We start from the raw sequence: 72089 nt of genomic DNA on the forward strand, positions 1-72089 counted from the left end.
CCCAGTGCTAGATGATAGTTTCAGCTTCTTCCTGAAACTGCTCCATCTCATCATGCCTCATGTGAACATTCTCTACAGCCAGCTACAAAAAGTAAAACACTACATGACATTATAATGTTGCTTTTTTTCATTTGTGTAAATACACTGGTGTGATACCTTAGTACATGTTTGCTTGCTTTTTGGTATGTCTATTTTGGAGTCATAGCCCCCCCTGGAGAAAACTGCACCAGCCACCATTGCCAACCACCATAGTCTATCAAAATTCTGTGGGAAACAGTCTGCGCCCCACACCAAATCTGGAAGATGCTTCAACAGGAGAGGACTCTGACAACTGCAAGCTCTGCCTCTAGGAACTACAAACTATTATTTTTGTCCATCTGCAAAATCTGTTCCCAGGTGTAGATGCTGTTATGCTAAAATACCCTGCTCCATTGGCCAATATGGCAATCGGGCCACTGAATTGAAATTTTATTTACAATCCTTCTCCTTACTTTCAAAGCTCTTAATGGTCAGGCTCCATCATATCTTAAAGAGCTCATAGTACCTTATGTACCTACTAGAACACTTCGCTCCCAGCATGCAGGCTTGCACCATCTCCCAGAGTGGGTTCGGGGGGCAGACACCCTCTCTACATTTAAGAGTAGGCTTAAAACTTGGTTCTGCCTGAGGTTTTTTTATGTTAAAATTGAGTTTTTTCTTGCCACTGTCGCCAAGTGCTTGTTCATGTCTCAGGTCTCTTTAAATCTGAAGAGTATGGTTCAAATGGACTGTACATATATAGTGCTTTACATTACATCTCATCCACTGATGGCAGGGGCTACATGCAGGGTGCCAACCTGTACATTCTCATTCACAAGCAATTTGTCCACAAATTGTCCACATCGACATGTGGACAGCAGGAGCCGGGAATCAAACCACCAATCTTCCAATTGGAGGACGACCACTCTACCTCCTGAGCCACAGCTGCCATGCTTAGACCTGCTAAAGATTGATTGATTGACAACTACTTTAAAAGGAAACAACATAATCAATGTAATCCCATCTCTGAATTGCGGTTAAAAGATGTGCAGGCGAGATTTGTGCAGTAGGCTTTTTAAGATCAAAGCAAGAAAGGGGTTTCCCTTATGTCCCCATGTTTTCTCCAAGTAATTTACAAATTCACATATTTATTTTATTCAGTTATTTTATCGCACTGGGCATTAATGTGACCATATCTTCATTTTTTTAAAATTTCTAGATTGAGTGAAACCGAATCTGTAACTGTTCCTTGTTCATCCATTTGTTCTTGACACTGAGAGCCATCACTCATCTTAAGAGCTGTGACATCTCCTGTCTCAGTGTGATGGGTGATCTCTCTTCTCGCTCTAATGACTATCATCTTTAATTCACAGTCTCAATTAACAACTTACTGCAGGTCAATGATTAACAATTAGCTGATGAAGACCCTGACCAGGAATGTTCAAATGAATGCTTTTCTTTTTTAAAGGAGGATGTTTAAAGCAAGAAATCTTCACATCATATCTGTATATGAAATTTAAAGAAAATATTTATTTTTGCAAAATTGTAATGCTGAGTGTATATATAAAAAATCATAATGTAGGACTGGATTGAAATCCCTGGACTTTATTCACCTATTTACTCAGACACTAAAGGTAGCAATATGGATTATGGTAATAATGTGAAAAAAACAATCTTTTTTTTGACTGAATAGGGCAGATTGCTGCACACTTAGAGCCTGGTTCTACCTGTTAAAAGTGAATTTTTGTTTGGCACTGTCGCCAAGTACGGTCTCTTTAAATTAGATTAGTGTACAGTCTTGACATGGTCTATGTGTAAAGTGCCTTGAGATTACTTTTGTTGTGATTTGGCGCTATATAAATACAAATTGATTAAAGACTGATTGATTGACCTGTTATCCTGCACATTTGTACTGTATTTGAGTTGTTACCCATGCAATTTACTAACAATTTAAACCCATCAAGTATAGTAAATGATGGCCAGTGAACTTGATAGTATCTGAAGAATTGAAACACATACACAGAAAGACAGACAAATGCATACATACAACAGAGCATAAAATGAACCCTCCATCCTCCCCACCCCCACACACACCCACACACAGTTAATAGCAGCTAAGAAATCACATTTGGTAAATTGCGTAGTGGCACTAACCTTTTCATGAGTAATTAAATGAGTGAGGAGAGGAGTCCAGTCTTAATGAAGTCAGCAATTTATATGAAAACATGTACACGCACACACACATTTACTAACAGACAGAGTTAGCTAGAGAAGATCAGCTTATAACATCTTTAAAATGTACATTCTATTTTGTTGTTGATAATAAAACTGCCATTTTAACTGGTGTTTCAGATCCTGCCTGTATTCTCATGCCTCTGTGCTACTGACAGCTGTGGCAAGGGGAATTATGTTTTTTCAAGTTGTCCATTTGTATGTATGTCCATCCGTTCCATTCTCCTGAAAATGAATTTCCAGAAATGCCTTGAGTGAATTTCTTCAAATTTGGCACTAACGTCTACTCGGACTCAAGATAGAAGAGATCAAATTTTGGTGGTCAAAGTTTCAAGGTCACTGTACTGATTATTTGGTGCTGATCCACCAGTTGATCTCACATTCCATCTTAGCCTGACTTGTGAACAAGTCTCAGAGACACATGAAATCCTTCATTTCAGGCAGAAGCTGACTTCCAAACCAAACCAAACTAAAACCAAACCAAACAATCTATTGTTTTACAGCAGAGTGACATGGCCTCAGACTTTGCTCCTGATTCTCATTCTAGCTACTTCACACTCAGGTGCAAACTGTTCCAGTGCTCGCTGGTGGTCATAGGTCAATGAAACCAGAGGAACTACATCATCGAGAACACATCTATTGAAAATGTGCTTGACATACTTGTAAAAATATTATCACATCTCTTGCATTGGTTAAAACAGGGTGACATGTAGCAATGGCCCTGCTCAAGGTGTTGGGTCAGCTCTGTCTCAGTGTCTTTATTGGTTGGATAGATAGATAGATAGATAGTCATAGTTGACAGCAGCTTGCTCAAGTCCCTCAGAGACTCCAGCTCAACGCCAACAACAGAGCCAGCCTTCGTCACCAGCCTGTCCAGTCGCCCAGCGCCCCTCTTCCTAGTGCTGCCTCCCCAGCACACCACAGCATAGAAGACACTGGCCATGACAGACTGGTAAAACATCAGGAGGAGTTTGCTACAGATATCGAAGGACCTCAGCCTCCTGAGGAAATAGAGTCGGCCCTGCCCCTTCTTGTAGACTGCATCTGTGTTTGCTGACCAGTCTGGTTTATTGTCCAGATGCAGCCCCAGCTATTTGTAGGTCCTGACTACCTCCACAGGTAGCAGAGGGGGGCTGGACCTACTAAAGTCCACAAAAATCTTGGTCTTGGTGGCATTCAGCTGCAGGTGGTTTGTTCTGCACCACTTCCCAAAGTCCTCCACCAGGCTCCTATACTCACCTTCCTGTCCATCCTTAATACACCCCACTCTTGCAGTTTCATCAGAAAACATCTGCATGTGGCATGGCTCAGAGTTGTACTTGAAGAAGTGTAGAGGGTGAACAGTACAGGGGAGAGCACAGTTCCCTGTGGCGCACCTGTGCTACTGATTACAGTCTCAGATGTGCAATCCCTTAGTCTGGCAAACTGAGGTCTTCCTGTGAGATAGTCTTTAATCCAGGACATCAGGTGTGGATCCACGCCCATCTGCAACAGTTTGTCTCTCAGTAGAAGGGGTTGGATGATGTGGAAAGGCATAGGAAAAATCAAAGAACATAATTCTCAAAGCACCGCACCCTTTATCCAGGTGAGAGTACGCCCTGTGTAGCAGATCAAGGATGGTATCCTCCACGCCCAAATTCTCCTGGTAGGCAAACTGCTGTGGGTCAAGTGCATGGCGGACCTGGGGTCTTAAGAGATGGCGCAGTAGTTGTTCCAAGGTCTTAATTAGAGGTGATGTGAGGAGCAACTGCTACTGCTGTCTCTGCCACAACCACCACCGCAGCAAAACCCCCAACACCTCCTCCACCAACTTCTGCCTCCATCCTCCATCCATCCTCTTCTTATTATTAAGGAGGTCCTTGACATCACCAGTAATGCAAAGTTTGTTACTTGAAAGCAGTGTACAGTTTTTATGGGAACCACAATATTCATACAGAAGTTGAGGTAGTCAATAATGCAGTGCGTGACCCCCTCAGTGTCCTCACCATGTGGATCCTGAAAAGTTGAGTGATACACTTGTCCCACCCAGCCTCTCTTCAAGCAAATATATTCAGAATCACATATATGTCTCAGTAAGGAAAATAGTATCTTGGTGCGTTTAATAGGATGGTTAAGTCCTTTCACATTCCAGTTGGTGAACGGAATTGACTGGCAAAAGCTTTTTCTGCATCTAAGCTTATCAATATGACACTTTCTCTTTTCTTTTGTATATGCTCTATTACAGGGGTGGGCAAACTACGGCCCGTGGGCCACATCCGGCCCGTTGGTCTTTTTAATCCGGCCCGCCGAAGATTGGTACAGAATTAAGGTTTGATGTGAATGATTGCATTTATTTAATTTTGACTTGTAATGACAGGCATTTCAACACCAGGGGGCGACCGTTTTGTGTTCAAAAAGACGTCCGGCTCTATACAAGTCAATGGAGAATTCACCAACTTCTCACTTGATTTCTAACCTCAGTAAACGTTTTCAAAATGTGTTTATGGTCTCAATCGCTAGTTTAAAGCCTTCTTCAATGCAGTCTGCTGTTCATTTGTGAAATGTTGGCCTCCCTGATTTTATATTTGACGATAAAGCAGGCTACGTGGCTACGTTGTGATTGACAGGTTGATTGACCAATGTCCTTGAGATCCAGCCCTCTCAACCAATCGCAGCCTCCCCGCTCTGCCGTTGGTCCCGCCCATACGTCTATCCATGACTCCGCCTCATGCCCATATAAGTAGAATCCGTGTTCATTTTTTCCCGGCATGCACCTGAAATTTTCAAGATGGCGCTGCCTAGATTCAATACTATTGGCTTCCGAGCAGCAGTCCACAAACCAATGGATGACGTCACGGATGTTTTATGATTTCCAGTTATCGTTCTTTTACTGGTCAGATCAGAACCCATCTACAGCAATGTCAAAGAAAAGAAAAGTCGACAGTGAGTGCCGGGTTTTTAAGAAAGAATGGACGCCTAAATACTTCTTTACTGAAGTCCGGTCCAAGGCTGTGTGTCTTATTTGCCAAGAAACCGTAGCGGTTTTAAAAGAATACAACATCAGCCGTCACTTTTCCACCAAGCATGCTAATTTCGCTAGCAACCTTTCACCACAAGAACGTACAGCTACCGCTGACAGGTTGGTAGCTAGCTTGCAGGCTCAGCAAAACACCTTTATTCGAGCAACTTCCATCCAAGAAGCAAGCACGAAGACAAGTTACTTACTGGCATTCAAACTAGCAAAGGCCAGCAAGCCTTTCTCCGAAGGGGAGTTTCTTAAAGAGTGCATGGTAGAGACAGCAAGTATTTTATGTCCTGAGAGCAACAACAAATTTGAAAAAGTGAGCTTATCACGCAGGACAGTGACTCGCCGTATTGAAGTAATTGACGAACACTTAACTAGCAAGCTAAACAAAAAAGCGGAGTCATTTACATTATATTCTTTGGCACTGGACGAAAGCAATGATATAAAGGACATTGCTCAGCTTTTATTTTTTATCAGAGGGATTGATGAGAATTTCAAGATAACGGAGGAGTTTTTGGATATGGAATCCCTGAAAGGAAAAACACGTGGAGAGGATTTATTTAACAGCGTGTCAGCGGTCATACTGAAGCACAAGTTACCTTGGAGTACGCTCGCCAACGTTACCACAGATGGATCACCAAATCTGACAGGAAAAAACGTTGGGATGCTCAAGAGAATTCAGGACAGGGTGAGAGAGGACAACCCTGAGCAGGAGGTAATTTTCCTACACTGCATAATTCACCAAGAGGCACTGTGTAAATCCTTGTTGCAGCTTGACCACGTAGTGAAGCCCGTTGTGAAACTCGTGAACTTTATTCGAGCAAGGGGACTTCACCATCGTCAATTTATTCATTTTCTTGAAGAAACTGATGCTGATCACACGGACTTACTTTACCATTCTAATGTCCGCTGGCTAAGTTTGGGAAAAGTATGCCAACGTGTGTGGGAGCTCAAACAGGATAGCTAACAAGGAGCTACTTGACAATACTGACAATTTTCCTGAGCTGAATGACACAGATTGGCTTTGTGATTTAGCTTTTACTGTGGACATACTGACACACATGAACGAGCTGAATGTGAAGCTACAAGGAAAAAAACAGTTTGTTCAAGCAAGCAAACGTCAGAGCCTTCAAAACCAAGCTGGTTTTATTTTCGAAGCAAATGTCAGACAAGTCATTTGCTCATTTCCCCACACTGGCTACGTTAAAAGAGGCCCCGCACCATGTGAAAAAATATGGGAAATCACTGGATGACCTGCATGAGGAATTCTGCCGTCGGTTTCGTGATTTTGGAAAAATTGACAGGGCACTTCAGCTGGTGTCATGTCCCTTCTCACACGACCCGGAAACGGTGCCACAGGAGTTGCAGTTGGAACTGATTTATCTCCAATGTGACATGGTGTTAAAGGACAAGTTCAACGCCCTGAAACTGGATGAGTTTTATGCTTCATTAAGTGCAGCCAAATTTTCAAACATTAAGAATATGGCACAGAGGATGCTGGTGTTGTTTGGCTCTACATATGTGTGTGAACAGACTTTTAGTGTGATGAACACCAACAAAGCACCCCACAGATCCCAGATGAGTGATGAACACCTCAGATCTGTTCTGAGAATTGCCACAACAGAATCACCACCAGACTTCGATGCACTAGCTAAAATGGGTGATCAACAACACTGTTCTCACTAAAAAAGTATGTTAATACTTCAATGCTTTTTTCTGTTTATGTTTGATATGTACTGTTAACAAATGCAGTTTTTTTTATATGTATTGTATCTTGTGCTGACCTGGCCCGTCTGTCAAATTTTAAAAGTCAATGTGGCCCCCAAGACAAAAAGTTTGCCCACCCCTGCTCTATTATATGTAATGTCCGTCTTATATTATCCTGGGTCTGCCTTCCTTTTATGAAGCCAGACTGGTCCTCATCAATTAGATCCACCATGAATGTTTCAAATCTCTTAGCTAAAATTGACGTGTATATCTTATAATCACAGTTTAGTATTGATATTGGTCTGTAATTTTTACAATATTCTTTGTTTTTCCCTTCCTTGGGGATAACGGTGATGATGGCTTCTTTCCAAGAGGGAGGAATTATTCCTTTTTTTAGCGTTTGATTAAATGATGCTAATAATAAAGGCTGTAATTCCTTTTTAAAAGTTCGATACCATTCAATTGGGAAACCATCACTACCTGGGGCTTTATTTGACTTCAATTTCTTAATGGCTTGTTCTAACTCTTCTTCTGTAATCTCTGAACATAATAGAGCATTTTGTGCTTCCCCTATTTTTGGCAGATCTAATGAATCTAAAAATGTTTTTATTGTCCCGTCATCTGCAGCTAAAGGTTGGGAATAAAGCTTTTTATAGTACCCTTCAAATACATTTTCAATCTCTTCTGGAGTGTACACTAATGAATTTGTTGTAGGTTCTCTGATTCCATGAATTGTGTTGAGTTGTTGTTTGTTTCTTAGGCGCCTGGCTAATGATTTAGTTGCTTTTGGTCCTCCTTCATAATAAGTTAGTTTTAGGAACCTAAGTTTTTTTCTACCTCCTTCCCAAGTATTTCATCAATTTTTTTCCTTGCTTCTTTTATTTGATTATACTTCTCTGGGTCATTTGTGTGCAGTTACTCCATTTTTTTTAGATCCTCAACCTTTTCCTGAAAATCCTTAATCCTTCTTTTTTTAATATAAGAGGCATAGGATATTAGTTTTCCCCTCATTACGGCTTTCATAGCATCCCACAAAATAGTGGGGTATACCTCTTCGTTATCATTCTCCTTTCTGTATGTGTCTATGTCCCCTTTTAAATTGCCTATCAGTGTTGTGTCATTTAACAAGCCCAGATTCAGTCTCCAGCTTGTGCTCTTGTTTCTTCTATTTAAATTTAATGTCAGATATAGGGTACAGTGATCTGAGAGGTCTGCCACTCCTATCTTACAATCTACAACTCTAAACCTATCCTCTGAGTTCATGAAGAAATAATCAATTCTCGTGTACACTAGATGGGGAGCAGAGTAGTATGTGTAATCTCTCTCTAATCGATGAGTCTCTCTCCAAACATCTATTATTCCTACTTCTGTTAATGTTGTATTTAGGTAACGAGACAAATGTATTTTGCTACTTTTTGTTGTACTGGTTGTATCCAAGTTATGATTCAATACAAGGTTCCAGTCCCCTCCACAAATCAGTATCCCTTCTGTTTCAAGGGACATAATGTCAAATAAGGTTTTATAGAAGTGTTTTTCGGATTCAGGTGGTGCATATATATTAATTAATATAACCATTTGGTCTTCCAGTCTCCCCTTCACCACAATGTATCTACCTTATTTATCCTTTACCTCTTTCAGGCTCTCAAATCTTACTTTATTAGAGATTAAAATTGCTACCTCTCTTTTACTAGCTCCTTTAAATGAGCTATACTACAGTAGTAGCCGCTTCAAAGTTCCCCTCCAAGCTGAATGCCAGCTGAATGGCAGCTGACTCCCAGCCAAGTTCCAGCAGCTGGAGAGACCCCCTCCTTCTCCTGGGCGTGTCTATCTTTTCCTGTAAACCCACCTATTCATTGTAATACAGGGTTTGACCAGGAGATAGCGCTTCTGTCACAAACTAGCCAGGTCAGTGGTCATCCGAAATTCATCAAATCAAATCAAAAAATTAAATAACCTACTGACTACTGATTATTTTGTGATTTGTTTTGAATCTAACACAAAAAACGAAAAAAAAGCGCCTTTTCGTATTTTACTTTTAGGCTCAGAAAAATAATAGTACGAAATGACAAAAACGGACCACAGGACTGTATTTGATTATGTGCAATTATACAGCGCATTTGTGCCAGCCAACCCCGGTCTATTCAGTGCTTTATGCCAGGTAATCCCAGCCATCTTATTAGCATTATCATTGCTCAACCTTTTGTTTGGGCTTAATGGGCCATTTGGTTCCATTGTCACACAAATCACGCACAGAGATTCAGAATCAGAATAGTGTTCATGGACGTCGGAACTATTTTCTGAGAGGGGTCACTGTTAGCTTTCATAATAGTCAAATCTCTCCTGCGTTTGGATTGAGCATAGCTCAGCGGGTAGAGCGCCCGCCCCATGTGTTGAGGCTATAGTCCTCGTTGCAGGTGACCCCGGTTCAAATCCCAAACTGAGCAGTCTTATCCTGCGTGTCATTCCCCCTCCCTCTGCCTCCTATTTCCTCTCTATCTCCACTGTCCTGTACATTAAAGGCAAAAAAGACTGCGCAAGGCTGAGAAAGAGCGCTCTGATGCCGCGACAGATATGAGCCAGACAGAGTTTAATGAGCATTAATTATATGAAAAAGATTAATATAAGTCAGACAAATTGAGTTTAAATTCAGATTCGTTATTATTATTACAATAACTAGTTAATTAACTATTGGTGTAAAACTGAAAACTCAACCACATACAGTAGCATATGTGCTGGATATAGTGGGGGCACAAACAGTGTCTTGATCTTGATTTTCGGTGGGGGAAGTGTCCAGCTCGAAGGTGATGGGTTGAGGGGGATGGTTACAGTGCTGTCCCATTGTCTTTCAAAGCGAATGCCCCCCGTCCCCCGCTGGCCCGCACTCACATTACCTCAAAACCCAAGTGTACTCAAGCACAGTTGCCTCCGACACATACGTTGCGCGAAAACACAACACGTGCTGCGCCGGTAACACACAACACAGCCGATCAATTAACACAACGCATTATGATTAAAAAGTACAAGCATGTTCTTCTGAGTCATGGCTGAGTCATGCAGTAGCCTATTACACATACTTGTGTAAAAAAGACGCACTGATTTCATTCACGCTCACAGCCTCTCCAGCAGCAGCTGAACAGACTTAGTTTAACTGAATGACTTGGAAGTCGCCAAATGACTTGCTTTAACGAATTTCGTTAGTTTATATAATGCAGATTTGTAAAATATGACTTTTATGAGGGTCACAGTCACAGACTGTAGAAACTTAGCATTTCATAATTGTGGTAGCAGCAGTGCAGCAGATGTAATGAAGTCCACGCAGCACGCTGGATGTAAACTCATATTAAGCCTATAGCCTATTCATTATAATGTTGATGGACATAAATTGAGTTCTTTTGCCTTAATAATGATAAAATAATACGTAAAAAAATGATCGGATTGGGAACCCATATAATATTAACACTACGTATTAAATAGCGCGTCCTGTTTTAAATCACTAGACTGGGTTTGTCTCATGGGCTGTTTCTTGGTTTGACAGTGATCAGTGATCAGTCAGAGGAATTATTAAGTGTCTGCGAGTGTTTCCTGTGACACACGGTGTCCTGTCAGATGTACGGCAGCTTCAATTGCATCCGTACTTTCTAATGGATTAACTATATTGTACCCTTCATTAGGCGACTTTATACAGAAGAATAGAAGTAAAACAAGTAATATTAGTGTGTATAATATTTAGCCTAGTATTTTAATCAGATTTAATCACAGGGTTGTAATGTGATAAATCCAGTTAATTTTTTTAATCGTTGGACAGCCTAGTCTTTTCTATGAGCAGTGGGTCTAAACCCACAGCTCCTCCCCGTGGACAAATGAAGCATTGCAGCTGGTTTTCATTCAGGCAGCTTAGGGGCGTTTCCAGTCGCGGCCTCATTGACCACGTCATCACTGGGGGGATCGCATTATCCCCCTGCTTCCATTATCGGCCAGCCAAGGACCGGTCAAGGACCAGTCAAGGAGCCATCAAGGAAACACGGGAACTTTGAAATGGCTTCATCTGTAAGTATTCCTAAACCCCAGCTTCTTTAGTTTCTGATGTTCCTGACAAGACAGGTGAGTTTCTTGCAGATAGATTACTTGTGTTTTCTCCTTTTTAAACTTTGTAAGGACTTTACCCCTTTTTATTGGATTATTCAACCCATTCACGTTCAGAGAGGCTATTTTCAGTCGGTCAATTTGCTTCTCTCCCATCACAACAACACTCCCAACACTAACATTAGAACCAATAAGAACATACTTCCAATACCACATGGGTCCAATTGCTGGTCCCAATGTCCCATTGGTAGGAGAGGGGAAAAACCTCCCAATAAGGGGGGGCCCCTCAGAAGAGGAAGGTGACGACTCCTTCATGAGTCCTCCTTTCCTTTTCAAGAAGTCCAACTATAACCAGGCACGGACTGGTAATCTGGCAAATGCCCGGTGGGCCGACGTGCTATTTGGGCCGGTGCAGGGACGGACTGGGCGGTCTGGCAATTAGGCAGATGCCAGAACGGCCGCGCAGAGGTCTAGACCGGCCGAGCACGCCAAATAGATCACAGCGGCCCCTAGTGGCACTGACGTGGCCCACTCTCTCTTGCATGCTGAACAAGTTCCCAACGCGCTTCTAGGTTTCATATCTCTTATGATTTTGCATGCAGTACTTGACACTGTTGACCTGATTGGTATTTATACCACACATACCTGTATACATCATAGTCATGGTGTATTTCAAGTTTTACATCAGCCTGCTTTACTTTTGAAGGGAAATTTCTTGTTATGATTTAAAAAAATGTTCATGGTTTGAAATAAAACAAATCTACTGGTATTTTGTATTTGATTGTTTGAGAAAATTAAAATGAAGCAATGCCTTCTGGGAATTTCATGGCAGTGTAGTAAATCGCGTAAAAAAGTGTAGTAAATCGCGTCTGCGCATTTGTGTGTTGGAAGTTGGACTAATGGTGGTCAAGTCATTCAGTAGATTGGTTGTGGTGGTGATTATACGATTAACTGGTTAGAAAAAATGAATAGAGGCACTAAGCGACAGAAAGGGGGAGCGGAGAAAAAGAGAGACAAGATCAAGAAAGCGCTGCTGTTTGAGGGTGAAAAATGCGCCAAATTGGATTAATGTTTTTGTTGCGGAAAAGAGCAGGCTCCTTCGCAATTTGTTAACTGCATGACGGTAAGACAAATGTTTTTATTATGGAGCGGCTGGCTCTAACAATCTATTCATAATGGTTTATTTGTGCATTGATATGACAATTTTCTTATGCAGTTGTTGAAAGTATGGGAGTTTATCTGCACCATCTTTGGGGCTATCAAAAATGCTTCTCTTTCCGTGCGTTGGGTCTGCATCTGCGAGTTGGGCCGCTTGTGGGTGCAAATGCCAGGGCCGTTTTTTTTATCCCAGTCCGTCACTGACTATAACCATCACGTTTTCCTGCCAGTCGTGCTTTTAACAACCGTAACTTGTACTGGGAGGTAGAGTGCAGACTTTAATTTAATATGCTGTGTCCAGATAAAGCCCAATTAAATAAAATTATCCCGAGACCTATCCAAGTGGTCTTTAAATAAAAATCATCAGAAAAACGGGTAAATAATAACAGTCTTATAACATGTCCATAAACTAAAGTTTAACCTCTGCACAGCATATCTTGCCTTTTTGTCTGCAACTCTCGTTTTCTATTGTCCTTTACGTTATATGTCCTACTTACATCTACCTCCCGTTTATCTTCGTTGTTTTATCTCCGAAACTCCTGAAGCTTCTCTCTTGCCCTCTGCCTTTCTGCCAAGGGAGGGTGTTTTGAATCTGGTTCACCGCCGAGTCTTCCTCCACGTTGCCTCTCATCTGGATGGTGATTCCTCTCTTCTCCATCTCTCTCGCTGCCTCCCGTGCACTGTTGTAGACTTTACGACCGTCTGACCAGTGTATTTTAATCCTCGTCAGTGGCGTCTGGAACTTGATTTCACTTTCTTTAAGCGCCTTTTTAATATCTGCATAGGATTTACGCTTTTGCACCACTTCGTTCGCGTAGTTGTGGTCGAAAAAAATTGGCTTGTCACCTATTTTAATCCTCTTCTGCCATGCTTTCTTAAGTAGCATTTCTTCCGTGTCGAAAGTTGACGATTATGGATTGCGGCACTGCTTCAGGTCCCGGTTTTCTCATCGTTGCTCTGTGTTCGCGCTGAATCAACAGGTGCATGTCCTCCGGTAGTGCCAACTCTCTTCTCAGCAGGCTCTCCACATAGCGGGGTACCGAGTCCCCTTCTGCCCCTTCCGGAACTCCAAAAATGCGCACATTGTTTCTTCGTGACCTTCCTTCCAAATCAGTCAACTTTTCTCTTAGTTTTTCCTGTTCTTTCATTGCTTGCTGCAGGGCTTCTTTAGCCACGATGTTCCACTCCTCAAGTTCCTCAATACGTGTTTGCACCTCCGTGATACTCTGCGTGTGCTCCTTTATCTCTTCGCTGTTTGCTAGGGCTGGGAATCGATCCGATTCGATTCGATCTATTTACAGACATAATGCAAATAAATACTGTCCCATAGACAAAACAGCTCCATGTGTTTGTGATTGTGTACGTGTAAGAGGGACACAGAGAGAGAAGAGTCAAGAATCAAGTATTTATTTTAGACAAAAATCCAAGTATTATTTGAAATTTCAGTAACATATCCATGGCATTAAAACAATGAACAGAACTAAACAACAATGACCAAATAAAATATAAATAAATTAAAATTAAGTGGCCCTCTATATTGGAAAACTACAAGAACCCCCGTACCCAGTCTTTGACAACCAGATACTTGTGAAATGCCATTTACAGGTTGTTCATGTAACAGATAGCTCGATTGAAAAAAAAAAAAAGAAAGTCTATTCTTTATACAACATCACACAGAAGGAGACACAGGTGACTGTACCACATAAACCAACCTACACGCCTGCACACTTTACAATCCTACAATCAGGAACAACTTTTCTGTACTGCAGTATTCTCCAATGCAGCCATACTGGACAATCACCTTTTTTATGCTTAGGCGTGAGAGAGAGAGAGAGAGAGAGAGAGAGAGAGGTGCAGATAAGTGGTTGCAGAGATTCGTGGTATTGCCACTATATTTTACCTCTGTCTGACACAGTTTGCACACTGCTTTTGTTCTGTCTAGTTCGTCTTTGTCCTCGTAACGTCTGAATCCGAAGTGTTGCCAAACATCAGCCTTCATTCCAGAAGGTGATTTTAGTGGTGCCGCTTCAGCCATCTCGCTATCTTAAGCTTCGGTTTCGTTTAGCCGGCACTCACTTTTTATAGGTGCGCCTTGCACGTCAAAGAAAATAGTGCCTTTAGTCACCTGGAAAAGATCGATCCAGACATTTTTGGATCGATATCGTGCTTTTTCAGCGTGAATCGATATCGGATCGCGGATCGATTTTTTGACCACAGCCCTACTGTTTGCAGACATTTGTTTGTCCATTTGTGCTTTAAAGGCGTTGAATTCTTGCAGGAAGTCGGCTTTGAACTCCTCCTTAAAAGTGGTTAGCTCGCTCACCATTTCTTTCCTGAGCTCTCGTATCTCCTTAGTTATGCTGGTTAGCCCCTCGTGTAGTGACTCGGTGTTAGCTGTTAGCATCTCTTCAGCGTCTGCGTTTTCCGACATAATGGGCTCCTCTCGTCCTTTGTTTCGGAGTTTTCGGGTCTGTCCGTTACAGTTTCTGTTTCCCCGCCTCATCCCACAGTTTAATTATTTTTGAATTGCCTTTCTTCCTGTTCGTGGGGATAAATTGGCCTCGACTGGCAGGAGCACAGTTTTAAGCTGCCATCTCTAGCGCCGCTCACCGGAAGCAATCCCATGAACACTATTCTGATTCTGAATCTCTGATCGCGATTTGTGTGACAATGGAATCAAACGGCTCATTAAGCCCAAACAAAAAGTTGAGCAATGATAATGCTAATGAGGTGGCTGGGCTTTACCTGGCTTAAAGCATGCACTGAATAGACCGGGGTTGGCTGGTACAAGTGTGCTGTATAATTGCTTCCTGTGGTCAGTTTTTGTCATTTCGTATTATTTATCTGAGCCTAAAATTAAAATATGAAAAGGCTTTTTTGGTGTTAGTTTCAAAACAAATAACAAAATAATCAGTAGTCAGTAGGTTATTTAATTTTTTTATTTGATCCGATGAATTTCGGATGACCTGTCAGTAAAAAATCATAAAACATCAGAATGTGGGCTAGTTTGTGACAGAAGCGCCATCTCCTGGTCAAACCCTGTATTACAATAAATAGGTGGGTTTACAGGAAAAGATAGACACGCCCAGGAGAAGGAGGGGGTCACTCCAGCTGCTGGAACTTTGAAGTGGCTACTACTGTAAATTGTACTTGTGTATTCTTCTTTATGTTTTTTTTTTTTTTTTTTTTAACATAACATTAGAACCTAAGCGTCCAGTACACTGATTTAAAGATCAAGTTTAATTGGTCTTTTGATCTGATATTCAGATCACTTCAGTACAGGCAACTCTGTGGAAACATCACTGGTCTCACCTGCTCATGTCCATGGCAGAGCTAGATAAAGATCTGACTTACTGTCTGTGGCCTTCTTCAGAATCTGCTTAATGGTTATGCACTCCCTTTTCAGCCTTGCCATTTGCCTGTGCATGCTGGGGAGCAAAGATGGACTTGACATGAGTAATAAAACTGTTGCATTTGCATTTGTGAGCAGTGCAATTTCTGGGAAGTTTGAATAGTAATCAACAAATAACAAATAATCTCTCCCATTACAATGAAACAAATCTACTTTCTTCCAGGGTGCAGTAGGAAGATCAAGAATCATCATGGTTTACCTTGCCTGTTTGCTCTGGTACTTTTTACATGTCTTTTTACACATTTTCCAATCATGTTTTCATGTTTCTATCCCCAGAGGCCTGTACTACGAAGCTGGATTTTCTCTTATCGAGGTAACTTAAGGGTTAACCCGGGGTTTTCCGTACTACGAAGCTGGTTCACTTCTTACCGGGGTAAATCACCATGGTAACTTATGCTGAACGGCTAACCTGCTCCGGAGCAGGTTATGTTCTGGATAAGAGATCAATGAGTATAAAAGCACCACCTCCTGACCAATCAGCTCTCTTAGAAAATGACCTGCCCATTCTTAAAAGATCCTGTCAACATTGGTGTGGATCATGAGAGGAGCGCTTAGGAGAGAAAGAGTTTTTAATGATGCAATTTTTTAATTGGCCAAAATATATATTTGTAAAATAATCATTGAGGCACGTGGGGGATATTATTCTGTAGGTTTGACATCCTGAGATCAAAGTGTCAGGGAGCATAATAACTTTATTTATTTATTGTAATTGTAAAAAACTGACGAAAAGATATATTTGTAAAATAATCCTTGAGGCACATGAGGGATATTACCCAGCAAACAAATTTTGGTTCTCAAAATGTTTTGAGAACGTTTTTTTTTAATGTTGCAACACAACGTAGTATACTGGTATAAACGGCAAGTTTTTCTGACGTAACCAGAAGGTTATTTTGATGTTCCCAGAACATTTTGAGAAGGTTATTAGAACGTTTTAAGAAGGTTACCAGAATGTTTTCCCTCAAACGTTCGTTCTAAGTTAAAACGGCAAGTTTTCCTGATGTTACCAGAAGGTTATTATGATGTCCCCCGAAAGTTTTGGGATGGTTAACTGAATGTTTTAAGAAGGTTACCAGAACGTTCCCTGCATGTTAAAACAGCAAGTTTTCCTGACGTTCCCAAAATGTTTAATTCCCAGCTCCTCCTTTCTACATGTCGATGTGTCCTTGGGCAAGACACTTAACCCCCATTGCTCCCAATTGGTGTATGAGTGTGCATGTGAGTGTTGGTCATCAAGGTGCCCCTGCTCATCAATGTGTGAATGCGGTGAATGACCTGTAAGGCAAGGCAAGGCAGTTTTATTTATATAGCACATTTCATACACAATGGCAACTCAATGTGCTTTACATAAAACAGAAAAACATGTAATTTGAGAAACTTAAAACATACAATTAACCCCCACCCCCCATAATAAAAACAAAGTACAGAAAAATAGAAAGACATGAAATGATTGCAGCATAAAATAATAAATTAGCTTTAAAATCATTAAAAGGACATAGAGTGCAAATGAAAGATTAAAATGTAAAGTGCTGTAGTGTAAAGCACTTTGAGGAGTCAGAAAGGCGCTATATAAATGCAAGTCAATTAGTTGTCAAACTAAGAACTTTTCATTAAATAATGTCTAACATTGAATTCTGGTTACATCCGTCAGTTTCTAAATGTGATAGATCAGGGATTAATTGTTAACATTATTAGAGCTGCAACGATTAATCGAATAAGGAGGTCAACTTGTGATTATTAAACAATTTATTTTCAAAAAACAAAATAGGTGTGGCATACCAAACCATACAAAAATGCTAACTAAGTAAAAAAAAAAAAAAGAACTGCAGGGAAACAAAACCTGCTCTTCAGCAGCCAGCAGCAGAAATCACGTGCATTTTAGTTGGAGTAATCAAGCTGTGTTTCTTGGCTTTCTGCTTGGTCTGCTACTTGACCCCCCTGTAAAATAGAAAAAATCATGTTAGATAATCTTTTATTCCAACAAACGTCACACTGTCATACAAAAAAAAGACATTCTCAAAATATTTTAAGACCTCATCGTCACTTCAAGCGGTAATCAGCAACACGACTTTTATTATTCATTAACTTTGGAAACATCACGCATTTAGTGATTTTTGTGGATTTCCTTGGTCTTTAAATATAATTCAACTGAAAAATGAATTAAAAATAAACATTAAAAAAAAGATCAACAAGGCTCGCTTTCCATCATCTTAAACCTCTAAAACCTACTCCAGAAACACCAAAATTTCCTCTAGGACCCATAAGACTTCCTCCAGGACCCCCAAAACTTCCTCAAAAACATCTCTAATCTCCTATAGAACCTCTAAAACCTTCTCCAGAACCTCTGAAACTGCTAACTATGGTTAAGTTTCTAGTGCACAATGTAGTAAAACATGGCTTTGTGTGTTTTATTTTTTTTCTGTATGGCCCCTCTGTGGCTCCGTAGTACACAAACATAAAACAAGAGAAGAAAGGAAATCTATGTAATAGGAATAGATTAATAGTGAAATATTGATATTACGGGAAAATTGACCTGACACCTCGTACATGAAAAATGATATCAACTGAATCTTTTTCTTTTACACCAGCCAAATAGTATGATATATATATACTGAGCTTAAGTGTTAGTTTTTACTTCAAAGCTTTAAAAGGTGTGTCATCTATAAAGCAAAACAGCAAGCCAAACACGCATCAATTTATGTACCTGAAGACCTGGAGTTTAGGACAGTATTTTCAAATTAATACAAATGTACGCAACACAAACACACACGCGCACAGACACACACACGTGCACACACAGAAACACACACACCTGCTTCTTTCCTCGATGGGGTGCAAATTTCAGGGTTGTGGCAATTGCATCCTCCACGTCTGTGCTTTACTTTAAAGTTCTTCTGGCAAGCACCAAAATAAACAAACAATTAGGTAAAAGGCCAACGTTAAAACAGTATGAGGTGAATAATCTACAGAGAGAGAGTGTGTATGTGTGTGGGTGCACGAATATGTGAGTTTGAGGCTGACTGCCTGTTTTTCAGGAATCCCGTGGGTTACAAGATTCCAGTAGGGTTTGAACTGGATGGGAATCCGGTGACTATTAAGCAATTAATGTCCACAATTTAATTTTATAATGGCACAGTCCTGAACCTTCTACAAAAAGCATGTGACAGTGTGGTTTACTGGGCACCTCCAGTTGTTTGGGAGCCCTTTGCACTTACTTATTATCAACTGGCAGATGTTGAGGGCCTGAAAGGCCTCTTTATTTTTGCGGCCTTTCAGGGAAAAACCTGCCCATACTTCATTTGTGGCCACTTTTCGCATCATCATCCGTACCGCCGCACCCAGGGAACTTCCTCCAAGGGCCCTCAGGTAATGGAGCTGTAAATAATAATGATAATGATAAAAAAAAAGGAAAACACATACAAATGACTGTTATATCAGTCTGGCTCCAACATACTAAAATATTTTGAAGGGAAGGAGGAACTGTATCATTTTTGTTTGCAAATCCACATCTTCCAGGGTGGTACAAAGGTCCTTTAATGCCTCCATGGAAGTGCATGGCTTTCTCAAGATGACATCATCAGGATCTGCCGCTGTCCTCGAACGCATGCTCCAGAGCAGCTGCAGGATCTCATTTTGATTTTCAATTATTTGATCCAGCTTGATGAGTATAGCTGAAATGTTGATAAAAGTACAAACAGAGAGGAAACATTTTCAACTCCCACAAGTTACAACCACCTCGTTACAACCACCTCCTGCACCATAATTATTGACCCACCCTCATCCCGAATTTCAACCACTCTCATCTGCTCTCCCTAATTCGTGGTGTATGGTTGAGTGAGTAAAACCCTCCAATGGTTAGCTTACTTGGAGTGGTCCCAGGATTTCTTTGGGTTGAGGGTACTGTAATACAAATCAAATTGTTGTTGGTTAATTAGCTTTACATTTTTTGAAAATGCTTCAAAAGTTTAAGATTAAATTGAAACTTGCACCTCAATTAACACAACAGTAAACAGTAAATATACGTTAAAACATAAGTAAACAAATGAACATACTTGTATTTGAAATGTATTTATAAATTACAATTTCTTGGAATACATTTTTCAAGACATATTCAGTTGGTAATTGTGATAACTGTAGGCCATTGTACTTAATCATTTGCAATTTTTTTTTAAAGTAATGACAAATTCAAATGTTGTGTTGTGAACAAGGGCCCAGTGGTTTAGAGGTTTGTCCATTCAGTTTTGAGAGTATCATTTCTGTTTCAAGAAATTATCCAAAGCAATCTAGAAAAACTGTTAAAACAGAGTTGCATTTCTTTCTGGCAAAATTTTACATTTTGTTTCAATCCTTTTACCAATCTATGTTCTGCTTACTTGATTCAGCCGATGACGCTACATCTCCCCGTCTGACCATGACTGGAGTGTTCAGTCTAAAACTAAAACAAATAATGTTTAGTATCTATGTAATACACAGGATAATATGATGGTTAAGCCACAATTCAACACAAATCATAAGCTAATCATCATAATCCATGCAGTCAGATCAAGACAACCCAAAGAAATGTCATTTCCTTTATGTTAATAAATAAAATTTAAAAAACTACAACTACATAATGTTGGCTGCACTTAATTGCATTTTAAATGAGTGCTATACTAAGCTTAACTGTGCTGTTCAATAAACTAGGATACCTGGGTAATACCTAAAAATAAACTAAAAAGCTCTAGGTGATTGGGGAAATGTAATTGAGAAAAAATATATTTGGTTTGGGGGGTTGACATTGTGATTTGAGTTACATATACAAGGTTCGTACACATTTTTCAAGGTCAAATACAAGCACTTTAAAGTCTAATTTTCAAATGTTTCCAACACCTAAATTACATATTTCCAAGACATGATCAGTCACGTCAGACCAGCCGGTGGCCCATCTACCCATAAAGATAAAATATTAAATATTGTGACTCTCCCCTTAAAATTGTATTACTTTTCCCCTCAATTTTACAGCTTTTTTCCCTCAAATTTTGACTTTTCCCCCTCAAAATTTTACAACTCTTCCCCTCAAAATTGTATCACTATTTTCTACAAATATTTTCTAGAAATTCGCTATTTGTCATATTTGCATTGAATTTTGTATTTCATGAAAAAAATCAAAACATTTTAAGGAAAAAGTTTTCACTATTTCACATATTTCACTAAAAATAATCTGGCCCACTCAAAAATATAGTTGATTAGCCCTGTGTTATGCTATAAACATCTAAAATTATGTTTCATAATAGCAAAAAGTTTAAAATGAAAGCAGGAAAATAGTCTGATCCCAATTTTGTGAAAGAGTTATAAATTATAATTTCAAGCACTTACACTAAAATTCAAGCACTTTTCAGAACACAATTCATTTAATTTCACTAATTTGCATTGTGACTTACCCACTGGCATCACTTGGCCTTGTTGAAGTTGTAGGAGGGGTCCCTGTTCAACATGGTTTTGATTACTGTCAATACATTTTACTGTCTTATTGCTATCTTTATCAATTTGTCTGCAGTCAGTTTCGTTGTGGCTTTAAAACACTACAGTACATGTACAGTAGAATTGCCAAATCAGTGAATACAGTTTACGTCACCTTTTAGATGTCCAAAAGTAAAAAAAAAAATTAATAACATTTACCTGGAATGAAGTCCTCATCCGAGGCTGCGATTAAATCAAATGGTAATTAGTAACCTTTTACTTTTGAGACATGAATTAATCGCATTCCTCTATACCTTAAATACAGTGTCAGAAGATTTTCAATAGATTACCTTCTGAGTCGGTCTCCCACCTAATCTCTTTCTCAGCTTGTTTTTCTTGTTTGTCTTTACTGGAGCCTTAGTGCAACAGAAAAAAGAGAAATTAAGATTGTTATGTTACATGATGGTTTTCAATGATTACAAGAATTAACGATCAATTATCGAATAATCGATAAGGAAGCAGTGTGCGTATAATGCAAACTGCCTTACTTTCCGTTCAAGTTTAGTTTCAGTAAGTTAATAATATCCTGAACATTTAGTTGTGACTGTGTTTGACCCACCTGCCGGTCTCTGTGCATCAACCGAGCGGCTGCAGCAGTGCAGTGTGTGTGCCGGTATCAGTGAAAACATGGACAGGAGTTTCATTGATTAGGGTTTTCTCTCAATAAACAAGCGGAACGCATTCAATAATGAAGCATGTACACAGTGCTCTGAAAACAGCGCTGACTGGATAGACTGATGTATTGTTTTAATTGAATAATTACTTAAGGTGGCGGAGCACAGAGAGCGTCACGGGAGCCGCCGCGTCAGTTAACGACTATCGAAGATTTTAAAAAATGTAGTCGAGCAAGATCCTTACCAATCAATTATTGATCTTCGAAAATTGATGCCCATCCCTAATTGAAACACTCTCTCTACTTCTCTTTGTCAAGTTATCTGTTAAAGACTGTGTAAAGTGAATTGGCATAATAACTGTAGAGGTATAAATACATTCAGCGCACACTACTACTACTACAGTCTACAGTTAGCCGAGTTAGCAGCCGAGCTAGCGGCAGAAAGCTCTCAGACCTAGCGTCCATGTTTCTGGTAGAGGTGGTGACTTTGATTGACAGGTGACACTTGGTAGGGGGCGGGGTTTCAGCATAACAATATGAGATATAATAATATGAAAAGATAATTACAAAGCATAATTACAAAGCCAAATCAGAAAAAGTTGGGATGGTATGGAAAATGCAAATTAAAAAAATCTGATTTCTAAATTTACTTTGACCTGTTTTTCACTGCAAATAGTATGAATACAATATTTTTCATGTTTCATGTTTTCATGTCTTTTGTGGAGGGGTTTTAACTAAAACATTTGTAGCTGGTTACATGTTAATATACTGCCCACATTTTATTAGATTTGGCTTTGTGCATCTTAATTTGCTAGAATGTGTATTAGGCTACATATTGGATTTTTAATAATTTACCTGTGTTTTTTAAAACCTTGACCCTGTATTGTGTCCAGTTTTTATCAGGGTTTTCCCCACTGATGATCCGTTTTCTAATGCTGCTTGAGGGCCAGTAGCAATACATTCCCTGTGAGGTTACAATAGAGATTACAACATTAGTTATGTTTCTTTTTTAAGATTTTTTTTTTTTTTCATCATTGCTTTATTTCATAGAGACACGGCAAACTCCTGCTGTTGTGTTTACATTATCTGTATACTGTATAAGTTAGCTGACACAGTGGACAACAGATCCAGGCTTAACAGTATTACATTTTCTTTAACTTAGTGTTATAAGTGCTTACCAGGAACAAGAGTACTTGCATTGATTGTTTCCTCTACCCACGAGGAAGGAACTGCCTCCACAGTTTTTTCCGGAAGAAACTCCACAACAGAATTTTTTTTTGGCATCATCTTAATAATGAAAGCACATACATCAAGAAAGAAAGAAATAGATGAAATACAATCAGCAGATATAATAAGCCCAAAAATGAGACATTCATTTGCTGGACATTGAAATTGTTCTTGGGTGCACGAGTGAGGAACTAACCCACTCCATGGGCTTGGAGATCATTCCTCGGGCAATGGGAGGCATGGTGGTCAATAACTTTGTTGTTCTCATTCTTATAGGAATTTTGTAATTGGTCTTGCTTCTCTTTGTTTGATACTACATTTTGATATACCCATTCCAGCTCAATAAATCAGATCTTGTCAAAAAGGAGCTCCCATCGATGTTTCTTTGAGATCTTTTTTGACTTTTGTTGGATTTTTCCTTTCATTTTTCGATCCAAGAACTGTTGGTATCTCCATTGGTATGTCTGGGGCATGTTAGGGTTTTTTCTGCAGACCTAGCAGTTGTTTGGTACAGTTCTGGGGGGTATCCCTTGTATTTTTAAGTACTTTTTGGTTGTTTGGGGTGACTAGGGTGACCTTAAGAGAATAATACAAATACATGGTTTGGAGGATTTAGGGCTGGGCAATAGGGCTGCACGGTATGGTACATTTTTTTAATTTTCTCTAAAAAAAATCTCAGAAGTTCATAATGCCTTTTTAAAAAGATTTTTCCTTTATCAAATAATTGCAATGCTGGCTATTGCATGTGATTGCACTTAGTCATATTGTGATTTGTGATTTGATTAATGATATAGCCCTACTGTGCAATATAGACTAAATGGTAAATGGAACCGCCAATCTTCCATTTGGAGGACAACCGCTCTACCTCCTGAGCCACAGCCGCCAATAGTCAATAAATAGAGGTACCATTGCTATTGATACATTGCCCAGCCCTAAACTACAATTCATGAAGGATTGCCATGAAGACATATTTGTTTTGTGCCCTCTCAACCATGATTGCTCTTCTGTTCAGTCTCCTTCTGGGGATCTTACAGATGTTCCTGCTGGCTTGGCTCTTAAAGCATCCGATCAGCTTTGAATTGCAAGGACTTGTGAAAAATGGTGCTGTCTGGCTGAAGATACGACAAATGTAGACAGGCTCCCCGTTTTCAGCCTGGTCTGGTGAAGTCTCGATAACCTCGCAGCATGAGTTGTCATCCAGAACATAGGCATTGTTTGGTCTTTTCAGCTTTACAGATGAAGCCTGAATGGTCAACACTTGCGATTGGTTTTCAATCTCCCCAAGGCGTTTTGTGATCTGCAGAAGTGGGTTCTTTCCGGATCGAACCATTCATTTTAACTTCTGCATGTAGTTTTTAAAAGGGAAGCCACTGCAAGCATCCAGACTTCCATACTGCTTGGCCTCAGCAGCAAGATGAACCATCATATGGACATTATACACCAGAAACTCTGGACGATAGAGCTGTTTGCAATCTCCCACAAACCTTTTCAAGAGGTCTTCGGCAAGCTGATTGTAGGATGTTGCAAGATTTGGGCACAGGAGAATCGAGAGGGCAACACTGAAGTAGAGGAAGTTTTGGTAGTGGCGGTCATCCAGGACTCCTTTCAAGACAAGCTTACCAGTATAGACAGCAAAGTGTCTGAATTCTGTGGCCTTCCATCTGTCCACTTGATCAAATCCTCGTGGCTTCCTTGCAAAGCATTTAGGCACTGCTTTCTTAAGCCCCCCAAGCCTGCTGTTTATCACCTCCTTTTGGCCAACAGACAATCTGTGCTTTCGAAAGACATCTCCTCTCACCCAGGTGACCATTAGCTTCTTCATGACTCCAAAGCAACACTGATGCATGTAATCAATAGGAAACTGTGAGACCATGTCTATTGAAAGACGACAGAAGGGTGATGGGGTGTTCCCATTTTCTTCAAGCTGCTTCATTGTCCTCCTGTAGGACATATCGTTCCAGAGAGGCAAGTTTTCAATTTCTTGAAACGTCATCCTACCAATCCAGACTCCTTTTGTAACACACCCCAGATAGCAAAGAGTCATTGAAACAATGTTAAATCAACATTGTTTTGTCAACGTTAAGTCATTGAAACAACGTTGAACTCTGACGTTGATTCAACATCATTTTTGCACCCTCAATTAATATTGAAACAACGTTGATTTTCTAACTGAAGATCAACAGAATTTCAATGGTATTTCAACTAACACAAATGTTGAAACAATGTTGAAATTTCAACCTAACTATAGATCAACCTGCTTTCAATGATATTTCAATATTAAATATAATAATATTAAACTATAATAATTACTAAATATACCTTTATAAAAATAGGCTAATAATACAAATCCTGCTTTATCTACAGTCAGGGTGTTATGGACATAGGCCTAAATATGATGGGCCTTATTAAACAGGTTTTTATCTAATAGCGAATGACAAATCCACACAATGTTTTTGTTTTTTTTAAACAAACAGTCATTTATTTAATCAATAAATTTCACCAAATTTCAAAGCTTCTAAGGGCGTCCAATCCCTCCTGACTGGTCTGGGGTGTAATGCAGCCTCTTCTTATTCGTTTGCAGTCCCCCATTTGTGTTTTGCTTGTAGTGAAAACACAAGCAAAACACAAACTGTCAGTTAAATAGCTATTATGGTACATGCCATTGTGCAAGTGGTGTGCAGATTCAGATATTAAAAATAAACAAAAATAAGGCACAAAATACTTTAAAGACTTGCTTACTTGATAAATGATGTGGATCAATGATCTGTAAAAAGGACAAAAAAGGTTAAGTAAACAGCAATTTAACTTTAACAACCAACCACAGTCCTGATAACTCTACAGCAAGTGTTTTTGTAACCATGGAAACACACAGCGTGTACATGAATCTGCTGTTACTGTGCATGTATTGTGACTTTATCTTTAACTTATAATATTCTATAAGTTATATTAATCATTATGCCTATTGTATCCAAGCACCATCCACAGCTGTCATGTCGCTAGCGTAAATGCTAACTTCAGAAGAAAAGTGAAGGTCTATCTCTGTAATTAATAAAATGGCTGCAAATTGGTCATTTTGCTTGTAAATTGAGCGATAATATGGACTGTATGTATCCTCGATCGCTGATCCTAGATAACACTGTCCTCGTACAGTTAAAAAGCTAAGCTATCTTAGCGAGCTACGCTAATGCTAATACTAACACTAATGCTAACGGTTATGTATACACTTCATCGATAATTTCACGCCCTGTTTATTTAAAGCTAACATTTCCACGAAATAAACCGGTAGGCCTACATAAATGCTTGCTTTAAAGGTAGGGTTGGTAATGTTGGAAAGCTAGCAAGAGAGCTAGCAAGATTTGAAAATAGCACCTCCTCCTGCCTCCTCTAAGCTCAACCCCGCTGCTCCCCCTCCCGTCAGTGAGTCCGTCCAAGCCACGCCCCCACAAACTGGAACGCGCACACTGCTGCAGGGAGGAGAGGAGAGCTACGAGCTAGCCATTTTCAAGTATTTTGGACAACAACCAAACAGTCTCATGTCTCATTTACCTGTAAGTAAACTATATTATTATGTTTTTTATTTGTTTTATAGCACATCAGTCTGTGCAGATTCAGATCCGGGACCCCGGTCTGAATCTGCTGAATCTCCCCAAGGATACGGCTGGATTCAGACCCATCAGCTAAATTACATTGTAATAACTGTTACGTGTTTTTCACTGACAAACGTGTATTTTATGTTTTTATTAGTCACGTAGCATATCTGCTATGTTTTTTATTGACAATTATGCAGGGTGATGCAGAAGTGTTAGGAAAGTAAATTTGGGCCAATATCTCAATTTTACTATAAAACTTAGACACTTATGCTACTAGGCTAACGCTATGTTTGTTGTTTCATTGTTAAGCCGTGTTCACACCAAGAGCGTTGGACGCGATTTTGCGGCGCGACAAATGAAAATCTGTCGCGCTGTCGCTCAAGTTTTGAAGCGTGACCATTTTGTGTACAATCGCGTCATCGCGCCATCGCGAGTCCGCCCATTCTCACGGCACAACAACATTGTCTCTTCAACCAATTCTTGTCTCTTCAACCATGGTCGAGATAACAACATTTGCTACCACCGCTGCCCTGTCCATCTGTCTCCGGTGAGTAGCTGTGTATTGTTGTGTTAAAATCAATAAATATTCACTGACAGGGAGATTTAGCTGCTGCTGCTTTGCTGAGAAATGTTGCTTCACAGCTGGTGTTTCGGTTTAACTGGTTACCGTGTTAATAGGTGACTTTCTCATAACTCTCTTAAAAAAGCCATTGATTGTAGTTTAATCCTTTAAAAATACACAATAATATGTGTAATAACTATTCATTTATGTAAGTTTGGTTTTGTTCAGATAACTCATTGACTTCTCGTAACGTAATGTAATGTGAGAAAGTCACCAGTTAACACGGTCACCAGTTAAACCGAAACACCGGGCATAACTTCAGCAGTGAGCCTCGTTATTGCCGTTTTTTGGAAAACAGGACCAGATCGCCTTTCACCAATACTGATCTTTATTTGTATAGCACTTTTCATACATGAAGTGCAGCTCAAAGTGCTTTACAAGAAAGACTACATGCATTGATTGCTTGAGCACTTTCACATGACATATCATATGTGATCATTTATTTGTGTCTTTGTGGTTGTTTTGTATTTTGAGTCTTGAGTATGGATTTGATGCATGCTGTAGGCCTATGCATTTGTGTATTTTCTGATCTAAATAAAATATAAACTGCCACATAAAGTATCACTGCATGCTACAACTCAGCTTAATTTAATGTTTTCTATGATGCAGATACCTGGCCACTGGTGACTCCTACAGGACCATCGCCAACAGCTTCCGTGTTGGGGTCTCCACTGTGTCCGTGGTCGTGGCTGATGTGGTGTCCGCTATCTGGGACTGCCTTTAATAAAGCTTTAATTTGGCATGTCTGCAACAATACAATAAACATAACATGTGCATGACATGATAAATATGCTAACTATCATATCAATGGTGCCATCTGATATTATTCTGGTATTGTTTTGTCCTGTAAATGATTAGTCAGTGTCCCACATAATGCTGTGGCTACCTCCCAACCTCTGACCCGTCCCGTAGATGGAACAGTGTGTTTTAAGAGGTTAAAATAAGTTGTTTAGTTTATGTGAATAACCTCTGCACAGCTTGAATCAAAGTTTACAGTACACAATGTGGGTGTGCAACAAATATCTAAAGTCTGGTGAGAATGTTCACTATAGGTAAGAGTAGACGAAAGACAGCTGAGATTTTTATATTTTATTAATTAAATTGTCATACAAAAAACAAAAATATATATATGTACAAAAACAATAAAAAAATAAATAATGTATGGAAGAGCCTCAGGGACACATATGAACAAAATGAAAGATTCCTCAAAAGTCTGATACGTTCCTTGCAGTGATTGCTGCCCCATTGCTAAATAGCTACTCGGCAGGTTCCAAATTGTGCACAACAGTGCTGGCTTCATAAATAAGTTTATGAATTTGAAATTTAACGTATGCCTTCTTATGGGGCGACAACTTCTCCAGGGAAGGAACCAGGCTTTTGAGGAATAGTTCATCCTCTGAGGGGGGAGGCTGGGGAGCAGGTGGAGTTTGCTGCTTCAGGCCGTTCAGGGTGTCCCGGACGAGAGCCTCTAACTCCGCCCGTCTGTTGGTGGAGTTGGCGGAGTTTTCCTCCTCCCTGGCTCTCTTCCTGGACCTCTTCATCGCTGTATGAAATAGAAAAAACATTTTATGAAACTACTACTGTCCAAAAAATGCAATAGTTAGAAGTAACTCAATATCCAAATTAATATTTGTTTAAATATCTTAAATTAATTATCTATTAAACTATCTTAAATATGTCTTGTACATACCTCTTGGCACTGAAGCAGCAGGGGAAGCAGCAGAGACAGCAGTGGGAGAGACAGCTGGACCATCATCAGGGGGAGCACCAGCAGACTCTGGCTCAATGTCAGAATCTGCTTGGGCTGTAGTAACATGTCTTAGTTTTTTTGTTCATACAGTATATTAATTGACTAGGTTATTCTAACAATTACAGCACATAAAGCATTTTACAGATGCAGTCATTTAATACATCATACTGTTCTAGCCATAGCAATATCTATCCTCCACAACACTTTAAAGCAAATGGTGTTTTAGTGCCCTTCATTCTTCACATTTTAACTTGTAGGTTTGGTGTAGGTGAGAGTACAGATTAGTTATTTTGACATTTTTTTAGTGCAGGCTGTGAAAAAAATATCTGTACTGACACATCAATACAAGTCAGTTATCATTTTATACAAAAACTAGTTTCCATGTCGTTTCTGTGTGCGTGTTCATTCATCAACAAACCTCCGATGGTAATCCCTGATGGGCCTGCTGTCTCTCCCTCGTCCTCCATGGACCCTACGCTGTACTCCATGGCCCCATCTTCCTCGACCCCTGCCCCCATGTTCCCGCTTGTTTCACGGGGGGCAACAAAGGGGTCGAGGAAAGACAGGACCGCGAAGTACTTCCACTTCTTCGCTGTCCCTGCTGCTGCCCCACTCCTTGACTCTGTCCCCTTCCTCCTCTCCCTCATATATCTGTCCCTGAGGCTCTTCCATCTCCTGCGACACACATCAACTGACAAGAACACACGTAAATTAACTGTTGAATCTAGTAAACCAGTAACTTTATGACGGGAAAGCCAGCTACGCTAACTGGGGCTATGCTAATGCTAACCAATAGATGCAAACACGCAACAAATACATATTTACAGAACTTACCAGGTAATCCAGCCACCTCGCTTACTTTATTCCACGCCTGCTCCTTTTTATACCGATCCCGGTAAAGGAGACAGGACGTGTCGTAAAGCACGGGGTGAGCTGTAACAGCAAAGATCAATTTGTCCTCCATCTTGTAGAAGAGTGATCCAGGACGGCGACGTCAGTGACGTCAGCGACGTCAGGAGAATCTCAACGCTGATAGGCTGCTGCGGAATGGCGTCACGCGATGTCGCTGCAAAAGTTCAATATTTTCAACTCGAGCGTTGACACGATTTTCGCAGCATCGCATCCATTGCGTCGCGTGTGACGCTGTATCGCGCCGCAAAGCAGTCAATCGCGTGTTTGCATTGACTTCACATGTAATCTCGACGCAAAATTGCGTCCAACGCTCTTGGTGTGAACACCCCTTTAGAGGTTACACGATGAGAGCACTGGCTCAGACCCGAGCTACAGTCCTGAATCGAGCACGTCTTCATCTCCAAGGGGACGCGGTCGTGCTAGAGCCAGAGGAGGCCGTGCTAGAGGGGGTGCAAGGGGCAGAGGCCGAGGAACTTGAGGTCAAGGACGTGGAGCAAGCCGGACTGCGACCGGAGAGCTTTTACAAGATGAGGATATTCAACGAGTGGAGAATCTGCAAGCTCAAAGAATTGCAGATGAGCAGGTAGCCTTTCTAAAATAGCCTCTTTTTTCCTGATCTCAACATTATCAAGTTCAAGTTCAAGTTCAAGTTCAACTTTATTGTCAAAAATCTATGTAACAGGGTTAGCACAGAAGTCTGAAATTGCGTTTTACCAGTCTCCAATGTGCAGTTAAAAAGACATGTAAAAAGACATAGACAAAAAATCTCCCCCCCCCCCCCCACCACACACACACACACACAGTGTGCAAATACTGACATAATACACAACCACACGCACACACACACACACACATAACAGCATAAGTACAATCAGTGGTCATAGTAAAGTGAAAGTGTAGGTCTGTGTACAAAGTACAAGAGTAAAGTGCCAGTGGCATGGTGAAGGAAATGTTCATGGAATGTCATCCAATGACCTTGGAATGTTCATGTGGTTTTCTTCAGTGTGTTGATGAGTCTGATGGCTTGTGGAAAAAAGCTGTTTCTCAGTCTGCTTGTGCGGGACCGCAGGTTGCGGTACCGCTTCCCTGATGGTAGAAGGGAGAACAGTCTGTGTGCTGGATGAGTTGTGTCTTTGATGATGTTCATTGCCCTCTTGGAACAGTGTGAAGTGTACAGTTCATGGATGGCTGGTAGGGGTGACCTGATGATCTTTTCTGCTGTCCTCACCACCCTCTGTATCGCCTTTTTGTCTGCAGCTAGGCAGCTGCCGTGCCAAACAGAGACGCTGCTGGTCAGGATGCTCTCAATAGCACCTCTGTAGAAGATGGTGAGAGCAGAGGTGGGAAGGTCAGCTCTTCTCATCCTTCTCAGGAAGTGGAGTCTTGTCTGCGCCTTCTTGACTAGCGCAGTGGTGTTGGTGGTCCATGAGAGGTCATCTGTGATGTGCACTCCCAGGAATTTTGTGCTTTTCACAGACTCCACTGCACTGCCGTTGATGATGAGTGGGATGTGTGTTGGTTGTTCCTTTCTGAAGTCCACAGTAATTTCTTTTGTTTTGTTTACGTTGAGAAGCAGATTGTTCTTCTCACACCAGGCGATGAGTTGCTGCACCTCCTCTCTGTATGCTGAGTCATCGTTGTCTTTGATGAGGCCCACCACTGTTGTGTCGTCTGCAAACTTGATGATGTGATTCGTTTCAAATCTGGCACAGCAGTCGTGGGTCATCAGCGTGAACAGCAGGGGGGATAGCACACATCCTTGCGGCACCCCGGTGTTTATGATGGTGGTCGCTGAGGAGTTGTTTCCGACTCTGACTGTTTGCGGTCTGTTTGTAAGAAAGTCCAGCAGCCAGTTGCACAGTGAAGTGCTAATGCCTATTGTACTCAGCTTGTTCACCAGATGTTGGGGGATGACGGTGTTAAACGCAGAGCTGAAGTCAATGAACAACATCCGTGCATGACTGTTTTTGTTCTCCAGATGAGCCAAGCAGAGGTGGAGTGCTGTTGCTATGGCGTCATCAGTGGAGCGCTTGGGGCGGTAGGCAAATTGGTATGGGTCCAGAGTGGTGGGGAGGATGGATGTTAGATGGACCTTTACCAGTCTCTCAAAGCACTTCATCATGATGGGAGTGAGTGCTATGGGTCTGTAGTCGTTCAGTGATGATGCTGGTGACTTCTTTGGTAGTGGTACGATGGTGGTAGCTTTGAAACTTGCTGGTAAGATGGCTTGGTTCAGAGAGGTGTTGAAGATGTCTGTGAGGACGTCAGTGAGTGAGTCTGCACAGTCTCTGAGCACGCGCCCGGGTATGTTGTCTGGCCCTGCAGCTTTCCTGGGGTTCACCTTGAGTAGGGTCTTCCTCACGTCGGCTGGGTCCAGTTGAAGTGTTGTGCTGTCTGGGTTTGTGGGGTTTTTTGTGGGTGTTGTGGTGTTATTTTCTTCAAACCGGCTGAAGAAGGTGTTGAGTGAGTTGAGGAAGTCTGTGTTGTCCTCACACGGTAGGGGGGATGGTTTGTAGTCTGTGACTGACTGGATGCCTTGCCACAGGCGTCTTGGGTCCTTTGTGTCTGTGAAGTGCGAATTGATTTTTTGTCCATATGCACGCTTGGCTGCTCTCACGCCCCGGTGCAAGTTGGCCCTGGCAGACTTGAGGGCCTCCCTGTCCCCAGACTTAAAAGCAACGTTGCGTGCCCTCAGGAGCTCACGTACCTCCCTGGTGAACCAGGGTTTTTCGTTTGCTCTTACTATAATGTCCTTGGTGACGGTTACATCTTCCATACATTTTGTTATGTATCCTGTTACAGAGTCTGTATATTCGGTGAGGTTGACTTCCCGGTTGGTAGTGGCCGCCTCCCTGAAAACAGACCAGTCTGTGTATTCAAAACAGTCCTGTACTGTAAACAATGACCTGCCAATGACCTGCCAATGACCTGCCATTTACTGTGAACACAACACTTCTGAGTTTATTGTCATTCATAAACTGTTAAAGAATATAATACTATAATATAAACACATGAAACTTTTAACTCTGGTCCGGCAACATACCAAAAATATAATAAATGAAATTACAATATTAGTAATAATAAAGGACAAGATGGTGAGAGTCTAATCTTCTTGATGAACTATTTTTTACAGGCTAGAATTGAACGACTGAGATTGGAAGATTCTCATCAGTTGCTTCAGATCAAGAGACCCAAGCCTCATGTTTGATGTCCTGCAGATGCTCCTCCACCAGGCCCTCCAGCTCCATGTCTACCTACATGGTGTGTGTGCAGGAAGTGCCGTGAGATGCCCACAGATCTAGAAAAAAAGTGCTGTGGGCAACAACCTGCTTCCTAACCCTAACCCTCACCTGGACGTATACATTTTACATTTTAAATTTGGTCTTTTATTTATATTTTGTCAGTTTTTAATAAAAATTTGAAAATGATGAATGCCTTTCATTTGACTATTTTTGCAACAGAAGCAATATATTTTCTCACCACCACATTAAAAATAAGTGATTACAGAATAATTACAACAAAATTGGTATAACCCTTTTTATTGTTACATAAATAATCTGTACATTTTCAACATGAGTGTATCTACACATTGGAAAAGGTGTTTCCAGGTAAGGCAGACAGGTCAGGCTGTGTGTAGGGAGTATTTGTCAGCGGTGGTGATCTACTCCTTTGGCAGTGATTTACCTTTAGGAAGAATATCACAATTACACATCTGACAATAATGAATACATTTTTGAGATAATCAAAGAATAAGAATACTTAGAGCTTTATTTCCCATTTATTTTGCACATAATTATGTTAGAACTTCTTCATCAAACTACAATATTGTAAGAAAACTCACCTAGGCCTCTGCTGAGTTGGGTCTGCAAAAGCTGTATGCTTTTGAGCTTAGTGGGGGTAGCATACTAGAGGTGTCAACGAGGGGGGTAGCTGCAGTAATGGCTGGGCTGGGGGAGGGACAGATGTCTGCTCAAACCAGTTGAAGAATTAACATCATCTCATCACGTCATCTCTGTGAAGATTACAAAATTAGAAAATACTGTCAACATACATTTACCCTTCATTCATAGAGGACAAAACACACAACTTTTTATATGTAGAAATAGAAGTCTTGGGTTTGGCAGTTGGACCAAAGGAGCATAAAGATTGATATAAACTGTTGAGAAGATCCTCAGTTTGTTTCTATCCTCTCTGCATAGCATCTACCAGAGTATAGTCCATAGACAAGCTTGTAGCATGATCAATTACTCCACCAACACCACACAGAGTTAGAGGTACAACTTATGCTAGCTGTGTTTTATTTTAGTGTTGATGGTTGTTGTTGTTGATGTTAACAACTCAGTGTGAAGTGCTGGACCTCCTAAGGTGAAGGACAGGTTTTATCCTCAGGCCATCATATTTCTCAAAATATCTAATCACTAACATTTACTCAATGTCTGTATAATGATATAGCAGATATCACTGATAACACACATATGTACAATAATGCTGTTTTCTGAAGTACCTCAAATGGCACTTTGAGGCACATAAAACAGAAAAAGCTAGATATGAAAGACAGATATTTATATCCCAAAGACATATTCATAGCAGCAGCAAGTTGAACTCACCGGTCGGACAGAGACTCAGAAACAATAGTTGAACTGGAGGGAGAGTAGGTCTCATCAATCCGTGTTTAGACGGCGTCGAGGTTGATCGGTCCTTCTCATGGCTATGAAAACATAGATGAGCTACATCACCACAGTTGTAACGTGTAAAAGCCAATATACGTAGGTCTTTTTATCACAATAATAATGCAGACACTGAAGACTAGGGTAGAGTAATATCTTTAAAATTAATATACTAGTATAATCTATTCAATACTGGCGTCACCGACCCGTTTTAAACACACAGCAAAGCTAATATTAGCATTACGCTAATACAAGCTACAAAAGTAGCTACGTTAGCATAACTTACATATATATAACAAATCCTCCCCGAAGCAAAACAAATCATTAACCTGTCCAACAGAAAGAGAGCAACCTCGGCATCACTGTTCAGGCCCTTCAGATCCCTCAGTTGTCTCCACCGCTCAAATGCTACTCCGATGTTGATTCTTGTTTGACCTCTTGCTTTATCCAGAGCCTTTTTATTAGCAGTCCTTTCCTCCTCCGGCTTCTCTTTCTTCCCCTTTTCTCTGGACGAGCCGTTACAAGTAGACGTGCAAGTGGTATTTTCTCAGCCATTGCTCTTAAATAAATATTACATCCGTATTCGGTAGTTCTGCAGAGAGGTGTGCTGTTTTTTCTGGCAACAGCGACAGGTGAAGACTGTGCACGCGCGCAGTAGGCAGGGAGAGAGGGGGGCGGGGCGTAGACTGTATGCGGAAGCAAAACTAGACATGAAGCCACCTGATTGGTTTTTTCTGTTCGCACCGAACGGCTCGGATTGGTCGGGGTTTTATCAGTCCTGTGGCCGCTACAGAGCTCAGATTTTTTCCGTTCCTTTTTCTAAAGCCATAATGTATTGATACCTTTCATAATAGAAGGACCATTTCTCCCAGTATAACAAAAAGTGTTTCTGAACAGGATTACCAACCCTACCTTTAACTTCTGAGTGTTTATGAAGCGCTTGAATGAACTTGCTGTGGTGCTGCGTGAATGTGTGTATTAGTATATTAACTTATAAATTAATGGTAGAAGTTCTGACAGCATACGAATGAACATTGATTTAGCATTGAGATTTCAATATGAACCATTCTGATGATTCAGATGGAAAATCAACATTGTTTCAATGACACTTTGCTATTTGGGACTTGTCACAGCCAGAGCGTCCTGTGTGATACTGGATCCTTTTTACCATTGCCTTTGCTGGGGCATCACAGACGACGCACTTTAGATGAACGGAAATGTTTTTTCCTCGGAATTCAATGCCATTTTTGATGATGTCCGCCAATTCTGACACCATCTCATCAAGGACCAGTAAATCCTGTGGCTTTGATGGACCAAGAGTCAGGGTTACTGGGAAGATGACGGCAGGTTCCAAGTGGATGGCACAAAGGACTGGCCAGAGTGTGGAGTTACTACTCTTAAAAAGTGGCAAACCATCAATATTCAAGGAGAGCTCCAGTGATGTGAGCTGAGCAAGTGAGTCGTTTCTTGATTTCATTTTGCATGCAGAAATGTATGTACTGCATATTGAATACTGTTTTGATATCCACTGACCTGGAAGTATGAAGCAGTGTACGGCCCGTCTTTGGCAATTCAGGATGTCCATGACGCTTTAATCCAGAGAGGAGGTCATCAAGAGAATTTAGATGTATACTGTGCTTCACAGCCCATCCCTGCAGGAACTGCTGGAGTGTGTCTTGACGATCATTCTGACTGTATTCTTCCTCAAACTCATAATCTGATATTTGTGCACCAACTGGGGATGAATTTTCCCTTTCAAATGTGTAGCTTTGATGTGCTTGCTCAATAGTAGTGGGCTGTCCTTGATCAAAGGTGATACAGGGGTGCTGAAAGGTAGTCAGTTGTGTTTGCTCAAAGGCAGTGGGTTGTGCTTGTTGGGGATTGATAACAGTGGCCACTGGGGGCACTGCAGGACGCTCTGAGGATAGACTGACAACATTCTCAGGCTGATGCTGGTATCTTCTCTTTGCTCTTTTCCACAGACTGGTATATTTGGATCTCTTCCTTCCTGAATCCATTCTAAAAATAAGTAGACATTTGCCTTTAACTCTATTTAACCCATGAAAACCTTTTTGACATAGAGTGCCAGTTTTAATTTTCTTGTTAATGAGTGTGCCATAATCAACAATAAGTTGAAACCTTAAGTTAAATTATGATACAAAATACAAAAATATAGGGGATAGTCCACTTCGTTTGGGCAGGGGTGAAAGCAGAACCGAACTCCAAGCGAACCAAAACCAAATGAAAATCGTTTGGGGGACAGCCAGCAATTAAAAACATTTATTTTTGGGCGCGAATACAAATAAATTGCAATGTAGAGCCCTGAGAAGTCAATAGGATGGTGTCCGGCACATTAGAAAATTCTGCAGGAGTGTGCGATGAAAAGAGAGCATTGAGCAACACTTTTGTCTGCCGAAATTGACAATATACTCACCACAGCGACCTTCTTTCTCTCCAATAGCCTGAAAGCAACTGAAAGAAAGAAAAAACTCACATCAAATTCTTTTTGTTTGTTTTTTTGTTTTTTTTTAAATCACTGACACATAATGAGCATGATTAAATAGAAAATGTTGAGATAATATTAAATATAAAGTATAAAAGGACTTACAGATCTTTGAATACAGACATTATATTTTAGTAACATGTTTTCTTAAGCTGTTGAAAGGTTGTTGACCTCAGTAACTGTTGTAATCACACCTGCGCTAAAGTAGTTTGTCATTAACGGTGAATAATGGTTGTTATTTGTAAACACAAAATGCTGATTCATCTATAACGCAAAACCAAATTCAAACACTATTAACACTATCCAATCACGCTGCACGACAAAATACTATGGTGTCTGCAACATTAGAAAATTCTGCAGGTGTGTGCCATGAAAAGGAGCAAATCAATTCCCCATAAGCCTGTTATATTTACAAACAAACACAACTAACATTGATCTATATTGAGGAACATATACAATGTTACAATGTCATTTACAGGGGTAATTATTATTACAACCCTTGGATGGATGGATGGATAGATAGAGAAAAAGAAAGAGAGAGAGGGAGTTTTGCTGTCTCCTCAATGAGGATTAAACAAACTACAGGGATTAAAGCAAGAAAAGAATAATTTGACTGAAAAAAAATTCAGGCCAAATCATATTCCCCAATCCCCAGGTACCCCAGTACTTTTTACTCCACTACATTTATTTAACAGCTTTAGTTACTTTTCAGATGCAGATTTGACATAAAATAACATATTTTAATATTCAATTTTTTGTTTAAATTCTCTGCTCTATCATTTTCTTTTTTTTAAATTTGCTATGCATTTGAAAGGTGCTATATAAATCAAGGGTAGTATTATTATTAATATTATCTAAAGAAAACAACATATGACACACTTACATTACAGTTTATGATATGATGCAGTAGGCTACTGTTATTAATTTACCCAAAGTAGGTCTACATACAGTATAAAAGTGGCCCAACTCTGATGAAGTAGTCTACAACATTAAAATAGTCTCACGTGTTTGTTGTTGGCACAAGCAAACAATATGACACTGCACAACGAGTACTTTTACATGTGTTACTTTATGTACATTTTGCTGCTTTACTAATATGTTATTACTTTTTTACACGCTGTGTGGCTGAAATTGCTGCACAGTGCATGTGGTCAATGCTATTTATTTCAGCTGCTATTACCTTATCTGTATCTTATCATCTATGGATTTCAGTATGAATTTATCCATAGATCGACATCTCTTTTTGAACCCAAAGCGGGACATTGGTGCGCGTCGCCGCCGCCCTCACTTGTCATTGTGCCCCGGACCCTCTGTCGGTGCACCGCATTGCTATTTTGAGGCAGAGGAAAGTGATTGTGCTACTGACCAAAGAAAACCACGTCTAAAGTCACCGGTGCACATATCACTGCTATTTAGGGGGCGCATTATCAAGAGCCCAATACGCATTTGATGTTTTGAACACGTTTACGTTCGCGTGTTGTAAATCATGTAAAATAAAATTAATTAAAGTCGAGCTTATAAGGCGTGGTACATAGGATATCCACATATACTGGCACACTCAGTTAAAATACTCCATGTAGGGGTTCCGGTTCCGCTACTGAGAGGATGGCAGTCTAAACTTCTAGCTCCAGCAAGGTTTTACAATTTAACCCCCCAAAAACCTTGATTTTGTCAATCCTGGTGGACATTTCTAAAAAATAATGAAGAAAGGGGTTACGACTAGAAGTGGACTAAGCATGGCTCTGGCAGAAGAAGACCCAGACTGGAGGCACAGCCGAAGCAGCTCTCCAGACCAGCTAAGCCCACGTGAGGAACATAGCCCCGAAGCTAGCCTGAATAGCATCTTCGACGAAATCCGTGCATTTAGAAGCGAAAACGGGGCGCAACTCTCCGACATCAAACAGGAATTAAAGAGGGCAAGCGACAGACTGGATGAAGTAGAGGGGAGAGTGGATGAAACGGAGACCGTGCTTCAAGCAACATCAACGTTAGTCAAGCAGCTAACACTGCGCCAGGCGAACTTGGAAGCGAGGCTGATTGACCAGGAGGCTCGAGCGCGGAGAGACAACCTGCGGATTTACGGAATACCCGAAGACAAAGAAGGCACCGACATGGCGGGCTTTCTGGATAAGTTGCTGAAAACTTCACTCAACCTGCCGCATGACCGAGACCTCAAAATTGAACGGGCACACCGAGCTCTGGCTCCGAAGCCCACCGGCTCACAGGCAAAGCCTCGCATGGCAGAAAAAGGAGGTGTTCTGCGACAACGTTCGTTTCTATGTCGACCATGACTTTCCCCCTGAAGTGCAAAAGAAACGCGGCGAATACACCGAGGCCAAAAAGATGTTGAAAGCAAAACAAATAAAGCTTCAGACTCCGTATCCTGCAAAGATGCGGATCTTTTACGATGACGGCACCCGGCTATTCGAGAGCGCTGCGGAGGCTACGAGGGACATGTCGGCGCGAGGGTTTCCAGTTACGGTGGTAAAGACCCCCTCCACACTGGACAGAGAGGAGATCCAGCTCCTGTCCGCCTGGCAGGTGGCGAGGGGACGGAGAGACCAGGTTGGAAGTCAGGAGTCTGCCGCTGCGGTTTCATTGGTTTCTCATTTTAAAGACAGACTCAAGGAGTTCAGAAGACAGCCATCCCAAGACACTAACTGATCACTGATGGATCATATCTTCGCACTTATCAGATAAGTCTTATTTGAAACATTTAGCTTGCACCTCATGTAACTTGCATTTTCTGTGCAGAAATCTGCCATAATTTTGCCTCACCTGGCCCAGACCCATGTCTGATCACAGTCTATACTTCTATTTTTTATTGTTTAATCAGATGAACGGGACTTCGAGTCATCCTCGATCTGCTCCTTTTTTTTTTTTTTTTTCTTTTACTTTATTTGGACACTGGCTGAAGCGCGGCCACTTCTCAGGGCCCCACCACTACGACGTGGGACGTTCCCTTACGAGGGCTTTGACTTTACAAGGTCCCGCAGGGCTTCTTGGAAGCGAGCCCCAGCATCGGAAGCAACGGTTCTGAACTGCTCCGGTGATGTTCTGTTTCAGATTGTTCTAATTTATACTGTTCTTTGTTTGTGTTCGTCGGGAAAGATAGGTTTAGTATATGCTCGTCCAGGTACCCCAGGAGAGATTTGTGGGTGTGTTACAGTAAATGTGAACCACAGTGATAGATAATGAACAGGCAAACCCTTAAAGTGATCTCATTTAATGTGAATGGGATTTTAAACCCAGCTAAGAGGAGGCAGATACTAACAAAAATGAAAAGGGAGAATGTGCAGATTGTGTTATTACAAGAGACGCACCTCACTCCACTAGAACACGAAAAACTTTAAAGAATGGGTTTTTCAAGGGTATACTACTCATCTTATAAATCAGGCCACAGGAGGGGTGTAGCGACCTTGATTTCACAACAAATACCATTTGAACAGGTCTCAGAGACATCTGACAAGGAAGGGCGATATGTAGTAGTCACAGGGAAAATACATGATGTAATTATAACGATTTGTAATGTTTATGCTCCCCCTGGAAGTAATTTTGCTTTTTATAGAAACATATTTGATTTGATGATGAAGGACACAGGGGTTGTCATATGTGGAGGTGATTTTAATATCCGTCTCAATCCAAAACAGGATTCATCTAAAAACACAGCTACTACACTGTTACATAGGAAAATTAATGCCTTAATGACAGAGCTTGGCATTTTGGATTTGTGGAGAGACTTCTATCCATCCGGCCGTGACTATACTTTTTATTCACATCCACATGATGCTTATTCCAGGATAGATTTTTTATTTATATTAAAGAGAGACCGTTATTGAATTCGCGATTGTGATGTTGGATGCATTGATCTATCTGACCATGCCCCCCTCTCCTGCACTGTAGATATTATTGATAACCCGGGTAGAACATTGTGGAGGTTGAATACAAGTATCCTAAATAATCCAAGATTTAAAACCCAAATGAGAGAGGAAATAAAGAGATTTATCGAGGAAAATGATAACGGCGAGGTTGATTCAGCTACAGTATGGGATACTTTAAAAGCTGTTATTAGAGGGAGAATAATATCATTCTGTGCCTATGAAAAGAAACACAAACAATTAAGATTGATAGATCTTAATAAAGAATTGAAAAATCTTGAGACACAACATAAAAGAGAACAAAAACCAGAAATACTAACTAAAATAAAAGCAGTTAGAAATGAAATAAATCTAATATATACACAGGAAATTGAAAAAAAGATGTTATTCACAAGGCAAACTTATTATGAGTCTGGAGCAAAATCACTCAAAATCCTGGCAAGAAAATTGCAGAAGCAACGAGCAGACAACACGATATATAAAATAAGGGATATAGACTCTAACGCTATACAGTACAAACAAGAAGAAATACAAAGAACTTTCAGAAAATACTATAAGCGCTTGTATACACAACCCCAATTGGAAGGTGATCAGCAAATTGATGACTTTTTAAGATCTCTTAAATTACCATCTATATCTCAAGAACAAAACGAATTATTAACAGCCCCTATAACTGAGATAGAGCTAACTAAGGCCATCTCCACCCTAAAATCAAACAAATCACCTGGCCCGGACGGCTACTGCTCAGAGTGGTACAAGGCATTTAAAGCTGAGCTAACGCCAATCCTTCTCCGAGCTTGTAATACCACATTAACAGATGCTAAAATGCCCTCATCTTGAAATGAGGCGGTGATTTCCGTTATTCCTAAGGAGGGAAAAAATAAATTAGACTGTGGTTCATACAGACCCATCTCGGTGTTGAATGTTGACTACAAACTTTATGCAGCCGTCCTCGCCAGAAGACTGGACAAAGTTCTTCCTGAGCTTATACACAACGATCAGACCGGATTTATTTCACAAAGACAGACTCACGATAACATTAGGCGATCATTACATGTATTACATCATATCCAAAAGAATAATATTGAAGCCTGTTTAGTTAGTATAGACGCCGAGAAGGCCTTTGACTCGGTAAGTTGGCCTTTCTTATACAAAGTTTTAGAAAGATTTGGCTTGGACAACATTTTTATTGGAGGGATCCGCACTTTATATAACAAACCATCGGCTCGGATAAAAATAAATGGATACCTTTCCGATACCATTACACTGGAACGGGGCTCAAGACAGGGATGTCCAATCTCACCCCTGTTATTTGCACTTTATATAGAGCCCCTAGCCTTGTGGATAAGACAGACCCAGAATATTAAAGGCATCTGCATTAACGGAGAAGACCACAAGGTGGCGCTATACGCCGATGACGTGCTGGTTTATTTAAGTAACCCTCCTAATTCACTCCCCAAACTAATGACTGTCCTACTGTTACAAAATTTGGTAATTACTCAGGATATAAATTAAATATACAAAAGACCCAAATTCTGACCTTTAACTATCAACCCACAAAGCAACTTAGAGAGAAATTTCACATTGACTGGGATCAAAAGTCGTTAAAATATCTTGGAATAAACCTGCCGAGAGGAATTCGAACACTGGCAGAGATAAATTATGGCCACCTCTTATCGAAAATTAAAGATGACATACACAGATGGAACTCAATTTCTTTTCTTAGTCTTAGTCACAGAATTGATTCTGTAAGAATGAATATTCTCCCACGATATCTCTATTTATTTCAGGCACTCCCTGTAGAAATTTCCCCAAAACAATTTTCTGAACTGAATAAGATTATCTCCAGATTTATTTGGCAGGGTAAAAAACCCAGGGTTAGATTTAAGACATTACAACTCCCAAAAGAGCAAGGGGGAATGTCACTACCTAATTTTAAAGATTATTTTTATGCAGCTCAGATTAGACCCCTAATTCATTTGTGTAACCCATCCTTTCAAGCTAGATGGAAAGATATAGAACTCTCAAGTCTAGTTGATCCTCCAATACAAGCAGCACTACCCCACAAACATTTGGGAGGACTTGTAGATAAGATACAGAACCTATGGATCAAAGTGCAGTTAAAAATCTGGAATATGATAAAAGATGAGTACAAATTAAGTAACAAGTTACAAATAATTCAATGGTGTGCTTACGATCCGGAGTTTAAGGCTAACGCAATAGATAAAGGATTTAAATCATGGATCTCGAAAGGGATAACGACATACTATTCTCTTACAGAAAAGGGACAATTTAAAAGCTTTGATAGGTTGAAGGAAGACTATAACCTGGACAGAACTGAATTCTTTAGGTTCCTCCAGGTACGTAGTCGTTTTGAAAATATCAGGAAGGAAACAGACCTTAATGACCCCATAACAAAATCTTTTACTGATGCTTATCAAGGAAAATCAAACAAGGGTGTCATCTCCAGAATTTATAAAGGCCTATTGTCTAAGAAGTCCCACAAAACAGATTATGTTAGGAAAAAATGGGAGAGAGAGGGTAGTCTGTTAATATCTGAAGAGGACTGGCTTAACATTTGCCAATCCCAGTGGAAATGCACCAGCTCTCATTCTTGGCGAGAGTTCGGTTGGAAGTGTATGATCCGTTTCTTTACTACACCTAAACAAAAGGCACATTTTGCTGGAGGGGAAGCTGCGTGCTGGGGGCAATGTGGACACCGGGAGGCAAATCACTGGCATATTTTTTGGGAATGCCCGGTGGTTGAATCCTTCTGGGCAGAGCTTCATAAAGTATTGAGTGGTCTATTTAACACTAATTTGCCTATGTAGTTTTCCACATTATTTTTAGGAAATTTTGATTTACAGGTCAGGAAAGCTGATGAATACTTATTTGATATTTTCATAACCGCTGGTAAAAAAGCAGTTACAAGACGTTGGTTGGTCCCCGATCCACCCACAATACAGGAGTGGATAAGTATTGTAAATGACATTTACCTTATGGAAAGGATTACCTTCTCCCTCCGCCTTCAAAAAATCATATTTACTAAAAGGTGGGCCAAGTGGGTTACATATGCCGGTCTTGAACAGACTGAAGTACGGTATGGGTGACCTTGCAATTCCGGGTTTTTTTTTCTTTTTTTTTTTTCTTCTTTCTTATTTTATTTATTTATCTATTTTTATTGTTTTGTTGGAATTTGGGATTAATCTGTATCACTTATACTTAACTTCAAAACTGCCTGGTAGACATTTCTTTATTTGCTCTTTTATGTAGACCTATCTATCTAAGTTTTTAGATGTAATTCATTTACCTTTGTGTATTTTGTTTATTGTTTTATACACATTGAAAAATTTAATTGTGAGTGGCAGAAGTAACATTGTATGTTCCTTGAAAGTAACTACTGTATTGTAATCCTCTCACAAAATAAAAATAAAAAATGTAAAAAAAAAAAAATACTCCATGTAATTGTAGCACATAGCCCATAAGAGCATTTGCAGATCTGGGGCTATTCCCAAAAGATCCGGGGTTATAGCCTCGAATGCCCAGGTCTAACGACACCACTTATCTTAAGTCAAAATGAAATGGATTCCCTAAACTTGAACAAACGTTATTTACACCGCCTTTCATTTAGGGGATAGCTAACTAGCTAACCGATGTAGTTAAACCTAGAAAACAGGCCAGTAATTCCCTGTGTCTTAGCTTACACATGAACAATAGTTCGACATATGAGTATAAGGCAGATAGGAACTTTACACGATAGATGAAATTGGATATAACTTTAATGTTACTCACCTTGTCGGTGTTCTAGCGCCTTTGATGTCTACCTTGTCGGTTGGTGTTCTGGCGCCTTTCTCTTTCGCTGTCCTTGCGCATGTGTCGTGTCAAGCGTCACAATTATGTCGCGATGTCCCAATGCACATGGGATATAATTCGTCTTCTTTTTTCCTTTCTTCTTTTCTTTTCTTTTTTTCTTTTGATTTCTTTTTTTATCAATGCTGCACAATGATTTGTTTGTGTATATATTGTTTGTAAATATGATTATATTGTGGGGAATGGTGCAATATTGGTGCAATATTTTTATTATTATTATTTTTGTATGGCATATGTGCAATAACTTCTCTTGGCCAGTAACCTCTGGGGAAAGTTAGAAAATTACCCTCAAATAACGTTACAATTATCATGTTATTAGAACGTTTTAGGAATGTTATATCAAAACCGTCATTTATAGAACTTTCTTAGAACGTTGTGGGAAGGTTACCCAAAATTCTACCAAATGGGAACTTTAGGAAATTACTTTATAAAAACGTTATTTCATCCGGTTATTAGAATGTTTTGGGAATGTTACGTTAGACACTAACATTTATACAACGTTCTTAAAATGTTCTTTAGGGAATGTTCAATAGAAAACTTGTTCGGAACGTTTTGGGAAGGTTACTGGAACATTATGTGTTTGCTGGGTAGTCTGTTATACAGTTGGTTTGACATCATTCTCTCAAATGGTTGAAGCGCATAATAGGTTTGTATTTTGAATGTTGAATATTAAACTAACTTAAAGGGGCTATATGCGAAATACAGCTTTATTAGCTTTCGGGAATTTTATTTTTGCTATGTAAACCACTAATGGTGTATTTACATCGGAGTAGAGAGTTACGTCACACGCCCTCTGTGTGTTGTTCTGGAGCCTCTGTTTTGGAAGCTGTGCCGGCAGCGCGTTCATGTTAGTGCATGTGACCCACCTCCTCCTCTCCTCCACTGGAACCGTTAACCCACTCCCCCTATATAACCGGGACCGTAATGCCACTCCCCCTACCAAACCACTGAGGACCGGCTGCAAACTTAGGGGGGCTGAGCCCTGCGAGAAGAACAAGGGACACATTTTGACTCGGAGCTAGCTCTTCTTCTCTTGGACCAGTAAGTAACGTTATGTGTATACAGTCACATATCTGTTTAGTTAGTGTTAGACTAACGTTAGACATTATGTCGCATATCATGTTAATTTAGTTGACAGTCTTAGGACGAAGCCTGAGCTGCAGCTCGGCTTCATGATAGCCATGGAGGGGAGCGTACATATGTTCCCCGGCTAGCTCGGCGGCTAATTCGGCGGCTAATTCGGCTGCTAGCCCAGCTAACTGCAGACGGGATCATCCCTATGTTCCCCGGTCACATACAAAGCGGGGAACATAGGACCCGGGGAACATAGGGATGATCCGACCATGGAGCGAGCTAGCATTCAAACAAAAAGAATATAAAGTGTGTGTGTGTGTGTGTGTGTGTGTGTGTGTTATACTGGCGTTAGCCGCAGCCACAGTGAGTAAGATGGCTATAAGTTTATTGTTCCTCTATGAGAAAGACAAAGATGAATAATCGGACTGTGTGTAACTCCTATAGTGCTGGATATAATGTAGTTCTACTCAGACTGGTCCCGGTTTTGTTTTGCTGTTAACACAAACGAGCTAGAGCTAAGCTAAGCGAGCTACCGTCATACGTCTGAGCTGGTAGCCATGTGGCTAACGTTAGCAATAAGCATCGTAAAATAGTAACAGAGGAAGGAATAGGAATGCTTACGACTAGTGCTGTGTGTTATCACATTTTATGTCTGTCCGCATATTTTTTAGCACAAAGGGAGAGAAGTGAGTATGAAAATATGTATGGCCTGCTTGTGTAATGTTAGTTGTAATTCTGTCAGGGCAGTAGGCCTACATAGATGATGATGATGATGATAATAATGCTAACCATGCTTCACTGGACCAGTCCTTGCTATTTCAGAAACTTTTGACTAAATGTAAAGTAAGATATTTTTGTCCTAAAAATAATAAACAGGCTATTGGATTGGTGATGAAATACTGTGACTGTTACTCTGGTAAAGATGAAAACTTATGGTGTTTCACAATTCGGTTATTAGTGAATGAAGCACATCCACACATCATTTTTTGAAGAATATTTGTTTACTCATTAATGAACAATAGGCTAAACAATAACTTCTGAACATAAATTATTATAAATGATTAATTAAACATGTTAGGAGTCTACTGAACAGGACTGAGTTGCCTTTGATCTCTAAATGATGCATGTTCCTGTAAATATGGGGTGCATGTTGCTGCAGATGTCAGAGGTAGGTATGGCATGGCAGTTGAGCATCATGATGGCCCTGCTGCATCATCAGAGCATCATAAACCAGCCCTGGCCTCAGGTCCAAAAGGCTCTTTCCAGGGTCAAGTCTAGAAGCAGGCTCTGTAAAAGATGAACAACACGTACACTGAAAAGTAAATCATGATGTAGACACACTGGAAAAACTGGCGTTTCACACAATGTTGATATTTTACAATTTACTTCAAATGGATAGAAACACAGATGATACAAACCTCTGTTTCTTCTCATCTGAGCAGCTCACACCGGCTCCTCTGAGGAGGCAGACACTGCAGCTGCCTCAGCAGACATGATGCTGCTACTGCTGCCCTTACCAAAACCAACATCAAACTATCAGTTATGAAGAGAGCAGCAACAATTATAATATAACGTTATAATTTTATAAGGAACAAACTTAGCATTAGCTACCTTAGAGACAGTTGATGAACCAGACTCTGGCTACATTACACTAGCAACACACATCTTGGTCAATATTTTCACAATTGCACAAAAACCCAAATGTCTGTTTGCCAGCAGTGCTCATAAAATCCAACAGAAATGATCAATGTGAAGTTGTTAGCTTGGCTACTATGTTCAGCTTGTTAATTTTCAACTACTAGCAGTTAGCTAACGTTAGTATCGGAAAGCTAATAACTGTTACACTACTTTAGAAATACGTTACTAATACGTTACTCTCGCTTGTATTACTTACTTCGTTACTTGACGTCACAACGGTCCGTTGTGTCCTGAGTCAGCTGTTTCATCACAGATGGAATGTGCTTCACTGAAAACAGGCAGGTAGAGGAGGAGGAGTGGACGGAGAGCGAGGGGGAGGCGAGCGGAAAGGGGGGGGTGTACCCCTTTGCTAGTTTTGTTTTGGTTGCACGCAGTCCAGAGCTGCGACGTCTAGCGGTGAAATTGAAATCGCATTTAGCCCCTTTAATGTCTCTATGAAAGGAAGGGCACTGAGGAAGCGCTCTGCCCGAAACGCCTGTGCCATAATAAAGTGACATTGTGTGATCAGAGTGCTGTCCGTTTATATTGTCCGATTTATTAATATTGTATAATCTCACAAATTTACACATTAACAGAGTCGGTAACTTCCTGCCAGCATTCCTTCCTGCTTGCTTTTGGCCTGGATGATGTGATTGAATTCTTCATATTGTTGAATAATAATTGTCTGCTCCTCCATGGTAAAGTAGGCTGCTCTGCAGGGTTTCTCCATGTTTGTGATTGGTCAGACGCTGCAAACACCTCCCCTTTATATGAGCGTGCAGTGATCCAGATCGGAAAACCCTGGGTTCAATTACCAACACTCTTAAAACAAATGTGTTGGAAATCAACACATTTTTCTGGGGGGGTCATCCGCCAGAAAAATGTTTCCAATTTGAATTCCATTTCATGTATTTTATAAACATTTAGGGACTATGGTGAGATGGAAGAGGAAATAATTATATGTATATATATCAGTGACGTGCGGTGAGGTCAGTGGCTGGGTAGGCAGTGGGCATTCAAAAATCTGAAATAAATGAAATAAAGGTCCATGCTGGCGTAAATTACACATGTGAGAGTTTGTTTGTTTATTATGAAAGCTTATACCATTGCGAAAGTCACAAAAGCTGAGAATACAATTATAATACAATAAAATCTTGGTGTTATTACGAGGTAGAAATTAACAACAGTGGCATTTGTTCAAAATATGAGACATTTAATTGAAATATATATCAAATAATTATTAATTTGCAAAAAATGACTACAATAACAACATACCTACATACATTGAGGGCCAACGCCTGCACAATGCATACATTTGTATGATGTGCATATGAGCAATTAATATAAAACTGACAGAAATAAACAAAAACAGAAAACCACAGACCTATTTCAGAAATAAAATAACAATATATGCTACAGGCTTTGTATAGATTTGTAAAAAAAATAAATAAAACAGCAATATATGCTGCAGACTTTGTATAGATTTTTAAATATGTACAATAAATGCCCTTGTGGGCTTTGTATAGATTTGTAAATATGTACAATAAATGCCCTTGTGGGCTTTGTATAGATTTGTAAAAATGAACAGTATATACAGGCTTATGAACTATGAAATTGATTGGATTATCAACTATTAGTATTAAAAGAGTGAGATGAAAAACCAGTGTAGATTAATCTGAGATGATTCCTCAGCCTGGCAGGCTCTGCTGGAGTGATTTTGGTCTGTGGCGGTCTCTAGTGGGGTAACTGTCTGTGTCGGTCTCTGGTAGAGTGGTAGTTGTCTGTGGTGGTCTCTGGTGGAGTGATTGTCATCTCTGAGGCACACAGCAGTATTCTACACAAAAGACATTTTCAGAAACAGGCAAATTAAAACACTGTGTAGAAAAAGACAGTTGTATACAACCTAATTATACAAAATGTCACCATGACAATGAAATCTTTACCTTTATTGAAGATGAAGTCCATCCGGTGATCTTTCTCCACAAATCTCTCAATGACATCATTGTAGAACCGTTCTCGGTTGTTGTGCAGTCTCGAGATGTTCTGCCTCAATGGAAATGACGGCCAAGGATGATAGGCGCTCTTCTCCAGTCCTGTTTCGGCTGTAGTTCTTGATTCTTTTCAGGGCTGAAAAAGATCTCTCAACTGTGGCTGTAGTGGCTGGAAGTGTTAAGATGAGAGACAGCAGTTTGGTTGCTTCTGGCACAGTCACCACCAAATCTTTTGTGTGCAAAAACTTGAGGAGCTGTGCGGGGGTTGCGCACTGCTCACAAATTAATTGTGAGCTGTACAGTCCAGTCAAGTCTGCCTTTAGCCTGATAAAGTCGAAGTGCTTGGCGTATGCCTCTTCCAAGCTCTTCAGTGACCGGTCATCAAAGCTGCTGAACATCTTTTCAAATTTGCGGAGGTCAACCAAACTAAAGGAGGAGAGCTGGCCATAATGATCAAACCTGTTCTTCATTTACATCCTCATAGATGTTGTGGAACAACCCCCGCCTATGTTCTTTGATTGGCTGTAGATTCCTTGTGGATGGATCTGTCAGGCCCAACAGTTGACACTTCTCCTCAAACTTGGCATAGAACGACTCAAAATCCCCTCTCTGGCGGTGTAGAACAGCCATTGTGTCATTGATCCTTTGACAGGAAAAAGCAATGTCCATGGACTTGTTTTGGAGAACAGAAAAAAGTCCATCAGTGAGGTTAAAAATGTCTCCATACACCATCAAGAGGGAACAGGTGGACGTTTTTGACAGCCAGGCATCATACCCCACAGACATCTTGTGTGTTTGATCATCCCATGCAACAGGATTTTCCGTAATGAGATGGAACATGTGCTTAAGTTCGGCATAGTAAAGGTTTACAGCTTGGACCAACCTTGAATGTGAACTTATCCTTGAATGTGAATAAGTTATCCAGTAAGTGCTGATAAAAAAATCCTTGCCAGAACCATTGTTGAACTGTTCCCGTCACTTCAGATCAAGATGGAGGAAGAAAATGAAGGATATGTAAGGGAATATTGTTAAGAGTAGCATGAAACATGCATGCTCGTTGATTCATTTTGATAGTAGCTCATAAGATTACTGATTTTTTTGTGTTATACTTGTATTCTGTGTTGTGAAGGAACACTTCTATGATACATTAAGCCACACTGGCTTTCTGGAGGACAAACTGAGGAACATCCGCCGAAAACTGAGAGATGATCAGCGTCGCTATCGGAAAAGGGGTAGTCGCTCATCTGAGGTTACTCTTAGACTGGAAGAAGTAACAGAAAGTGATGAGTCTGTCCAAGAATGGATAACCGTGATCAAGAGGATGAAGCCTAGTCCTGAGAACCTTTCATCGATCAAGATGGGTATGGACAAAACCTACTCCCACCAAAGATATTGGATATCTAATCAATCACCTACTCTGGCAGAGATTGTTGAGAACTACCCTCGTTTCATTGATATGCCATACCTGGTAAGTCAGTAAATTTAATCACCACCCTTGATTGGATTTTCTTATACCCTGACTGATGTGTGTATTTACCTAATCACCCTTGTGTTGTCCTGTTGGTAAAAACAGATTGACAGAGAGTTTGAGAAGATGTTTCCAGAGAAGGGAGATATCTTTCTCCGCAAATGGGAAGCGACCATGGTCCCAAAGTTGCTGAAGCTGGCTGCTCTCGAAAGAAATGAAGAACCACTTGAAGTGGAGAGTGCTGGTAATGTTTGGTTTATTTATGGAGGATTATTATGCTTCTTGTGTTATCTTAAGTGCATAGAAGACTCCCCAAGTGGACACACATTTAACCTAACAGTCTCACATGTCAGCCCACTCAAACTTGGTCAGGACTCCTTGATCATTTTTCAACCTAAAAAATAATCTGATTTACTCTGGTGGAGCTGGAATGTCATCCCTGCACATTGGTGTGTATGATAAAAAAAAAAAGTAAAGCTGCAAGCAGCGTTGGGCGGGACCTCGCACCCTTGCGCACGTCGGGCCTTGGCGAAGCAGAAAAGGTTAGGGGCATTTAGATGCCTTCAGACCCGGGTATTTATCGGACACTGCAATAAGTAGATATACATTACAAACACACACTCACTCTCTCCCTCTGTCTGTTTGTGTAGACATTTAGACTGAGCAACTGAAATGAACTGCCAACACTTTGAGTCAAACAGGAGAGGAACTTATTTCCAGTGAAACCTGTAGATATGTTTGTAGGTCATGCTCTTGTAATTAGTGTTTGATCTAGACTTTGACAGCATTGTCAGTGAAATAGTTGACAGACTGCACAGATATCTAAAACATAATAATACAGTCAATAAACTTGAACCAGAAACAGAAAACTGAGGCACCTTTTCCTCATCAGGTATCATGAATGTACAAGTTTTCTCCACTAGGTGGCACACTAAGACCACAAATGAATCTGGATGACTGCACAGCACAAATGAGTCATCCAGATTCATTTGTGGTCTTAGTGTTCCACCCTATTTCATTCCCATGTTGATGTAGTTCCTTGTGAAACCGAAGCAGAAAATATCACTAGCTCTCAGACTTCATCCATGCCCACCCTCTCAAGTGCTTCAGAGACTAATATGGACTGTAGTTTTGACAGTACGACTGATGTAAACACAACTGTGAATTCAGATTTCCAAAACCTTAAGAACTGTGCCGCAGCTTTTGTTGCCAAAATGTATTCTGCATCAAATTGCACTCTTACTGATGTTCAGAAAAGTATTACCTGCACAAAAGAGTTACTTGAGAAAGATTGTTTACAAGAAAAAGCTATGTCTGTGCTTAACACATTCGCAGTGCCACAAAATGACGAGGCTGTCCAAAATTTACGACAAGATTTTGAAGATGCACGAAACATGTTTGAAGAGTTGGAAACTACGCACAAAATGTGCAAACATTTCTCGGAGAAGCTATCATTAATTAAGCCTACAGAAATATTCTTAGGTTATAGAGGGGACACAGCCAGAAAGCATGGTACATCATCACAAGCACTTGCTGCTGACACTTGTCAGTACATCCCAATTTCTGAAACAGTAAGGTTTCTTTTCAGGAATGAACACATACAAGCATTTTACAGGCAGTCTTTTGATAGTCATGATGGTAAAATGTATGATTATTGTGATGGGTTACATTTCAAAAGACATGAACTTTACAAGAAACATCCTAGTGCCTTACAAATTCAGTTATACTTTGATGATTTAGAAACGACAAACCCATAGGGTCAAAAACCAAAGTACACAGGATGGGGGCTGTTTATTTTTGTATTAGAAACTTACCTGCTGAATTTAACTCTGTCCTTGCCAACATTCACGTCTGCCTTCTGTTCAATTCGATCGATAAAGAGACATATGGCTTCGAAAAAATGTTTGCACCATTACTAGATGATTTGAAATTACTAGAGACCAGAGGCATTCAGGTTAACATTGGAGGCCAGGAGACTATTCTGTTTGGAACAATATGTAATTTGACTGCTGACAATCTTGGCTGCCATTCACTTGGGGGTTTTGTTGAAAGCTTTTCTGCAAACAAATTTTGTCATTTTTGCACGGTTCATAAACAGATGGCCCAAAAAGAGTTTGATGATGATAAAACTGAGTTACGTAACAAAGAAAACTACCAGCTGCATGTCGCTCAAGAAAATCCCTCTGCCACTGGTGTTAAGGGTGATTCATGCCTTAATTCTCTTAAATAATTCCACATCACTGAAAATGTTTGTGTTGATGTGATGCACGACATACTTGAAGGTGTAGCTCTGCTTGAAGTTAAGCTAATGTTGCAACATTTCATATATGTGGAAAAGCTCTTCACATTGGAACAATTAAATGATAAGATTACAAGCTTTGATTATGGTTACACTAATGGTAAGAGCAAACCTAGCATCACACTTAACTTGAGAACAGGAGAAAACCCTGTAAAACAAACAGCCAGTCAAATGTGGTGCTTGCTTCTTTTTTGCCCTTACTTATTGGAGATTTTGTGAGCGAAGAAAGTCAACACTGGCAATTGTTCCTTCTGCTTAGAGACATATGTGACATTGCTTTTGCCCCGGTAATAACCAAAGGAATGGCCCTTTATTTAAAACAGCTTGTCATTGATCATCATAATTTATTTAAAGACCGTGTAAAGTGAAAATATATTTGTGTTCTGAGTTAGTCACATCACAGACAGATGTGTTATTAACCATCCTTCCAAATTTGAATGCTAGAAAAATTGTCTAAGTATGTAAAATTATCTTTTAAAATCATGAAAAATCAAGCACTTCTCTGTGCTGCCAAACGCTGGGGGCGTGTCTGCTGAAGGCGCTGGAAACACACCCACGAGCGGAAGGGGGCTGCCTCCGTGTAACATAGCAACAGTAGCAATGGACGCTAGCGCTAACAACAGCATTGCAGTGACCCAGCCCTACATGTTTGAGCCATCAGAGCCAGACACTGACTCGGAGTCAGACAATGAACATGCACAATCTCGTGCCTCACAGTCTGCAACAGAATGGTAATGTATTTCTCCTATTTATGCAAGTTAGCAATATGTATTACTGACTATGGGAGTCTACAGTTAGCCGAGTTAGCCGCCAAGCTAGCAACCGAGTTACGCTCCCACTGACTATTATAGCCTAGCAAAAACTTTAGGGTTTCATGTAATGAAGAATTGTGATTGTTTTGTCTGTTCACAGATTAAACAACACTTGACTTTTATTACTGTTTCGTTAATTTAATTACTCCTTTTGTTTATACCTAATAAAGGTAGTACTAGTATTTGTTTTAGAGTGTAGTGGGTGGTAAACCCAAGTAAATTCAGTTTGTCCAGCTTTGAAAGGAGGCAGTTTACTCGTTTTTTCAGATCACATTATTCAACAAATGTGGGGAAACGCATTAGGTAACTAATTAGACTACAAAAAAGTAAAATATAACACTAGCCAGTTTCACTTAGTCAGTTACTTACTTGTGTCTTCTGATTAATTTGTGGATTGCTGAATGTCATCATTACATCACACAGGCTGAATAAGACAATATGCTTCAACTGATTAGGTCATTTTGCTGAACCGGGCTTCATACTGAACTGACAACTGAAATGGTTTGTCACACTGTGATTAAAAATGTACTTGTGCAGGTGCACATGTGGAGAATGCAGAACAATGCCCACAGAGGTTGAACATGTCTGCTGCAAGGAGCTGAATGCTGTATGTAAATGAAAACTGTTTTTCACAATAATAATTCAAATAATGAATACATAAGCAGCAGCATACTATATGTCTAGCACTAAAACACCTATTACACATATTCCTATAGGTTCAGAGTAGATGTGGAGAGCTGCCTGAAGAGCCACGCTGCATGACTCTTCATCCAGGCTTGGCTGAAGAACCCCTACTCCCTGCAGAATGCCCTAAACATTTATCAGGCAGACCATGGACCACTGGCGGAAAAGGAAAGATTTGGGTAACGTAGACAATATAATAATTGTTTTACTGATTTCGGATATTTATAAATTACACTTGTGTTGATCAAATGACATGCCTTTCAAAGAGAGGTAAGGTTTAGTACCCGGGAATAAACTTACATCATTTATACAATCATATTATAGTTAACTAATGTATACAGTGTATTTCATTTACACTCAAAGCACATGAGTGATGCTTGACTGTATCCATTTTAATCCTTCATCTTCCTGAGCTATATATAAACTCTCATGTTGGACAGATAAATACTGGTTCATTCTTTAGCTGTTTTTCACTACATAGTAAATCAACCAACATGTACATCACCTTGATATATAGATGTATAAACTGAATGCACATGATTGGACATTTATACAAGCAATCATAGGTTTATTATTATTATTAATTCTGAAAATGTAGCTGTGTGGTCATGGAAATTCCTTGGAATAAAAAACTGCTGTCCATTTTCTTGTCCATCCATTTAGCCAATATGATGAGGTAGACTGCAGGTTGATGAATCAAACTCATCTTCCGAGGTCCCAATCTGTAAGACATGACAAAAAATGTGGAGGGAAAGGCTTTTGTTTATTACATCAATCAAACAAATAAGTTCAGTTTGGTTTGGGATAGGTTCTTCTAAAAGACAACACATGTCAATAATGTTTTGTGAAAGACAGCTCCAGTGTCAAATTTGATTACACAGAGGACAACATACCAAAAAGAAACATACATAAAAATATAAATCAAAGTATTTTTCTACATTTTTTATTACAGGCGTGCTCGCTATCTGGCCTACAGGAGTTTTGTGTCCTGGTGCTGGGGATACCTGGGAAAGGACAACCGGGTTGTCATCCCCTCCTGTGTTGTCCTCCGCATTCATCAGGAGTACCCTGATGAAGATGGGGAATACACAGGTTTTAAACCTCCCCTTTAGATTGTTTTATTATTTATAGTTTATTGCTTGCTTATATTGTTATTTGTTTATAAAATGTGTCCAATGTAAAATAAATGTATTATTGAGTAATGATATATTTGTGTGTGTCACAACTTACTTCTTTTACAATGGAGGCTGGTGGAGCTCTGGTCCTGAGATTGGCTGAGGCAGGAGTAGGCTTGGGCGGTATAAAGGTGTTGCAGTATACCAAGGTGCTTTCTGAGTGCTTCATACTGTTATAGTGGTTTAATTTCAAATGTTTTAGTCACCACGGAAATTAGTCTCCAGAAATGTGTAATAAATACCATACACTAAGGTAAATGTCTGGAAGCTATGAAGGCTTGAAAAAAATATATACCGCCCAAGTCTAGGCACAAGGTAAGTCACAGGAACAGTGGCTGCCAGATATGCTGGAGGAAGACACTGAGACCTGTACATGGGAAAAGAAAACAGGAATAAGGAAAAGAGACATTAGGCTGTCATCATGAACACTGCATACATACACACAACATACCTCGTGGGTACCTCGGAAGCCACTTTGACACTCATTTTAGGTGTCCCTCGGTCCATGTTTTACATTACACACAAACGTAAAACCTCAGTCTACATATAATTCCTTGTCATAGCTATATTGGTGCACATAAAATATTACCTGTCGATTATCATTGTGTTGTCAGATGGATGACGCTCAGGGAATAAGGCCAAATTATGTCACGATTACATGCATGCTAACATTACACGGGCATGACAGGGTGCATGATTTAAAATCACTTTCAGGATTTGCACATTCAGCAAAACGCATTTAATTGCCTAAAATGTACAGTATTATAACTTATAAGCACATAACGTTACTTACACTCTCTGACGGGCACATAATGCCGGTGGCGGTGATGATGGCACCTGCTGTCGGCGGGATGGGAGGATGTAAGCGGTGAGGGAGACGGTCGGTGGCGGGCTGGTGGCGGTGATATAGGCACCTGCTGCCGGCGGGATGGGAGGATGTAAGCCGGGGAGGGAGACGGTCGGTGGCGGGCACGTAATGCCAGTAGCACCTGCTGCCGGCGGGACAGGGGACGTAAACCGGGGAGGGGGACGGTCGGTGGCGGGCACGTAATGCCAGTAGCACCGGCGGGACGAGAGGACGTAAGCCGGGGAGGGAGGCGGTCGGTACGGCACCTCTAACCAGACACAACGGACTGCTCAAAAATCCAGACTTCCAGTGAAGATGCACACACGAGGAGGCGTCATGACTAGTTAGCTAGCTGAAAATTACTGTAATTGATGCTATCCAAAACCCGAGAGCGAGCTGGAAAACGACTGAGGCTAATGCGCTGAATGTATTTATACTGCAGCAGCAGCAGGGGCGGGTTTATGATAATCAGGGCCGCGTTACGTAACGCGGCCCTGATTTCAGACCCGCCTACTAAATCCTGACACAGAAATCTGGAAACACAGTTTGTGAAGCCTAGCTCCACAATTCAAATCTAAATGGTTGAAATGCTTTTTACACCTTTTTTAGAAATACATTTATGACCTATTTAATGTGTTTAGAAGAAAATGTCTGATTTCACTTTACACGGTCTTTAAGATTCTTTATCCAGAAAGAAACCTGATACCGAAACATCACTTCATGATACACTATTGCGACTGATGATCCAATTCGGCCCTCTGGTTAGATTATGGTGTATGCGTTTCGAGGGCAAGCATGGCCCTTTAAAAAGGCAAGCTCACATTGTATGCAACTTTATCAATATTTCAAAGACACTGGCTTATAAACATCAATTGTGAGTGTTTTTTTTGCCGAAAAACACTCACAATTAAAAGAAATTAAGGTAAAATTACTAAAACGGGCAGACAACGCTACCTAGGATTAATGAGCCTAGGACTCTAAAACAGGTTCTTTTTTTTTTTTTGAATTCAAGTTTTTATTGAACTTTTCACTTTACATAGGCTCGGTACATGACAGGCATTTCCTCCATACAAGAGACGGCAGTACATATATGTTATCATGACAGACTTAGTACATCAAATAAAATAAACAAACAGAAAAGAAAATGGACATAAACACCTCTAGGCATTACAGGACCCCCTCCCTAATGGAGGTCATTATTTATCTTTATAAGGTCCCAAAACCCATCCCACGGGGTTGCCCCTTCCCCCCATCATCACTCAGTCTGTTAAGCATAGATTCATAGGATGCAGTTTCGGTCATTGCATAGACCGATTCTTTGACCTGAGGGGTTTCTAATGTCTTCCAATGTCTTAAAATGATACGGCATGCAGTTGCCACGCCCACTGAGATTACACAAAAATTACATTTGGAAATTTGTGGTAGTTGAGATCTATCCCCCAGCAAGCAGAGCTCTGGACAAGAAGGGATCTTTGATCTGAGCCAGTCACTTAAAATAAGTAGAATCTGAGTCCAGAAGGGTTTGATCAACACACAGTCCCACATGCAGTGGAGAAGGGTTCCAGTTTCCTCTTTACATTTCCAACATAGGTCATCACCCTGTAGTTTCATCCTATGCAGTCTAGTACTGCAGGTTTTTCGATCATTAGAAACAGCTGATGAAGCAAAGGTGGATTCAATGAAGTCAGTGAGTGTAATACATATAGTCCCATTCATGTGTTTCTGTCTTCACAACGGTGTGCCCTTGTTTGGATGTTAACGTGTTAGATGAAGCTTTAATACTGAGAGGAGACAGCAGGGTCCCAAAGTTCAGCAGCGTGCAGCACGGAGCCCTCACCATCCACAGATGATCTGTGTTTCACTACGTTTCTTCATAAGAAGCATGTTCTTATATCAGTTAGAGATGCTGGAAATCTGCATAAAGATACTGACTGATTTCAGCTCTATCAGATTGGTAGGCTGTTGAAATCACCGGTGCACGTCTTCAACACCTTCAAAACCCTCTAAGTAATTCATTAATTCACAAAGAGAGAGATTTGTGCATATTGTAGTTGCATTGTTGATAAATGTTTGTCATTATCTTTATGGTAAATATCCTGAGTTACATTAAATTCCACTGCTCACTTTTAAAGTAAAATGTAAACAGTTCATTGTGACAGTAACTATTTGTAATTATGACACTTTCAGTGGAGTAGTGGTTATTAAATGTATATAATTGGAGTACTTACACATTCAGTCGGTCCGTTATAGTCTGTCAGTTTAATTACATCGGACTTATTTCTCTTTGAACATACTGTATGTTTCACCTCCTCATTAGTTTCTATTGGAAGCTGTTGCTCACTTGGTAAAAGGGCTTCCATGTCTGCATCAGTAAATCTGTAAAACCGTGAACATGCACGTATCTGAATAACTTAGACCTGGCTTGACATATTCGCATATCCTCATCCTGGATTGGTGAACGTGCAACAGATCAAGCCAGGATGAACTGATGACACTTTTTAGAGCCTCGCATTTTAAGTTATCCTGGATTTCTTAATTCTTTAAAACAGCCCTCAGGTTACCAACATTGAGCTCATTCAAAACTACACAATAAACAGGAATGTTTTGAAAAACTAATTTCTGTATCTTTTTTAAGGGTGTAACAGAAGTAATGCTGATGTCAATTCATGCCACACTACATTACAACAGAGAAACCTCCAAGCTGGTTTGATTTAATTAATAATGGAAATGTAAGAATGCATCTTACTTTATAGGTCATAAAAGCTCCTGTAGGTTTAATGGCCATGTGCCCCATACTTTTGTTCATATCATTTTTTAATGAACCATGGTTTCAGGGTTTAGAAGCCTACAGCCCTGGGCCTGAGGAGGTAGAAAAGAAATGTCTATTTTTTGACCCAAAACTTTCAAGTCCATTTCTTTCAATTAGGTTTCCGCAAAACAATAGTGCCTTGTGTGTTTTATATCTCAAAGTCATCAAAAACTATTTAGCTTATGATTGGCTGAGGGAGCTGCAGAAACAGCATCATCAAGTAATCAGTACCGCAGTGCACCTTCGTCAGTTTGCAGTTGTTTTGTTGTGTAATTATTAAATTTTCTAGCCAATCTTTAATATCGGCCATTAAATGTGTTTAATGCACTTATTAAATAAATTACATTTTCAGACCAATCTGAATGATTTCTTGCTATTAATTCAAAACCATTCACTTTAAACTTGAAAATCTAATTGGGAAATCGCAATATATTTGCACATGTAAATATGTACGTGTGTGTGTGTGCGTGCATGCACACAGACACATGCATATGTTTTTGTGTCCAGTGAATAAAAGAATGCTTTTAATTGCATTGTTCTTTGATCAAGGCATGTTTATTAGTGGGTGAAATCACATTAACCTTTCCATCGGCCCTGACATTTCCTCTCCTCCTAAATGGAGAATTAAAGACCATTGGAAAGTCATTAGTGAAATTTACTGCTTCTGTTGACCAGTCAGTCATCAGAGAGGGTGCAGGACCACACAGTACTGTTTGCAATCTTCAGCCAAGTGGATTTTTATTGATTACATATAGAAAAAAGGCTATACATACTAGTAGAACATTATTTTGTGTCAGGTATAAGGATGAAGACAAGAATTACATTCTGAGCAACACTGATTAAATGCAATAACAATTATTTTGTACCTTTCACTCCTGGCTTCATAGTGGCCTTCATTAAGACAGATACCATATAACCACAATGTCCAGAGTTGACTTCTGACCAGGGACCTTTGTTGTATTTCATACCCCTCTCATCTCACCTGTGCTCTATCTAATAAAGCCAAAATAAAAAATCATTTTAAAATGTACCTTTACTTTTGCCCTAGTCAAAGCCTGACACTTCTGATTTCATATGGGTCTAGGCCAGGACCGACACCTGGAATGTATTTAAAATGCATCAACAGCATCAGTAACAAAGAGAACTTAATATAAAATATTAGCAGTGAAATTTTCAACTTCTTCACCCACATCAGTAGAGTGACGTAATCAAACTTGAATGTGAATAGACAGGGAAATATTGACACAACATTCACTGTATTCACTTCATTGGGCAGAATGCCCCGAATTTTGCTGAAAATAAAGATTTAAAGTCTGTTTCACTACATAGACACAGACACAGACACAAACACAAAGACAAAAACAATTCAAGAAAAATCTTCACCACAGACTGTGGGCCCTATCTTCATGCATGGAATTTTCCTGTGGCATATCGAGGTTATTTCATTGACTGTGTTGTTTTTTCTTGGTGGCTGTGATGATGCCAATCCAGCGGCACACTGCAATCTTGATGCCAAGAATAAGTGTGTGCTGCACCTTCCACCCTGTCCTTGCTCAGAGCAGGTCGAACACTTGGTGCATTTATGTTCCACAACACTCTGTCACTTCATTTGGTGAAGGCACACCCATAAAAACCTCTCACAAAAACCCATTAATTCATGTTTAGTTCATCTTACTTTCACTAACAGTATTGAAGATTGTATGTTTATGTTGCTGCAACCACTTTATAAAGTACGGCACAACTCCGGTCAAAGAGTGGACGCAGACACACGGAGAACAGTTCAGATGGTTTATATAAAGTTCAATGGCAGCAGTACAGATGAATCCTCCACATAATATTCACATGTATGCATGAACAGTGAATGATCCACTGAATGGAGAAACTGAATAGTTGAATGAATGATTGAATAGTTGAATGGTCTCTGTAAAACAGAATAAAAAACATACCAAAAAATGTTTAGCTTGATTTTAATACTAAACATACCAAGCTGTAATAATCTAGCTGTCTCACATTAATGAAAACTAGTGCAGTGCCCGTGCAAAATCAGTTTTTACGTGTGTTTTTACTACAAAGTCAGATATCCAAATTCTCCCACATATTGATAGCGGCTCCTTGAGATCCAATCTCCCGGAATCTGCAAGCAAGAGCGCGTGCTAGAGAGTGCTAGAGAGTGACTGCGCGTGTGTGTGTGCGACTATTAATACAGTGTGTGCAAAGCATCACAACCGACACAAATCCCCCCCCCGCCCCCGGAATGGACCTCCCTGAAATGTCTTTTTGCAGGTTGGGATGACTATTCAAAGTGGGTTTTTTTTTGAGAGTCTGAAATGTATTTCACATTTTAGCCTTATACATTCTCTAAAGCCCAATTTTCACCAGGAGCGCCGTGGCATGTCTCAGGAGGATCTCTGCGCCGCAGCGCTATCAATCCGCAACATTTATATATTTGACGGAGCCATTTCTAAATCGTGTCAAGCTCAACAGAGAAGATTGCGCCAGACAGGAAGTCGGACACATAATTGGCATAATAAAACTTCAGTTTTTCAAGAATAAAACAACCCACGCAGCCTCCCGATCGTATTTCAGCAACAAACACAAATAAAACAGACAGATAAAGACACCATCTAGCTACATAGCCTACTGACACATGGTATAAGCACAGAAAACAAATAAAAATACCAAATCAACTATACTTGAGCAAGTTAACAAAATCGGGCCATTTAGTTGTGCTGTTACTACAGTAAATACCCTCTGGGCCTTCAAGGTATTCAGTGAAGGCCTAAGAAAAAATGCATTTTTGTACTACAAATATATATATATATAATTTTTTTCAATAATTTTTATTCAGTGAGTAATACACTAGTAATAATTTCTAGGTCTTTGTTATAAACTTGGACTAATATTTACTGGGAAACAATGGGTTAATATAATGGAACGGGAAATGGACTAATCACAATTTTTCTTCCAATGGTATCTGGGTAAATCAGTGACTCCCCCCTGCAGGACCTTTGATGGCTGTAACGAAGGCCAAGATCACTAATGCTGGGCTTACACCAAACGATTTTCACAGTCCCAGACTAAAGACTGACAGTCTTTGGTAAATCTTACTGGAGTCTCAGCACGCTCCCGTCATCTCGATCGTTAAATTTAAGGTGGTAATCTGAAGTCTGCGACTGTGTTTCATTCCAGTCTTTTCCAAGTCGTGGGCTTGCGATTATATCAAACTTGTTTGATATAATCGCAATCGCAGATTAGCTATAGATCCAATAGATTAGCTATATATACAGTGTTTCCTCTATGTACATTCAGCAGCACCGCTTCTACCTGCTCAGATCTATATCAGATATATCAGATAGGAGACAGATATATATATATATACATATATATATATATATATATATATATATATATATATATACATCAGTGTTTCCTCTAGAAATCTTTGTAGCAGCGGTGCTGTGTGTCGGTAACCTAGCAACACTAGGGGGGGTCCGGGGGTATGCTTTTTAAAATTTCCACCCCTTCATTCAAAAACAAAAACATTTTTTCAAATTGACAATGTAAAAAAGTGCTCATGTTACTGCTTGGAAGTCCCTGAGTTGTTAAAGTAATATTAAATTACAAATAATAATTTAAACAAAACAACTACTGTAAATGTTAATGTCTGATAGCTTTAACAAAATAACACACATGTATGCTACACAAAAATAGGTATTTTCTGTAAATAAAAGATAAATAATAATAATGGTTCATTTTTGTAACCAGTTTTACTTTTTACTACAGGTAGAAGCGTTGCTGCTGAATGTACATAGAGGAAACACTGTATATATAGCTAATCTATTGGTTGTTGATCATGTTACGTCACTGCAAGCCCAAGACTAGGGAAAGACTGGTATGAAACGCAGTCGCAGACTGCAGATTACCACCTTAAATTTAACAATGGAGATGACGGGAGCGTGCTGAGACTCCAGTTAGACTCCTCAGATTTACCAAAGACTGTCAATCTTTAGTCTGGGACTGTGAAAATAGTTTGGTGTAAGCTCAGCATTAGTGATCTTGGTTTAGTGTACACCAAACACCAAGACAAATTCTTTGTAAGTGGGAACCTACATGGCAGTAAACCTTATTCTGATTCTGATTAGCTAATGATTACAGAGCAAACAGAAAAATTTGTCTGAGTGAGTGATGAAGTTACACCATTGATTAGTCAATTATGTCAGAGTTTCCTCATTGGCTATTGAATTGCTCTTTCAACATGAATCGGCACGCGATGATGGACAGCAGCGATGCAGAGTGACTGCGTTTCCTGCGCCGAGCTCTGATGCTCTCAGCTGCAGCGTTAAATGCAGTGAAGTCGGCTAAACTCCTTTTTAAACAGACACGTACCATGACCCTGTGTCTCCTCCTCTACCATCCAGTGTGATCAATTCTTGGCTGGCAGCGCTTTGGATTTTATAACTAAAACTAATACCAGGACGCAAGCACTTTATTTCTCTGACGTTTTCACATCACAAACGATGAACAACAGCATTAAAACACGAGTCTTGCAGATAAAACATGCGATTCATGTTCTGTTATATCAGGTTAATGTGGGGCGGCTGATTTGACTGTAACTGACAATAACTGGGCAGAGATAAGCCTCCTGAATTTGCGCCCAAAATGCTGTCAAAAATTTAATTTATAATTTAAACTTAATTATAACTTAATTTAAAGATTATTACAGATTATTATAAGGAAATATGAAACAAAACATTACCTCCACAACACTTCCTTCAGTTGATGCTCCCAGCAATACTACATCAGTTTCATATTCACCAGATTCATCAGATTCAGCATGCTGTGAATTGTCATTAAAAGTATAAGTACCATCTCATGTCATGTTTTTTTTTAAGTCACCCTGGGCTTATCAACTCACATTTATTAGCTGATCTTTGCAGTTCTCCAGAAGAACAGTTGTAGAGGCATGCTCTGGCCACATTTTCTGCATGTAGATTTGGGCATTTTGGTAAATTCTACGGCATCGTAGGGGAGGGGTGTAACATCCAGTTCTCCTTGTTGAGAAATAATGTACAGGGTGATCTTCCCTCCATTGGAAATGGTTTTTAGCTGTTTGCAAGTACCCCTCCAATTCTGGAGTGGACAATGACAGGTTCCTTTGGCTTAAATAACAATATGATATGTTAATTAATTGTGACAACAAATGTTAAAATGTGTTAACAATATTCATATAACAGCTCTACCTGAAGCCTTGTAAAAGTGCCAATCACCATCTAGAGCCTGTAGTTTGGTAAATTCCTGTTCAAAGATCCAACGAATCTAGAGCAAAGCATGCTAATAGTTTAGAGCAATATATGAATTAAATGCATTACAATTAAAAAATGAAAACATTAAAGTTGTTTTCACCTGATTATGGTCAGCTTCCTCTGGGACTGACACATTTCTTTTGCCCAGGCCAGCCTGCATCAGCTTTAGCTCAGAATTGGCCTTGGGAGTTTTCCCTGTTTGCCTTGGGAGAGCAAACACTCTGAGTGTTATACTCTTATCTGTAGCTGCTTTCGTAGGTTGAGAAAAAATGTTTTGCCCTCTTTTTGGTTTTAGTCTACCTTTTCCAAAATGCCCAGAAAAAAGTCTAAAAAGTCTAAAGTAATAAGAAATTAAAGCTGCAAGCAGCGATGAACGGGCCCTCGCCCCCCCCACGCATGTCGGGCTGCGGCTACGTCGGAGAATGTATCACCAAGGTCTTATGTCTCAGCTGAGTGAATTTCAGGTGTAAATACTTAAGATGACAGGAGTTCCTTTTGAAAGAATGAAGCAAGTGACTTACTGTTGCCAGTAGGTGGCGCTATGACTGTCACTAAATATGAGACTGTACATGTGTTCAGACCAGGACGCTAAACGAGCATCTGAAATTTGGAAAAGCTCAGACCATGTGGAGTCAAGTTATGAGGGTTTGAAATTTCATGGCGAAGCATCGAAATTCGCTGCTTCACCACGGCAACCAGGAAAGGCGAGGGAAAAAGCTTTTGATAACTTTTCATCTCCAATGTCTCAAGATGATTCTGTGCGAATTTGAAGTGGATGGGATGAAATCCCTAGGACTAGTTCATTCAAATATGACACCTGGAAATTAGCAAAAAATTCACCAAAATTGAGCATTTTTCCCAAGATGGCCAACTTCCTGTTGGACTTAGGGTATGGGTCCAAATGGCATTTTTGTGCGTCTGGAGATGATACATAAACCTACCGAATTTCATTCTTCTATGTCAATCGGGAAGGCTGAGATTCAATTTTGAAATATTCAAGGGGGCGCTATTGAGCCATTTAGTCACGCCCATCCCATTGAAGTACATAGGATGTTAAATGACCCCACTCCAGACGTGTGTGTTGAGTTTCGTTACCGTAAAGGCATCCTTTGCCTCTGAAAACTGTAAACGTATTTTCATGGCGTTGAATGCGTTGTCATGGCAACAGTATTTGATGATGGGTCATGAGTTGCAGAACGTAGCATCACCAAGGTCTTATGTCTCAGCTGAGTGAATTTCAGGTGGAAATGCTTACGATTATGGGAGTAATTAATGAACAAATGACGTAAGTGACTTCCTGTTTCCAGTAGGTGGCGCTATGACTGTCACTAAATATGAGACTGTACATGTGTTCAGACCAGGACGCTGAACAAGCATCTGAAATTTGGGAAAGCTCAGACCATGTGGAGTCAAGTTATGAGGGTTTGAAATTTCATGGCGAAGCATAGAAATTCGCCGCGTCACCACGGCAACCAGGAATGACGGGCGAAAAAGCTTTTGATAACTTTTCATCTCCAATGTCTCAAGATGACTCTGTGTGAATTTGAAGTGGATGGGATGAAAACTCTAGGACTAGTTCGTTAAAGTACGAGGAGTGGAAAACGCCAAAATCGCACATATTTTTCAAAATGGCCGACTTCCTGTTGGAGTGACGTCATGGGCCCCACTGACTTTTTTGTGCGTCTGGACATGATACATATATATACCAAATTTCGTTTATGTACGTCAATCTCTCACATTTTTATATTCAATAGGGGGCGCTATTGAGCCATTTTGCCACGCCCATTTCTGCAAACCATAAAATATCAAAATTTTCGCCGGGTCTGGCTTGCGTGCAAACTTTGGTGACTTTTCGAGCACGTTTAGGGGGGCAAAAAGGCCGTCGTTGTGCAAGAAAAAGAAAAAGAATCTTGACAGATACAATAGGGCTTCGCGCTGGTCAGCGCTCGGGCCCTAACTAGAAAATTTAGCAATTTCATAAGAAATTGCGTGTGGGATCTGCAAACTGGCAGACGCATCCCTCGCAAACTGCCAGATGCAGCCGCTGCCACCATTCCTGTTATTGCTACCTTCACTGCAGATTTCTGTTGGAGCAGCAATTATTCAACATTTTGTGGCGCCACCTACAGGTGAAGTTTCATTAAATACCACAAAGGTGTTCAATATCCCCATCTGTACAATTCTGCTGTCATCATAGAAGGTTGACATTAAAAGATATGGAACTTAATAAGTCATATGTTGGTGTTTCACTAATGGCCACAAGGTGGGGCTATTGGCTCCATGTTTCACTATATCGTACACATTGACATGGAGAACTAATGTACCAAGTTTCATTTCATTGAAGACAACAGAACTGTAGGAATATTGTGTTATAATATTACAGTAGCGCCCCCATTTGGTAAAATTGTATCAAATTTTACATAATGGTACAGTGCCACCATGTGTACAAGATTATCAAATTTGGTGTTGATCCGAATCGGCATTGAAGAGTTATTGATCGTTAAATGCATCAGGCCACGCCCTCAAAAGTTTGCTAACCAATTACGGACAAACGGTAAGGGTTACCACAAAACGAAGATAATAGCTGTGTTCGGGGTCCTCTAAACATGTTGTGTACCAAGTTTGGTGAAGATTGGATGAAAAATGTGCCAAAAGTAGTAAAAAATGTATTTTTCAAAAAAATCAAAATGGCGGAAAAATGTTCTAGACGCAAATGGGCGTGGCCTATATCAGTCTACTTGGTACCATCCAAGGAACACACTGTGCAAAGATTGTTTGAATACGCCTTACGGTTCATGAGTTATAAGCCAAAATGTAAAACATGTAATAACTGACCACATGGTGGTGCTACAGATCATTCTTTACAATATGTGAAGCATTTGCTCATGGGCCACCTGTAGTTGAAGTTTGAATACATTAGCACTTTTACTTTTTGAGATATGAGCTTTCAAACATCGCTCCCATTGACTTTCCATTATAAATTTTAATGTTTTAAAAAATTATATAAAATCAATGGAATATGTTAGAGATATGAAAAGTAATAGCACACATCTCCTCATGGATATGTACAATTTGACATTGAAACGAAGGTGATACGACAAATCGTGTAGGACTAGTTACACTACGAAAAACGGCGAAATAATAATACTAGAAAATTTAGCAATTTCATAAGAAATTGCGTGTGGGAGCTGCAAACTGGCAGACGCATCCCTCGCAAACTGCCAGATGCAGCCGCTGGCACCATTCCTGTTATTGCTACCTTCACTGCAGATTTCTGTTGGAGCAGCAATTATTCAACATTTTGTGGCGCCACCTACAGGTGAAGTTTCATTAAATACCACAAAGGTGTTCAATATCCCCATCTGTACAATTCTGCTGTCATCATAGAAGGTTGACATTAAAAGATATGGAACTTAATAAGTCATATGTTGGTGTTTCACTAATGGCCACAAGGTGGGGCTATTGGCTCCATGTTTCACTATATCGTACACATTGACATGGAGAACTAATGTACCAAGTTTCATTTCATTGAAGACAACAGAACTGTAGGAATATTGTGTTATAATATTACAGTAGCGCCCCCATTTGGTAAAATTGTATCAAATTTTACATAATGGTACAGTGCCACCATGTCTACAAGATTATCAAATTTTGTGGCGATCTGAATCGGCATTGAAGAGTTATTGATCGTTAAATGCATCAGGCCATGCCCTCAAAAGTTTGCTAACCAATTACGGACAAACGGTAAGTGATACCAAAAAACGAAGATAATAGCTGTGTTCGGGGTCCTCTAAACATGTTGTGTACCACGTTTGGTGAAGATTGGATGAAAAATGTGCCAAAAGTAGTAAAAAATGTATTTTTCAAAAAAATCAAAATGGCGGAAAAAATTTCAGACGCAAATGGGCGTGGCCTATATCAGTCTACTTGGTACCATCCAAGGAACACACTGTGCAAAGATTGTTTGAATACGCCTTACGGTTCATGAGTTATAAGCCAAAATGTAAAACATGTAATAACTGACCACATGGTGGCGCTACAGATCATTCTTTACAATATGTGAAGCATTTACTCATGGGCCACCTGTAGTTGAAGTTTGAACACTTAAGCACTTTTACTTCTTGAGATATGAGCTTTCAAACATCGCTCCCATTGACTTTCCATTATAAATTTTAATGTTTTAAAAAATTATATAAAATCAATGGAATATGTTAGAGATATGAAAAGTAATAGCACACATTTGCAGCTCCCACACAATAATCATGGCAAAAACAATAGGGCTTCGCGCTGGTCAGCGCTCGGGCCCTAATTCAAACTGCAAGCAGTGATGAACGGGCCCTCGCTCCCCCATGCACCGCCCCGTACGTGCATGTCGGTGCATGCTGCAGTCACATGGCAGACACAGCGGGCACGTAGACGTCTTGGCACCCGGGCTCGTAATGAACGTTGTGTGATGGGGCTAAGTCACATTGCATGTGTCCACTAGGTGGCGCTAGAGATCACCCACCAATTATATGTCATGTTGCAGTGTATGATGTGGAGAACACATCCTGTAAATTTCATGTAAATCGGATAATGTTTGTCATATGAGGCTTACTTCCTGTGTCCAGTAGGTGGCGCTATGGAGCTGACACAGTATTGATGCATAGATGTGTTCAGGGCGGGACCCTCTACATACATGATGAATTTGGTGTAGACAGGACAATGTCTGTAGGAGTTATAAGGACTTCCTGCCTCATGGCGAAGCATCGAAATTGTCCGCACAGCTACGCCCAACAGGAAGAAGTCATAAAAAAGCTTTTGATAACTGGTGTTATGTCTTGGCTGAGTCAATTTCAGGCGTAAATACTTAAGATTATGGGAGTAATTAGTGAAAGAATGACGCAAGTGACTTCCTGTTGCCAGTAGGTGGCGCAATGACTGTCACTAAATATGAGACTGTACATGTGTTCAGACCAGGACGCTGAACAAGCATCTGAAATTTGGAAAAGCTCAGACCATGTGGAGTCAAGTTATGAGGGTTTGAAATTTCATGGCAAAGCATCGAAATTCGCCGCGTCACCACGGCAACCAGGAAAAACGGGCCAAAAAGCTTTTGATAACTTTTCATCTCCAATGTCTCAAGATGACTCTGTGTGAATTTGAAGTGGATGGGATGAAAACTCTAGGACTAGTTCGCTCAAATATGATGCCAAATTTGGCATTAAAATCAATAATTTGATTCAAAATGGCCGACTTCCTGTTGATGTTTGGGTACGTGTCCAAATTCAGAAAACATCTACATCGATGTTACAAATATTCAAAACACGAGCAAATAGGGAAACGAACTGCAAACTAGGTGAAAACGGAAATGTTCAAAACGGTGTGTCATATGACTATATTCGTTTTTAATTTATAGGGGGCGCTGTTGCCCCTGTGTCGGTCTCTCGCTGATTATGGTCCCCCTGGAAACATTTCCGTTTTCACCCAGTTTGCTCTTCGTCTTCATCTAGTTTGCAGTTCGTTTCCCTATTTGCTCGTGTTGTGAATATTTTTAACATCGATGTAGACGTTTTCTGAGTTTGCAAGTGTTTTCTGAGTTTGCTGGTGTTTTCTGAGTTTGCAGGTGTAAAATTCAGAATAGAATTCAAAATCCTTCTCCTCATATCATTAACAATGACCAAACAGGGTTTATTATTGGAAGGAATTCATGTAATAATGTTAGGAGATTACTTAATATTATTCAACTGTGTCAACAAAAACATCTTAAGGGTATGATCTTATCGCTGGATGCAGAGAAAGCGTTCGACCGCATAGAATGGGATTTTCTGTTTTTTACACTTAAAAAATTTGGTTTAGGTGAAAATTTCATTGATTGGATCAGATTGTTATACCATAATCCAATGGCAGCTGTCACCACAAATGGCAAGTGCTCTTCATACTTTGCACTGGGAAGAGGCACCCGGCAAGGTTGCCCCCTATCACCCTTACTGTTTGCAATTGCAATCGAGCCACTAGCAGAAACCATTAGAACTCATCCCAATATTCATGGCATATCAATTAATCAAAGGCAGCATAGAATCTCGTTGTATGCGGACGACGTCTTATTGTTTATTGCAAGACCAGAAATATCTGTCGTCTCAGTCCTTAATGTTATTAATCAGTTTAGTGAATTCTCTGGGTACAAAATAAATCTTCATAAATCAGAGGCAATGCCATTGAACCAAAAATTAAATTAAATTTGTAAAGTTGCAATCACCATTACATCAGGGAGGATTGGCAGTTCCTAACATTAAACTATACCAGCTAGCCTCCCAATTTCGGTATTTGGTAGATTGGATTCGGAATGATCCAGACTCTGTATGGTTAGATATTGAAGCATTCAATCTGGGCAGGCCACTAACACTGGCCAATCTCCCTTTCACTCTGAATCGGAAGGATTCAGAGGTTTCAGATGGTAATTTAATTATTAAATCCACTTTGAAGGTTTGGGATATGATTAAGAAATGGGAAAAGAGATCTAATATGCTTTCGCCGATCACCCCAATACTAAGAAATACAGATTTCCCTCCAGGGATGACGGATACTGGGTTTTCTATATGGAAAGATGCAGGCATCGTGGCTCTGAAGGACCTATTTGAAGGTGATAGTATGATGTCATTTGACCAGTTGAGATTGAAATATAATTTACCCCAAACACATTTTTTTAGGTTCCTACAAGTTAGAAGTTTTGTTCAGAATCATGCCGGGCATACATCTAGTTTGGAAATGTCACCAACTGAGAATTTACTTGATAAAATACGCAGTAATAGGTTTATAGTAAGACGCTGCTATGAGGCCCTTTATAAGTCCAGTAGAGCAAAGGATTCAGCACTACAAGTGTGGGCCCAAGATCTTGGAGTGGAGATAGATGAAACTACAGAGATTAGTATATGGGAATGCGCCAGTAACATATCTATATGTAATAGAGCAAAGGAACTGCAATTCAGGGTGCTACACCGTCTTCAGATATCATCCCAACTCCTACATAAAATGGACCCAAGAAAGTCAGATATGTGTGTTAAGTGCAAAAAGGAAGTTGGTAGCTATATACACACTATATGGAGCTGTGACCATATTCAGGATTTTTGGGCAAAAATAGTCTCGAAGCTGAGTCTAGTTTTTAATGAAGAAATGGTTCTGGACCCTATATGCCTTCTTCTAGGAGCGCCACACCCACAATCAAACGG

The 72089-nt window shown here is 40.1% G+C and overlaps 1 long non-coding RNA gene across 1 annotated transcript; it reads right to left on the minus strand.

Moving 5' to 3' along the window:
• Positions 1 to 33356: 33356 nt before the first annotated feature.
• On the minus strand, positions 33357 to 34469 carry LOC128359286 (uncharacterized). Its single transcript, XR_008321434.1, has 3 exons — positions 34432 to 34469; positions 33666 to 33836; positions 33357 to 33508 (listed from the first exon to the last, which is right to left on the minus strand). It is a non-coding gene; the product is annotated as an uncharacterized LOC128359286 (long non-coding RNA).
• Positions 34470 to 72089: the final 37620 nt, after the last annotated feature.

Source organism: Scomber japonicus, chromosome 5 (genome assembly GCF_027409825.1).
Source record: "Scomber japonicus isolate fScoJap1 chromosome 5, fScoJap1.pri, whole genome shotgun sequence".
NCBI lineage: Eukaryota > Metazoa > Chordata > Actinopteri > Scombriformes > Scombridae > Scomber > Scomber japonicus.